This window comes from Argopecten irradians, chromosome 11 (genome assembly GCF_041381155.1).
Source record: "Argopecten irradians isolate NY chromosome 11, Ai_NY, whole genome shotgun sequence".
Taxonomy (NCBI): domain Eukaryota; kingdom Metazoa; phylum Mollusca; class Bivalvia; order Pectinida; family Pectinidae; genus Argopecten; species Argopecten irradians.
Genome location: NC_091144.1, coordinates 31,816,336 through 31,888,424, shown reverse-complemented (window position 1 = coordinate 31,888,424; position 72,089 = coordinate 31,816,336). Strand labels below are relative to the sequence as shown.

Here is a 72,089-nt window from a genome sequence, read left to right as displayed (position 1 = left end):
AGAGAATTACAATGTGTTATATAACATATGAGTAAAACAGACGCAAAATAGAAAATATGTAATATTTTAAGAACAATGGTCGCTCCCCTTCCGATAGTACATATCCGTATGCGTATACTGTACGTATACCGCTTATTATTATAAGTATTCCTATAATACTGCTACATATTTATACAACGTTATTTCATAAACTCCATAATATTCTTTTGAACTATTGTTGTCGGCTAAACTTTGTAGTAATTCTATATACTCGCAGTCTAGTGTTATGAATCAAGCACTTATAATCTTTGTGTTAATATTGTAACACTGTCTAGCCAGACATGGACACGCTAATTTGACCACTGACCCGTGAGGCGAGTTCTATCTATTATCGGTTTCCTTGTATATTTTATTAACGTCTCAAATAATATTACATAAATGGAATGCATTAGATTAAAACAGATATAAATTTTAGACCGTGTATAGAGATCTCTCTAATATTAAAAACCATTATATATGCTTTATTAAGAGACTAAATTTTTATCCGATAAGGATATATTAAGCATAAAATATATTCGTATGTGTTATGGTTTGTAATTAGGTATGAGTTCAGACGACACTGGTCGATTTTCGGAGTCTCGGGAAATCACCTACGGAATTCTATAGATAGTTCTATCTAATAAATTTGTATCTGTACATTATTCGCCATCTTCAGATATCATACTTTAAAACCAAAACTGTTACAGCTATGAGCTTTTACGTTTTAAAAGTTATATTAAGGATGTTATTCATTTTTCTATTATATGAAAAGAACTCGCCACATTAAAAAATGAATGGGTGAGGCCGACGAAAGCCGGCGACGGCGGCCTGGATGAGCACGTCCATGAATTTCATTACGAGGAAACGAGTGTTATTTTGCCGCAATATAGTAATTTGTTAGCCTTACAAATCATAAATTATTGTCATGTAGTCTAGCCTCATTAAGAAATTACAATTATTCGATACATGTTAGTTTTATGTTTATATCTTTCTTTCATTCAGGTAATTACAGTTGGTAGTAGACTAAAGGTTACACCCTGAGTGCACGAGGTTTAGACTACAGGTAGACACGGAGTGCACAAGATTTAGACTACAGGTAGACACAGAGTGCACTACGTGTGAACACGGTGTCCACTACATGTACATGTGGACATGGTGTCCAGGTACATTCAGACCTAGACAGACAAGCTAGGTACCGGTGATGTGTTACAGCTAGGGATCAGGGGAAGAATACATTATCCACTTTGAAATAATACATAATTATAATTCTTTAGTGTTTATTTTTTTAATTACAACATCTACAATTTTAGTGTACCGTATATATAACTATACGATATTTTTCTCAGTAAATACATCATGACTACATAGATAATGCATTTTCACTGCAAAAGTAACAGAGATTATTTCATATTCATTAAGTATATGTGTATTTTATTCTATATCATTAGTTTCCAATCAATATCTAGAATATATTACGTTTTCAAAAGTCCATAGATTGCATTAAATATATATCATTTACATGAAATACAAGCATTTTCACAAGTCAAAAATAACTTTGAATTGCATTAAAGAGACAATTCACTCAGGCTAATTCTTTTACATAACCAAGAAGCAAAATATGGCATAAATGTATTGTTCTACATTTCTAATGAAACATATAACACAAAATAATGACAAATTCCACGTCATTGTTAAGTATTTTAATTGACACCGTTGTGATTACAAATCGTTGATCAATACGATTAAGCAGGTACCGTATGCACGCTGTACCCATACCCGAGCCAAAGTAACGCACGTTAAACAAATGAACTACATAACCACTGAGGAGGTGATAAAATGATTTTTTAGGCAAGACAATTCACCTAATAAGGTAAACACACTACTGCCAGAGCAGTCCATTACTCTACGAGCAAGAGACAGGGTTCGGCATACAAGATGTTCGACCACAATGTGTAATGGCGGACAGCGAGCGAGTTTGAACATTTCACACACATTTTACCACCATGGGCCTTTCTGACATATCATAGTAAAACCGACTGATCCAATTTCCATTAGAACTGGTTCTTTCCCGATATATGTACAAATTTTAATGTTCTCTTAGACTGAATTGTCCCTTTAAAAACCAGACATATTGTACTTTTGGGACAGATTTTATTTCATAATAAGCTATCAGAAATACAATCATATTCCGGGCAAAACATAGCATTTAAATACAAAGATTTGATGCATATCGATCAGTTATCTTGCGATTGTCTTTCATTAAATTATATACACTTTTATACTATTTTTCTTTCCTATTTCAATTCTAAAAGTAGTCTGCGTAAAAATATCTAAATTACGCTTCCTTTATTATTAATTGAATGTCAAAGATCATGCAGAATTAAATCCACATCAAACTATGTGACGTCTTTCCGAAGTACCCAATTCAGTTTGTTTTTATTCTTAATTACCATGGACGTATATGAGACTTATAAATCCTTGTAATTACCTATTAACACAATATGTTTATGATCCCAACCCGCAAGTTATCTTAACCGTATATTGCGTCATGGTCCATTAATTATAACTTGTCAAACATACAGGTAATCCACAGTATCCAGCTATACCTGTACCTAAAGGTGACCATGGATAGATGGCCAGAGGGGAGAATCGTTGTCTTCTGTGTTTGCACGGCTTTATGAGAATGGGGGCAGTATCTTTGTACATGTGATTTTAGAATTGTTACAATGGAAGTTTGTTAAGACAAACAAATAATTTAATTAAAAATCATATAGGTTTATAAATTTAAAACACATAAATACCATTCTTATTAGTTATATGTACATGCGTGTTGGAGAGCCTGGGTTAACGTGTACACCGCCGAGTATCCTTGGATGGATTGGGATGAGGTAAAAACTAGCTGGTAATCAAAACATAATGATGCTGAATACACCTCAATTATTGCCATAGTAAGCAGCCACGAAATGGAGCTGACTGGAGCTGCACTATGCGTAAATCTACCAATAATACATGTATCTATAAATATGGAACAAGGAAATATACACAGAGATTTAAATAGTAATATTACTATTTAAATCTCTTATATAAATGATCAAAACAAATTTAGATAAGCAACTTATTCAATGTTATAATAGGTTATTTTATATACATAGTCAGAATAATCATAGACCGGGATCTAGGGGAGGTCCACGTGCACCCCTCCCCCAACTTAATGAACCAATGCTTTTCTGCAGCCTTATGACCCACTGATAACGAAATCGAGAGGTAACATTGTATAAACTGGGATGAACTTCCGGTTATGACGTCACCAAGATGGCCATCTCGAATTTCACTAAAAATTGAAAAATAGTCTTAACATTGACATTTTTCACCCGAAGAAGACAGAAGAGGCATCAAAATGACCACAATCTCGTAGTTATTTCTACACAGGAAATGAAAAAATCGGATTTTAAGCTCAAAAATGGAAATTTTTAAGCAATTTTTTTTCATATTTGGCTTGACGCACCAAAATGTTTCCCAACAGCAAACTATTATTTCTAATCAGTTATTTGACCTCTTATCAGTCAGTAAAAACACCACCAACAAAACAAACAATGTTAACATTATATTGTATAAGCTCCGGCTATGACGTCATCAAGATGGCCGCTATCTCGAATTTCACAGAAAAGTTAAAAATAGCCATTGACATTTTTCAACCGAAGTAGTAAATGAGGTATCGAAATTACCACAATTGAACAACAAATACATATTATAATAAATAGTGATGTTTACGCAGGAAATGAAAAAATAAGATTTTAAGCTCAAAAATGGTAAATTGCTTGACGCAGCTATAATTATTTCCCAACAAGAAAGTATTATTCGTAATCAATTATTTGACCTCTTATCAATTAGTAAAAACAACAACAACAAAAATATATAGAAATGCAAAAGAAAATTATTGTTATACCATCATTTACCATGGTTTACAAAACATCACCGGGTGCGTATACAGGGTAAATGATTGCTGTTTTTTCCAAACCACTGACGCTACGGTTTCCGGATGTCTTAGAATTTCCTGAAGATAACATTGGCAATTGACGTTTCATTTCTTAACACATTTGAATTTTAAGTTGGCTTAATATCTTGACAATTTCCTAACATAATCCATTTTCATGTTCGAAAGTTTGTAGACTACTGGCGTCTAAAAACGAAATTTTACAACACAACGCCAACTAATAGGGTATCAAATTTAAACAGAAGAAATCATTTGTTTCCGTTAATACCACAACACTTTCCGAAATTAGTTTCTTTAGAAATAGCGCATCCACTGTTAACTTTATTTTTCTGTGTATAACAGATGGTTACTGCAGTATCACATATTTCTTTCAATAGTTCTTAATTATAAGCATTATCGTTGTGCGTGCTTTCTCGCCAGAGTGTCGATGAGCTGATGAGCTGATGTGACATTACATTACCGGTTAACCATCGTTGTTCTAACTTGTCAACCGTCCATGGCCAGAGGTAACATCAAGAACATCGGGTTCGCGGATGTGGGAGCTCATCCTGTTTTCAACCTAGTGATTCACATATCGTATATGAAGTTACAGACCACTCCGGTAGGATGGAAAAGACACCAGAGCCACATTCTGCGAAGGGTTGAGTTGCTTCTCCTTAATTCGTATGAAGCACAATTCCTCATTCCTGTGAACTCTTAGTGACCATAGAAGGCACAGGTGAATTCTTTGAGGTCATAAATGAGGTCTACAGTGAAGTTCCTCTCTTTGCCAAGTCTGGAGAGCACTGTAGAAAACTTTTTCTGGAGAGTCTTCAATGGTGTATCCACGCATACACCAGATGCGACACAACCAGTACCTTCAAGAGACTGGGGAAAGTCTGATCAATGAAATTTAACATTTATGACCTCAATAAAGACCTCGAGGATATCACCTGTGCCATCTATAGTCGCACGACTGTCCACAAGATTGATGAATGGTGCTTGAATCATTCCACCATTCGAAGAATCTGTATCTGGTGTAATTTCCTGAGAAGTCTGAAACAGCATATACGATATGTTAGAATCTGAAGGAGATCCCACATCCCTGAACCTGTTGTTCCTGATATAAACTCTGGCCATGGATGGGTCATGAAAGATGACAGGCTAGAACACCACTGGTAATGTAGTGTCACATCAGCTCATCGACATCGAAGACGACTCTCTGGCTTTCGACGAATTGAATACTGATATCTCGATTACTCTGATTCGGACTGCATGTATCAGCTACCAGACATGCCGAGTCACGTCAGATGATAGTGCAGTGAGGCGGGAAAGCACGTAAAATGATAATGGTTATAATTGAGAACCAGTGAAAGAAATATGTGACATTGTGGTAACCATATGTGTGTTTGTTTGTTTGATTAATTAACGTCCTATTAACAGCTATGGTCATGTAAGGACGGCCTCTCATGTATGCGGTGTGTTGCGTGTATGTTGTGCGAGGTGCGTGTTTTGGGAGACTGCGGTAAATTCATGTTATGTCTTCTTGTATAGTGGAACTATTGCCCTTTTTATAGTGCTATATCACTGAAGCATGCCGCCGCCGAAGACACCAAGCAACACACCCCACCCGGTCACATTATACTGACAACGGGCGAACCAGTCGTCCCACTCCCCGTTTGCTGAGCGCTAAGCAGGAGCAGAAACTACCACTTTTATATGTGTCTCGGCCAGGGGACAGAACCCAGAGCCTTCCTCACAGGGGTGAACGCTCAACGCAAGGCCAAAAATGAGTCGGTGCCAAGGAAGGCATTAGGAAAGATAAAGTCAGTTAGGAAGTAAAGAAAAGATAAGATCCTAAATTTAGTCGCCTTTTACGATTATGCAATAGGGGCAGCAGGTACAATTCTAACGCCCTACCTGCATACTATGCATAGGAAATAAACGAAACTGTGACTTGTCCTACCTAGATATTCTGTCAACTTTACATTCATGTTTCCTACTTATAAATCGCCAATAGTTAAACTTATTTAAGGAACTTATAATACACCAGGAAACTGTAGTGTCAGCGGTTTGGAGTTAGAAAAATAACATTTACCCAGTATACGCACCCGGTGATGTTTTTAAACTTAATGATGGTATAACAATAGTTTTTTTTATTCTCTATATATTTTATGAGCGCTGAACAGGAGCGGTTGTCTCGACCAGGGGACAAAACCCAGAGTCTACCTCAACAAAAGTGAGACGGAGTCAAGGGAGACGTTAGGAAGGATAAAGTCAGTTCGGAAAAAAAAAAGAGTCGCCATTTACGATCATGCAATAGGGGCAGGAGGTACAACTCAGAACGCCCTACCTGCATCTGAAAAACAATATTGTGATAGAGGTAGAGGAACACTTGCACTTTTAAGTTGCTAGTTACAACGGGCGAACCACTTTTATACTTATCACTAAGCTGATAATAAATCAGATGAAAAATCTACCATATTGTAGACTATGCTGTGTCACGGCCAGGGTCAGAACCCGAATGAGTTAAATGTGGCTGGACTGTTATCGGATACATGGCACATTTAACTAGAACGATTAAGAAGACTGACTGATTGTTTGATAGCTAAATATCGCAGCAGTATTTTCACATGAAAAAAAATAAATCATGCTGAAATCACTAATGCCTTTTTCGATAACAAGCCTTACAAATCATTCTTCTCTTCCTGTTTGTCCACATATCCAGGCAACCTCGACATGTTCGGAAGTCATCTGATGAAGAGAGACAGGTCTTATATTATCCACTAGCAGACATGTCCCGCTTCATTGAGTGACCACTAAACTTATTTCATGTCCGTAGTCTACATCCATCATAATTAACTTAAAGTGTTGTCTGCCGTCCGGTCATTATGAAAATCCCTGTGGAAAATATAAACACATGTACCATCAAATCATTTTATTTTTGGAATGTCAGACCCTAGTGTGGTTCCCCTTCAACGTTATATAGTGTTACATGATTGAAGCATACCGCCGAAGACACCAAGCAACACACATCACCCGCAACTCCACTCCCTTTCTGCTGAGCGCTAAGTAGGAGTAGAATTTATCACTTTCAAAGACTATTTTGTGTATCGAGCTCCACTTTACAAGAACATACAACACGAACGTATCTCCCAAAGCACACACCTACACTTCAAACGCAACACATCACATACATGGGAGGTCATAGTTCCATGATACTGACTGTTAATAGGACGTTAATGTAATCAAACAAACAAATTCCTTTTCCCCTCAGGATTATTTTGGCCACATTTTGTTAAAATCGGTTAAATTTTACTTGAACTACTCAAATATAGTCGCGATTGTAGCTATCCATAAAAAATATCGAAGAATATAATACTATTTTAAATAGGTGTATGAGCATACCGATGCTCTGGCTGCCATATGCCTATCGCCAAGATATTTCGGGTTGTTTGCTTGCGCATACATGTAACTAAACGATCAACTAATATTTTTTGACGAGCTACTATGTTGAGATTTAGAAAATCTCGAGAAAAACAGGGGGAGTAGTGTAACACAGAAACTTTGGATTGGGGGATGGCAAGAGCTCAGTAAACTCATGGCATCTGTGGCAAGGTTTGTACCAATCTAAGGAGCGGCTCGTTGTGGTAAAAATAGTATTAAAAAAGTAGGTAAAGCAGTAGTTTTTCACGGATACCCGGGTTAGATTCCTAGTCGGGGCGTTCCACAGGAATCGTATTTGTCTTTTCTCTATTCTTCCACCTGGAATCAGGCCTTGCAGGTAGGGTATAAGCATTGAAACTGCTGCCACTATTGCAGATCGTAAAAGGCGATTAGATTTATAGTATCTTTTTCTCTTCTTTGTAACTAACTTTCTTCTTCCTAACGCCTTTACACTGCCTTACTTTTGGTCTTCTGTTGAGCGCTCGCCCCTGTAATGAAGGCTCTGGGTTCTGTCCCCATGTTGAGACATTTTGTTTTGTTTTATATAAACGGCCTTAACAGCCAGGATCATATAAGGACGTCCTACCATGTCTGTGGTGTCTTACATTGTTCCGTTTTGGAATTCTGCGGTATATTCGTGTTGCGTCTTCTTTCATAGTCAAACTTTTTGCCCTTTTTATAGTGCTATATCACTGAATCATGTAACCGAAAACACCAAGCAACATACCCCACACATTATACTGACAATGGGCAAATCAGGCGTAAGGCTTAGCGCATACTAGGAGAAGAAGCTACTGCTATAGACTATGTTGGTGTCCTTGCCAGGGTACAGAACCCAGAGCCTACCTGACAGGAGCGAGGGTTCGTACCCTTCATAAAAGCGTGTTACGTGTCCAATATCAGATATCTATGCGTCTTAGTTATTCACAAGAAGTCGTGTTAAGATTTTAGCCTATTTGACGCCTGAGAATAAGGACCGACGTCATTTATTTTAACAATTTTAGTAGCGTTTCAGCACAACACAGTAACAAGGTTAACAACTGCCTTAAGGATTCGGCCAAGTTCGATCGCGACTTAAATAAAAAAAAGTCCGTTTCTGTCACCTCCGTACAATAACTGAAATAAATACTAACCGATTTTCTTGGGAACTTGGTAACAAAGTTGAATGCCTTAAGTGCCGGGCCAGGTTCGATCAACTCTTTCAGCGGATGTTATTTATGAAAGTTATGACCCTTTGATTTAATAAAAAAAAAGTCATTTTCTGCCATTTCCCTGCAATAACTAAGATTTTCTTCAAACTTGGTAACAAGGTCAAATGCATTAAGGGCTTGGTCCAGTTCGATTGCCACGGCATGTTTTAACCAAGGTTAAACCTGACCTAAATAATTTTTACCTTTAATATGTCCTGAAAGCGGGAGATGGAAATTCCATGCTCTTGCTTGTAGTTGTTCACAAGAAGCTGTTTAAAGTTTTAGCCTATTAGACCTCTGTGACCTGGAATGGCAGTTTATGTGAACAAACCTGGTAGCCCTTCATCCCAGCCTGCTACAGGCAAAATGTACTTGACGACGGACGAAACATGATGACTATCATAATGACATGATGACTACCTTAATGACTATAGTCATCATGTACTTTCGATAATATGACCTAAACTATTACACGGGCTAAGCACCGTAATGACCCGCTACACCCCTCATTAGACAGAGTTTATAGGTAAGGTGTGAATAGGCATATTTGACGATTGATTATGTGATAAAATCATATCGCGGTTAACGTGTGATGCCTTTGAATGCATATTCTTATTATCACGGTTACATAGAATATTTGAGAACATCATATTATGGTTCACATTTTGGTAAACTTTATACTACTTGTACTCTAGCTACTTCAATTGAATATGGCGTTTCGTTCAAGTATACACATATCTTTGGCATTGTTGTGCTCTCTAGGCGAGATGACTACAAAAACGAAAAAATTCTTTCCAACTATGTTCACTGAAATTCATTTTCAAGACAGCAATGTGATCGACAAATTCAAAATGTCATGTTCTTGTCACTAGAACGTGACCCGTTATAGGATATATTGTCAGATAAGTGTTATAATAAGGATCTTTATCATAATGGAGTGATTTGCATTTTAATCAAATATATTATCTAATCATTATAGCCGCTAAGCATTAAGGGCGTTGGACGACTGGTTCACCCGTTGTCACGGTATAATGAAATCGGGTAAAGTGTGTTGCGTAGTATCTTCACCGGCATGCTTCAGTGATAAAGCACTATAGAAAGAGCTACAGTTTCACTATATAAAAAAGACAGCATGAGTATACCACAGTGGCGAAAAACACACACCTCGCACGTCATACACGTAACACACCGCATACATGGGAGACCTTCCTTACATGACACTGGCTGTTAATAGGACGTTAATATAATCAAACAAACAGTAATTATGCCCATTCGGTAAAGTTGGATTTATAACATGACTTATATTGTAGAAATAAAAACATAAAGAAAAAAATTAAAAAAGCTTTATCCAGTTAAAGTGTTTAAATCAATTTGTATTTTGACCTTTATATCCAATTAAATTTAACATGTTTTATTGGATAACAGGCAGTACCTATATTAAAACATTGCTGAAAGTGACATTCGTAGTTGAAACGTTGATAATAAACGTCATACTCACAAAGCTGCATGTTGCATATTGTCATATGATGCCGTCTGGTGTAAATTTACTCGTCCGAGACTGAGTATCTTATGGTAATTTTTAATCAGTGAAACCTTTTAAAAGAAACGTCAAAAGAAATGGTTGAGATACGTCATACTGGCTAAGTTTATATATCTCCCTAAATGTATCCGTTGTGCAGGTAAAGTTACATATGTAAAAATATATTTAAAGTAGCCATTTATTTTGACATGGTTTTAACATCTGATATTAATCATGTGTAGAGCATGCACGGACTTATACAATTATATTTTAAATGGCTGCCTACAATGAATCATACACAGACATATATCATTCAAAGTAAGGGGGGGGGGGGGGCGTTTCGAAATGTAAACTGAACCGTCCACATTATATTGTAGATGTACATTGTACTTTTATGCTGAAACATTCTCATGTATCAATAATCCTCCTTTTTACACCGCCAGTAGACGATCAAGTACGCTTAATGTGACCGGTCGGGATGTGTTGCTTATTGTCTTCGGCGGCATGCTCCAAGTGAAGAAGCATAACAAAAATACAAAATTCACCGAGGATACTTGGGTGATGATTTTCCTTTTCTGGTGTCTTAGTTTCATTTTTTTTGCAAAATTTAGCAATACCTGTAATATAGGCAGCGGTTCATATATATATATAGCATTGGCATTTCGTAAAGGTGATGTTCCCCGAGGCCGAATAGTATCTGTATAATATGAACCCATAATAACTGAGCTGAGCGGGTACTCTTGTCTCTTAGTTTGTCCACGCGCCTGTTTCAGAGGTACATACTGTACTTAGTACCCTTATATGTATTTATGGCGTACGAGTTGGTGTTAACAGTCGTCACAATGAAGCACAGTTCTATTGAAGTAACGCATTGTCATTTAAGAAATATAAACTTGTGTTGTAATTATGAAAATTAGTTTATCATAGAATTAGCATCTTCTAACCAAGATAACACATTTCAATATTATATTTTAATGTATTATATTATATTATGTTTGAGGACTAAATGTTTTATCAACATCAAAGAAAAGTTGACAACCTCAGCTGATTATAGAGTAATTATGGCCGATAGAGGTAAATTAGGAAAATTTTGGTTTAATTTAATATTTGATGCATTTATGTTACATTTTGAAACGTCCCCCGAAGTCGGTGCAGGTGTCCGTATTTCGTGTCAGGCAAAAGTGGGAGACGTCTAAATATAACTTTACAATGTTTCACGAGACAAAAGCCTATAAATGTAGGAAAGATGAATAAATATTCCGCATAATTATAAACTTAGGAAAAAAGTACACTACAAAAAATAATGTATAGAATAAACAGTCAATGCTATATATTTTACATTCTGTGTTGTGATTGCTTATAGGAAATGAATATCATTAGTACATTTTGAAGAGCCGTCTTTACACTGCGAAAGCGCTAAAAGATGTGCCGAGTTCTGTTTTTTTCATTTTATATCATGATAACATTACTCACGACGTTTCGTGTGTTAATATCTTTCTATTTATCATAATATACCTGTATATTTAATAAACAATAAGATAACAATGGGTTAACATGCGACATCCAAAAAATTATCGAAGATTAAGACTATATGTAAAATGGTTTCGTGATAGAACAAATCCAATTTTAATTCTACAAAATGTTAAAAAAGGAAAGAAAAAAGATTGAGAAGAAACCATATAATCTTTAAACTGATTTTCTCTTGATTACTCACAAAAAGGAAACCTTTCTTTTTAATTAAACAAACTCAATAATTTACAAAAGACAATTTTATAGTCAAAATTAATGTATTGACTACTCGGGGAGGTATACGATGATCAAAACAGTACAAGCCAAAACTTCTTATTCTTATGGTTTGGTACACGTCAAATATTTCCAGAAAAGGTGACATGGGGTGGAAGTCTTTTATTTATTTACAAAACGTAGCTTGTTTGAAACCTGCAAGTAAAATTTGCCATCTCCGAAGAAATCGTTGGTTACGTAAAAATTTTGTGTCGACAACAAATCACAGGAAAGGTTGGTTAAGAACAGTACAGCGTTTACGTAACGCCATATATCATCTGTGTTACACCGACATCTGATGTAAATGTGCCAAAATAATGTATAAAGAAGGCTATCTGACATTTAAGTTTCCATAAGATGACTAACATACTGGTTTAATTTACATCTTAATTAGATAGGTCATACAGGCATGCAGTTATTACGTGTTAGGAATCTTACATCTAGGTTTTCGTGCAAAGTTCGAATGCACACGCCACTGGCCTTGAAGTTCACCTGTTGTCAGTATAATGTGAGACGGGTGGGGTATGTTGCTTGGTGTCTTCAGCGGCATGCTTCAGTGATAAAGCACTATAAAAAGGGCAACATTTCCACTATACAAGAAGACACAACACGAGCATACTGCAGTCTCCAAAAAACACTTACCTCGCACTTCACACACGCTACACTCTGCATACATGGGATGCCGTCCTTACATGACCCTGGCTGTTATTAGGTCATTAAAATAATTAAATATGTCTTGGCAGTTTCATCATTTGTTATTCTGTTGTTCCTTACCAGAATTAAATGTAATGATTTAATAAATGAAAACTACGTGATGCTTTAACAAAATATATACACAACGTTGTCTTTCCACAAATATCAATATCGTATGTATTTCTGAATATTTAAAATATGTATTTACACTGAACAAATTGAATTGTTAGCCCGCCATCATCAGATGGTGAGCTATTCAAATCGTTATTCCGTCCGTGGTCCGTCCCAGTAAGTACTTAAGTAATGATTCTCAAATTTCATATGTAGATTTCTATAGGGCCCTTCTTAAGCATATTAAGTTTTGAGACCGATTGGTCAACAAAATGATCACCAGGCAGCCATCTTGGATTTTGACAGTTAAAGTATATCATCTTTATTTCTCAGAAAGCACTGAAGGAACCTTTTTCAAATTCCATATGTAGGGTTCCCTGGGGCTTAGTTGTGTGTATAATACATCTTGGACCGATTGGTCAACAATATAACCACCAGGCCGCCATCTTCAATTTCTGTAGTTGAAGATTTCTTAGAAAGTAGTGCAGAAATTCTATATGTAGCTTCCCCTTGGACCCTAGTTGTCCATAATTCATTTTGGTACCAATCGTTCAACAAGATGGCTGACAGGCTGCCATCTTGGATTGTTCCTAAAGCAAGCCTCACAATAGACAAGAGGCCCAGAGGGCCTGTATCACTCACCTGGTTTGTAATGCCAAATAATGTTCTAAATACAGGTTCATTGTTTCTTTTCTGAAGGAATTTGAATATTTACCTCTAATTCCCTTATTGGGCCCCACCCCTCCTGCCCCCGGTGGTCAGAGCCAAACTGTATACAAGTTCTGTTCCCCTTCCCCCATGGATGTTTGTGGCAAAATTTGGTCACAATCCATACAGAACTCTAGGACAAATAGCGATTTATAGGATTTACCTCTATTTCCCCTATTGGGCCCCACCCCTCCTGCCCCCGGTGGTCAGAGCCAAACTTTATACAAGTTCTGTTCCCCTTCCCCTAAGGATGTTTGTGGCCAAATTTGGTCTCAATCCATGCAGAACTCTGGGACAAGTAGCGATTTAAAGAAATGTTGACGGACGGACGCCGGACGCTGAAAATATTTTATCAAAGCAAAGCATTGTCTGTGCTCTTCGAAATAGTTATATTTCTGCATGGTAGATCAACCTTGTCAGACATGTACTTTCGACCTTAGCTGTTGACCGAGATGATGCTAGATAAACAAGGCAGGCATACATATTCGAAAGTCCTTGTCCCATCATCAGTTTACTTTTCATATTATTCTTGTGTACGAGATGTAATTACGAAATAACCCTTCATGTATGCAAAATATTATAATGTATTAGTCAGATTGGTTGCCTAATTTGCATAAAATTGTGAAACATAGACCAATTTAATTAAAGCAGCTACCGTGCTACTTATAATGTGTGAGGTCTGAACCCCCACGTAATCTACATGTAATATCACATTTCAGCAGTATAACACATATCAGTAATTGCACAATAAGAAAATGTTAAAATGCAAACCAAGCATTAATGTTTTATGTGATAAAAAGTGTGTACATTAATGTTGTGTAATATAATCTATAACCGCCATTTGACAAGGTCAAAAAGGATTTGATATGTATTCTTTTGTTCAGTCGAATCAGGTCAAACAAGCGCTTCTTGTACATGCTTTATACACTAGTAAACATAATGGCACGGTTATTTGGTGATAAAATTATCTACCGAACCCTGTGTACTTAGTAAGCTAAAATATACATTTATGTGCATATTTGCCAAATTTACAAAAAAACCAACAACCTACAAGTCACCAGAAATACCTTATGTGCCTTGATGCATTCATGTACACACTATTTATCAATTTAATTGTTGGCTTAGGAGTGATTTATAGGCATACAAAATATCTCTAATTTATAAAGGGTAAAAAAAACCTTAAATATAGTGTTACTGTAGCAGCCTATGTTGAAGGACGTTTTATTACATTAATATAAGTTTTTTTTTTAAATATATTCTTACACTTTGGCTAAAACCAGATGACTTTTACGTATACTGATATAAATAACGTATAAACGTTATCAAATTAGAAAACGAATTGAAAATTCTTAAAAGTTAGAATCAAATACTAAGAAAAGAAGTTAAATGGACTTTAATACTGTGGATGATTATTTCTTTAAACGAGGGTTTTTACATGTTGTGAACATCGTAGTCGTGCGAAGCGAAAAAACATATAGTTCGAATGTTATGTAAAAATATACATTGCATATAGCGCACATCAATTACAATAACATTCTGTCCCAGTATGCAAAATACATTTTTTTTATCTTTGTTGTGATCTTTAGGCGAGATGACTACGTAGCTGTTTCGTCCCTTAAACAAGATTCTGGACGCATCAATTTGATTGTTCAATTCGAAAGGTCTCCAGAATATGACCCCTAATTGGATCTTGTTTGTTCATCGTGTGATTTAGGATTTTAAGTGCTAAGCGAGTAGCCCTTTGTACGCCAAAGAAGTTGCGTTTATTATAAATTTTATAAACTATTTGTAACTAATTATAACACTCAGTCTATCTTAATAAATATCTAAAACGTGAAGTTTGATTGTTGCTTTAAGTATAGTTCGATGGCAATATTAACGTGTGGATATACTATAGTCACAGCATTTAATTGGAGACACCATTAAAGGCTTTGGTTTGGTTTATAAGAATAACGTCTAATTAACAGCCAGAATCTTTACATTTCTGTTAAAGAGAGAACAATATGCATTGTGATAGGCAAATGCCTTAAATAAAACGATTTAAATGTTGATCTTTATAATATTATATTAAGTAAGTTTATGTCCATGTACTGTCCTTTGATTATCAAATAACCCATTAATTCAACACTGTGTAGAATCAGACAAAATACACAACATTTAAACAACATTTTCTATCAAGTCAATCTCATCGATACCCCCACAGGAATTTGTCGCCCCTTATAAGAACCGTAATGGAAAAAGGGTCTGACTACCAATGCGGAATGGAATTTTATTGTTTGAATATTGTTATGAAGATTGATACTGTGCTGCTCATTTAAAGATGCTCCACCGCTGACAATTGGTATTTTTTCTCTATCAAAAACAGGAGTAGACGATTTAGTATTTTTCTTCAGTTGCAAAATTTACTTACTTTACATAAATACCACCATTGAAAAGATTTACCTCCTTATTTTACTTCAGCATAAAAATAAAAATAAAATAATTACTTGCACTCCGAAAAAATCTTTGGTACAATGTCCTATATGGAATGATGTACTGATTGCGCTTGCACCAAAAGCAAAATAAATTATTTCAAATCATTTTTGTGCTAACTAGAGATATTTATATATATACAATTAAACACCTAATATTGTCAAAATGATGAGCATCGTTTAGGCTCTGTCAGTAGTGGAGCATCTTTAATGTCATGATTACCAATTATCAGTGGTTATCAAAAAAATGATGAAATTTGGACACTCACTATAATGCTTTGTTTGTTTGTTTGATTAATTAACGTCCTACTAACAGCTATGGTCATGTAAGGACGGCCTCCAATGTATGCGGTGTGTTGCATGTATGTTGTGCAAGGTGCGTGTTTTGGGAGACTGCGGTATATTCAGGGTGTGGGACGACTGGTTCTCCCGTTGTCAGTATAATGTGACCGGGTGGGGTGTGTTGCTTGGTGTCTTCGGCGGCATGCTTCAGTGATATAACAATATAAAAGGGTAATAGTTTCACTATACAAAAAGACACAACACGAACATACCGCAGTCTACAAAAACACGCAGCTATCATTTAACACACGCTACACACTGCGAACATGGGATGCCGTCCTTACATGACCCTGGCTGTTAATAGGACGTAAATATAATTTAAAAAAAAAACAAAAAACTTCTTTTTTTATGTTACAGATATTAATTTCCAATGTATGGTGGGCGTGATGGCATGGATGAACAGGATGCAGCTTTCGAAGACAATTCTGTGGGGCATGGCAGACTTTATTTGGAGGACGTTTGGAGGTCACTCAATGAAGCGTGGCACTCCTGACATATACTATGTGAGAGGTGTCTCTCTGCATTATGTGACGCCCTTACATGTCAACACTTCCGACCAGCGGTCATTACCTGGCAACTGCCACATATGGGAATCGAACCCGCAACACGGAGATGGAAGTGTGGCCCCAATCAGGGGACACAAAGCAGAGCATTCTTCACGTGGTCAAAGTGAGGCGGTGTCAAGGAAGACGTTAGAAAGAAGAAAGTAAAGTCAGGAAGAAAAGAAAAGACAAACGATACGATACTAGATTTAGTCTCCTTTTACAATCAAGCAAAAATTATAACGCCTTACTTGCATAAAATGCAAATACGATCGAAAACCAAAACATGACCTCGGTATTATGTATTTATTTTAAGGACTAGAGAACTCACTCGAAACCATGACGTCATATTGTACCAGATCCTTTTTTTAAATGAGGTTAATATATATCCTTGAGGGATTCTTTTGTTATCAAATGGTCTTGACCTTCTTCTGCAATTAAGCTACACAAAAATTTGATTAGTGTTCATCACTTTCCTTACTTTTCGCAGAAATAGAAATCAGTGGCCAACATTAGAGCGATACAATAGAAGTCAGCGGCCAACAATTAGAACGATACCGGTAACAATTTTTCCACTAAATGCTTTTGATACTATTTCGTCTTCTACAGGATATTTTACGATACGTGTCACTGAAGATTAACAATTAACTAGGTTTTATGTTTATCATATACCGGTCCCGTGATACCCATGGCTATACCATATACGGGTGAAATAACACGTGGCGAGAAGAGACATTTCGTTATCATCACAGTATTTACAAAAAATGGGTTTTCTGTACCTTATATCTTGGGCTTCAGTACATTTAGTTCATATGCACCCTCTCCGTATGAAAGTTGAGCGCACCGTTCTGATTCTCATGAACACACTTGTCAACATTTAGTCAACCATGCTTTTTAAAAATACATACAGAGAACATCGAGTATGAACTGCATTATGTTGACATTGACAAATATGGTGGCGGATTTATAGACGCTAAAATCATCACAATATAACCTAAAATAATGAGCGTACGGAGGGTTATAACAACTATCAACACTTTCTCATTAGCAGTCCGTCTTAGAAGTATCACGTTTATTATCACAACAGCTTCATCTCATATGAGTGTTCATGGAATTAAGATATTTATCAGAACAGTTTCCATGGAGATAGGATCAGATTTTGTCTCTACAAGGATAACGACAATGTCCGTTATGAAAAACCCAAGCGGAATCGTCTCACAAATCAGAAAGTCGATTTTAACAATCAAAGACCAAGATAACATTAAAACATACAGTATGACGATGATGCAAGGTGAAGGCAGCATGAATGAGACCAGAACAGTATCATGGGTGTCTGAACCAGTATCTGTATAGCACAAGGTGTGTTCAGGGAAAATTATCTGCAGGAGTGGAAATAAAAAACAGATGTGTTGAAAGTTGACATACTTGAATTGTGGTGATATTTATAGACATTGATGTTACCAACTGAAAGCATTTTAAAGCTCATTGTTTGAAGTGATTCTACAGATAGAAGATAAAGGTATTTGGAGACCAGGCAAATGTTATTTATACTGCTAAATGATCCACCGCACTATAAACGTACAGTTGAACTTTCTCAAAGAATGATATTGGTAATTAATCAGGATCTTCATGCTTTTGATAACCTTACCCTTATACCGCTAGATTTAGTTTTCAGTTCAGATTAAGTCTTTATCGGAATTTATCTAAGTTTCGAACACATGCCATCATCGGATAGGAAAACATGAAAGTTGACTTGTAAACTACCGTGAAGGTTTGAATATATTCAAATGTTACATTTGGTTGCTGTAAGTTTTATACTTGTGAAATTTCATTAATCAAATATATGCTTTAATACTTTAACACATTGTTCTTATTTAGTGTTGTGAGTTTCATTGGTATTTTAGCCTATCGTTATCTGACATCAAGCAATGCAAATGACCTTTCATCCGCCGTCCATTCGTTCATCTGTATATAATTAACTTTTATTTGTTTTCATTCTAAATCCAACTCTCTGATGTGCAGATTCTTTTTCTTCATATACTATGAAGAAAAAACCGAAAATTGCGCGAACGTCTGATGTATTCATGACGTCACAATAGAGACGTCGACGTTGCGTATTGATTTAGAAAAAAAAGTCCATTCAAAAATTAAAGTCCCATTATGCATTCACCAAACTTTGCTAAAATATACATTAACATCCCTTTATGAAAGGTTCTTTATTTGGTTTCATTCAAATGAAGATTATTACACAATAATCAATTAGTAAAGAATTCTTAAAATAGAACGAGTTGATTTGCATAGTTAAAAATACCTCGTGTATACGTATATGTTCGATACCCGGATAGTAAAGAAAACAAGCATGGCCGAGAGAAGGGCAGTTTTGAGGAAACGGTGAGTAATACAATGTTCTATAATTGTTTTAGTATATGATACATATTAGATTTCACCGATTATAAATGTGTCCTGTCAAAGGTTATAAAACTTATGTATTTTACATCGATTACGAAACAAGTTATACGATTGATGTAAATCACTCTCGATGGCCCGGATGTAAGCGCGCGAGGGATCTTAGTGTGGGAGGAAACCGGAGTGCCCGGGGAAAACCCACGTGATCGGGCAGGTGACCCCTAACCTTTTCACGTCCGTGCCGGGGATCGAACCCCGGCCGGCTAGGTGAACTGGGAGTGGCTTAACCACTACACCACCCGCTCACCCAAAGTTTGTCAAAGGTTACATATAGTTTATATAAAGTTTTATACAAAATACGTCTTAATAGAAAAAAAAGGCGTATGTAAATAGTGAAATGCATACATGGGGCACCATATGGGGTATTTTATCGTACAAATATAAACACGTGGCCGTTTTGGTGAAGACCGGTTGATTTTCTTTCCTCTCGTGTAATAATTTAATACACTATTTATCCCAAACTATATATAACTAAATTAATATCATGATACTACTTATCTATTCATAATTTGAGAGTTAGGAGAGCACGTCTAAATACTTAGAACATAAATGTACGTAAAGAGGTGGACTAAATATATGGGCATCTATAAATCTTTATTATTAAATACATAAGATTAATGAATACCATTGTAATCATAATTTTGTTTATTGCTTGCTTTCCATTCCAGAACAAACACTTTTTGAATAGTTTTAGCCTAGTTTTATATAGAATAGAAACTACATGTAAATACATACATGTAAATGTAAAACATGTATTTGTTGGTCCATGCGTGGGTTAGTAATGCGAAGTCGATCGCGATCGAGCAACTTGAACACTAAATTGTCGTTGTTTGAAGAATTGGTGTCGCTCTTAAACATGTTCCATCGGACCCATGTGTCCATGTGTTCGCTGACACGTATTTGGCTAGTCTTCAGCCATGCATGATGTTGAAGTTTGTTAGGGAAATTCCACTTTTTATGTGCCTACGCATGCGTACTAGATTGTTTCAATCTGATTGAAATACAGGTCCTTATTACCACTGCGTGCAATATAGGATCTGACAAATACCACGTGTGCTCCAGATCAAATACATATTCTACACATTTCTACGTCAATTGTTAACGCCATTCCGTCCCAGTAAGCCAACACATTGACCATTGTTGTGCACTTTGGGCGAGGTGACTGCGTACACGAAAATAATTCGGACAGCTTTTTCAAACTAGTTCGTCCCCAGTCAAGATTTTGGCAGTACCAATTTGATTGGCCATTTCCATAGGTCATCCTGACGTGACCCCTAATTGGATATTGTCAGATCCTCATATCAAACGTAGTGATAATAAGGATCTCTATTTTAATCAGATTGAGATTGTTTTGGCTCCGAAGAGAGGTTTTCTATCGTTTTTGAAAAACATGGAAATACTGGGCATTTTTATTAGCGGATATTTCCAAAATGATATATCCTCTACTATTCAGCAAAGTTTGATACTTTATGAAGATATTTTTTCACCCCAGAACATAGTGGGGCTTTAATAGAATCGTACTTTTAAGCATATTTAATGTTATTAAGTAGTCTGAAAAATTAATTATCAGCATTGCGGATTCACTGAGTTTGCAAACAAAATTTCTATAAAGTTAAACAATAGTAACATCAATTCTTAAGTAAACAAGTCTTACTACCGCTATTTCAGGGGAAAATTCAAATTTAAATTCCTCTAGTGTTGTAATGCATATTATATATATATATTAGGACCGATAAGAAAATAGATAGTCAAAACGTAGTAATATTTTGGATTTAGATAGTTACAGTTTGTTATCGATACCGTTCAAAACGTACCGAATGAATCTGTTTTCAGTTGTCAACGTAGGTTAAGTGTAAGTAATCTCTTATTCAAGTGAATTATTATATACATACACATACAAATAAATTTAAAATTGTGATTAGAAATAAAACCATAGCTCTTCTTAAACAAAAGTACGGCGTTTATAAACAATAATAGGGGAACAATAAAACTACATAAATGGATATTTCTTTCTCTATATTTAGCTATGATATGGTTCGCCCGTTGTCAGTATAATGTGACCGGCTGAGGTATGTTGCTAGATGTCTTCGGTGGCATGTTTCAGTGATATAGCACTATAAAAAAGGCAACTGTTCCACTATACAAGAAGGCACAACACGAATATACCACAGTCTCCCAAAACACGCAACTTGAACTTCACACACGTTACACACTGCATGCATGGGAGGCCGTCCTTACATGACCCTGGCTGTAAATAGGACGTTAAAATAATCAAACAAACAAGGTATGATATCTCTATAAATATCTATTCGTGATACAAATCAAAAAATACAGAACCATACTATAAATAGACAAATATCTTTACAGTTACTTTTTTTCAATTTGGTCCATATGTCTACTGCAGACGTGTCTTAAAGATGCTCCACCGCCGACAGAGCATAAATGATATTAATCATTTGAACAATAATTGATGTTTTATCTTGTATATACATTTCTAATTAACACAAAAAATAATATAAAATAATTTATTTTGACTTTGGTGCATGCGCAATCAGTACTTCATTCCATATAGGATATAATGCCACGGAATTTTTTCGGGATGCAATTAATTAGTGTTTATATCTTTAACTTGAAGTAAAATTAGAAGCTCAAACTTTTCAATGGTGGTAATGGTGTTAAGTATGTAACTTTTGTAACTGAAGAAAAATACTAAATCGTCTGCTCCTGTTTTTGAAAGTGAAAAAATACCATTTGTCAGCGGTGGAGCATCTTTAATCATGAAGTAAGTAATTTGACATAAAACATTGATTGATACATCAGTGATCAAACACAAACTAACCAAGGTATGAATCATTGAATTGTAAGAGATGAACTACTGTTACAGTACCAAAACGATAATTCAAGGATCACCATTCAAAGGACATCTAAATGTTCAACAATGTTGTATTTTCTGGATAACCACGAGAGATATTGTTGTCTATTGTCAGTATAGTACATACATTTAAAGATGCTCCGCCTCTAACAAATGGTATTTTTCCTCTATAAATAAGATCAGACGAATTAGTATTTTCTTTAGTTACAACAGTTACTTACTCTACACCATTAACACCATTAAAAGTTTGAGCTTCTAATTTTACTTCAAGATAAAAATATCTTTAAAACTATTTAATTGCGTCCCAAAAACATTATGTGCTATATAGAAAGAAGTATTGATTGCGCAAGCTCTAAAAGCAAGATAAGTTATTGTATATTGTTTTTTGTGTTAAATTGACATATATATGAACACAAATTATTGTTCAAATGATTAGTATCATGTATGCTCGGTCGGCGATTGAGCATCTTTAAATAAAAAAAATGGAAAGTACATTCTATCATAAATCCAAAGGCACAACGAAGTGAGTTGAAAAGATTTTGCTGTAAAAATGCTAGATTATAACTAGAAAAGTAAATTCTCGACGTTCGGCTGCTTCGACAAGTATTTGGTGTGATCTATTATTGAAAATATAAAATGAATAATTATGAATGTTCCACTGTGTTCAGTCTGAATATATGGGTTTCGAGTGCCTTGATTGAGGAATTTGCTCTTATATCTACTGGAAGCTCATTCCAGGCTCGACTACAAGAAGGTAAAAGGGGCCCATTGGCCTTAACGGTCAACGAGTTCAAACAAAGAACGAAACAAGGACATACAACACTATATAAACGCACATCAGGCTCTCGGTCAATGATTATATCAATTTGACCTTGTAATCATTTAGAGTATTTAATTCCATTAGATCTAATACATTTCCTATGAAAACTGAGCAAATAATACTCATAAATGTCTTTTCCCTATATGAACTAAATTATATTTGACAAAAATATTGTAGAGGGCCTTGAGACCTTTTAATATAGGAAGAGTATTAATTTTGGTTTCATCATATCTTTTGATTCAGAAGATTTTTTTTAAATTTAAGCCATTTTGACCCCTTTTGGCCCCTGGGAATCAGCCAGGGAGCTTTGTGATGTGGATGTAATGTTAAAATACTATCTCAGGCCAGTAATTCTAAGGAAGTTCAACTCATTTCTTATGAAAATTGAGTAATTAATACTCATAAATGCATTATCCTTATATAAACAATAGTTAATTTGACCCCTCCCTAGGGGAAAAACCGAGACCCCAGGGCCTTGAAATTCTGCAAGTTGAGATGATTTTGAAATGTTAACTATTTTGACTCCTTTTTGCCCCGCCCCTCTGGCCTCTGGGGGTCAGCCAGGACCTAGATAGATATAAAGTTAAAATGCTATCTCAGGCTAATCATTCTAACCAAGTATGACTCATCTCCAATGAAAACTTAGCAAATAATGCTCATAAATGTATTTGACCCATCCCTAGGGGAAAATCTGAGATCCCTGGGCTATGAAAATCACAATGTTTGTAGAGGGCATTGAGACCTTTCAATTTATGAAGTGTATTTGATTAAAACATTTTTCAACTCTTTTTGGCCCCGCCCCTCTGGCTACTGGGGTCAGCTAGGACCTACATGGATATGATGTTAAATTGATATTTCAGGCTAATAATTCTAACAAAGTTTGAATGATTTCCTATGAAAATTTAGCAAATAATGCTCATAAATCATAAATGTGTTTTTCTATCTAAACTATAGTAAATTTGACCCCCTCTCAAGGGGAAAATCTGAAATCCCAGGGCTATGAAATTCACAATTGCTGTAGAGGGCCTTGAGACCTTTCAATCTATGAAGGGTATTGGATTTTACCCCATCTGAGATTGTGAAGATTTTTTAGATTTTAGCCATTTAGGCTCTTTTTGGCCCGGCCACTCTAGCCTCTATAAACTATTATTTATTTGACCCCCCTGAGGAAAATCTGAAACCCCAGGGCCATGAAGATTTTTTAAATTTGAGTAATTTTTTACCCACACAAAAGGCCCTCTTTTTTCCCCCACTCCCCCACCCTCCACCACACACACACACACGCACACACACACACACAGAGCCCCTCTGGGGGGGGGGGGGGGGGGGGTGCCTTAAAAGGTTTTTGCAAAAAAAAAAAAAAAAAAAAAAAAAATGACGATGGACAAAAGGCGATTAGAAGGAGACGTCATCTCAGGTGGCCTAAAATGTATGAAATGAGGTAATATGAAAGAAAGGTATGTTGGAAAGTGTAGTGAACCATTTGGTAATATTATAGAAGTTATTTCGCCTAGATTTTCCTATTGTGTGTTTCTGATCTTTCAGCATGTTTAAGGAAAATTGCATCTATCAAAATTTAATATGGTTCCAAATTGAATTAAGTATAATAAGGGGCCCTAGCAAAACCTACATTTGAAATTTGAGACAACTCCTTTTAATACAGTATCAGAAACAGCGTTAACAAACTTCGACTGTCCAAATGTAAGATACATCTATTGGTATGTATGTCTTCATAGGCCGTGGTTGTATCGGAATAATTTTCGTCATGGTGTAATCCATTGTCAGTCTTATCATAAAGATTCACATCATAATAGAGGGACCTCACAGTAGCGGAAAAGTCAGAAGTGCAGTTCTTTTCTAAATTTAGTCCCGCATGTTTATAGTTATTTTAAAACACGTTGATTTACTACTAATATGTATACACAGGTGTGAAAATAGTGAACATTACTCTGTAGGTATACATTTTGAAGCTTGATCTTTTCCGACTTCTCTTTTTCACATTCTACGGATCGGTTTTGCATGTAGTCTAGATCATATGTTTCGCGTGGTCGACAGTCAAAGAGAAAATATTTGAATACCGGTATATCAGGAATACGTATTCATTTCAGACATCGTTTTTTTAAATGACTTAGTTTAAAATGTATCGCATAAATGCATACAGTGACATTATAAACGTGCGTATTATCATGCGATGAAGTAGGTCAAACGTCTCCGTCTGTAGCCCCGGATTTGTTATGACTTGATTACAAGGGATAACATTACCACACTACCGATAGCCTAACATAAGCCTCGCCTACGCAATTGTCAATTAATGTATACACCCATCCCACACTGACGCAACGCTTGACTGTCAAACCAGTCACTGCGCCATGAGACTATCATGCAGCTTTCAATATGGCGCTATATTTGGTAGCTATAATAGGTCTTTATCATCTCTAAATTTAAATTCCACGGTAGATATTGTAGCATTTCTATTCAATAGGTTGTAAAAAGGACCTTTTTATGCACCAGAAATAATTCTGATTACTTATGTATGTATGGATAGCTTAGCACTATATTGGTTAAACTGGAATTCTTACTGTAGGAATGTCTTAACTAATGTCTGTTCTTGTGCTGATTGTTTGTGTGAATTTCGTTTAAGAGTATAATGTGTTGTTTGCATAGCCCACCTGGCCAGAAGAGCCATGAGCTTATATCATGTTGCAGCGTCCGTCGTCTGTCCGTCCGTCAACATTTCCTTTAAATCGCTACTAGTCATAGAGTTCTACTTGGAAAATAACCAAATTTGGCCAGAAACGTCTTTGGGGAAAGGGCAACAGAGTTTGTCTAAATTTTGACTCTGACCCCCCGGGGGCATGAGGGGCGGGGCCCAATAGGGGAAATAGAGTTAAATTCTTTAAATCGCTTCTTGTCATAGAGTTCTGCATGGAATGTAACCACATTTGGCCAGAAACGTCCTTGGGGGAAGGGGAACAGAGTTTGTGTAATTTTTGGCTTTGACCTTCCAGGGTAGGAGGGGCAAGGCCCAATAGTGGTAAATCATTTAAATTGCTACTCATCATAGAGTTATGCATGGCTGGTAACCAAATTTGGCCAGAAATTAAACATCCTTTGGGGAAGGGGAACAGAGTTTGTATAAATTTTGGCTTTGACCCCCTGGGGCAGGAGCGACGAGGGTTAATCCTTTAAATCACTACTAATCATAGACTTCTGCATGGAATGTAACGAAATTTGGCCAGAAACATCCTGTGGGGAAGGGAAACATATTTTTTATACATTTTGGCTTTGACCCCCTGGGGGCAGGAGGGGCGAGGCCCCAAAGGGGAAATAGAGGTAAATCCTTTACATCGCTACTTATGATAGAGTTCTGCATGGAATGTAACCAAATTTGGCCAGAAACATCCTTTGGGGAATGGAGACAGAGTTTGTATAAATGTTGGCCCTGACCCACGGGGGCAGGAAGGGCAGGGCCAAATAGGGGAAATAGAGGTAAATCCTTTAAATCGCTACTAGTCCTAGAGATATGCATGGAATGTAACCAAATTTGGCCAGAAATATCCTTTGGGGAATGGGAACAGAGTTTGTATAAATGTTGGCCCTGACCCCCGGGGGCAGGAAGGGCAGGGCCAAATAGGGGAAATAGATGTAAATCCTTTAAATGGCTACTAGTCCTAGAGATAAGCATGGAATGTAACCAAATTTGACCAGAAAGGTCCTTGGGGAAGGGGGGCAGAGTTTGTATTAAATTTGGTTATTTTACATCGCGAGTAGACGATCAAGTGCGGTGTGTTGCTTGGTGTCTTCGGCAGCATGCTTCAGTGATATAGCACTATAAAAAGGGCAACAGTTCTATTATACAAGAAGACACAAAACACGCACCTCACACACTCACATACATGCAAAACAGCATACATGATAGGCCGTCCTTACATGACCATAGCTGTTAATAGGACGTTAATCAATCAAACAAACAAACAAACAAACGATCAAGTGCGCTTAATGTGACCGGATGTGATGTGTTGCTTATTGTATTCGGCGACATACTACAGTGATATAGCACTATAAAAGGGCAACAGTTCCATTCTACAGAAGACACAACACGAATATACCAAATTAAAATAAACGATCAAATGCGTTACACTCAACGTATATCTAATTGACATGAATACAATATAGATAGAATGCTAAAAGTTTTCTGATTGGTCTAGACCGTTCGGACAGGTTATAACCCGGCTTCAAATAGAAATGGAGAATTCACGGTCCCTACCGATCGTTAACCAATCAAAATAGAGCGTTGCCGATCATCGGCCAATAGTAATTGAAGTTTGAAAAGGAAAGAAAAGATTCATCTGTCAATTGCCAGATAAAGATCAATCTTTGGTCGGCGCCAAGATCCCACTTGGATCTCTTATTAAAGACGTTTGGCGCATACTTGTCCTTTCCCACCTAAATCTAAAAACAAAAATATCAGAAATAATTTTTCCGAATACATATCAAGTTCTAATTAGTATGTATTTAAATTATCTTTCATTTACCGATTTATACGACGAATGAGATGGGCTATAACATTGGGCATCTCCATATTACGTCATTTTACCTTTAGCTGTAGCGTATTGCTATTCTTGGGTAAGACGTGTTCTTTGTTTTTATTAAATTAACGTCATATTGATAGCCAGTCATGTAAGAAAGGTCTCCCATGTACTTGGTGTGTAGCGTGTGTGACGTGCTTTGAAGGATTGCGGTATATTCGTGATGCGTCACATTATACTGACAACGGACGAAACAGTACATACAATTTTTTTCCCTTCCTCTCATTTCTCATTGACTTATTCACTCTTTCATACAGTAAATGAAGTTCTGTACATAATAATTCATAATTCATATATAGTAGAAGTAATTCTAAATGTTCTTCAACGAAGATGATAATGGCTACTCATGTATACTTCTAAAATATTGATATTTAGAGAATACATCTTTAATAGTTATTACACATGTTTCCTACGATATTTATGGCATGGCCGTTATGACATGACTGGACGGGCCAGTAATGTGATAAAAGTAGTTTCGCTATTGTAGTCAATAACTAAACAAATTGTAGCTGCCATCCCTATTGCATGATCGTAAAAGGCGATTTTTTAATCTTCCTAACAAACTTTGTTCTTCCTAACGCCTCCCTTGACACTGCTTCACTTTCGGCCTTCTGTTGAGCGTTCGCTTCTGTGAGGTAGGCTCTGGGTTCTTCACAGTAGCTCTAATTGCTCTAACAGCCAACCTGTTTACCGTGGGTTGCATCTCGTATCCGGATGATTGTTTGTTTGATTAATTAACGTCCTATTAACAGCTATGGTCATGTAAGGACGGTCTCCCGCGTATGTGGTGTGTTGCGTGTATTGTTGTGCGAGGTGCGTGTTGTGGGAGACTGCGGACACCAAGCAACACACCCCACCCGGTCACATTATACTGACAACGGGCGAACCAGTCGTCCCACTCCCTGTATGCTGAGCGCTAAGCAGGAGCAGAAACTACCACTTTTAGAGACTTTGGTGTGTCTCGGCCAGGGGACAGAACCCAGAGCCTTCCTCACAGGGGCGAACGCTCAACTCAAGGCCAAACGTGAGGCGGTGCCAAGGGAGGCATTAGGAAAGATAAAGTCAGTTAGGAAGAAGAGAAAAGATAAGATCCTAAATTTAGTCGCCTTTTACGATCATGCAATAGGGGCAGCAGGTACAATTCTAACGCCCTACCTGCAGGGCCTATATATCCGGATGAAGATGTCCCGGTGGTTGAATAGGTTTTGCTCTTTTTCTTATTTTTTTTACTGCTACACACTTCTTTGGCTTCAGATTTCGGTTAGACGAGAGGTAATATTGGCCCTGCATCGACTGTATCAATCGGCTTGTCATACCGAACTCCTGGTTCCTTTATTTCAAAGAAGGCGATGGCTCAGGGTCAATCGTGAGTTTAATTTGGGTTGTCTTGATTCTGATCGATTTTGTGTGTTTAGTTTTTTTTTATTAATTAACGTCCTATTAACAGCTATAGTCATGTAAGGACGGCCTCCCATGTGTGCTGTGTGTTGTGTGTATGTTGTGCGAAGTGCGTGTTTTGGGAGACTGTGGTATGTAGTGTCTTCTTATATAGTGGAACTGTTGCCCTTTTTATAGTGCTTTATCACTGAAGCATGCCGCCGAAGGCACCAAGCAACACACCCCACCCGGTCACATTATACTGACAACGGGAGAACCAGTCGTCCCACCCCCTGTATGCTGAGCGCTAAGCAGGAGCAAAAACTACCAAAAAGTAAGGCAGTGCCAAGGAAGGCATTAGGAAAGATAAAGTCAGTTAGGAAGAATAGAAAAGATAAGATACTAAATTTAGTTGCCTTTTACGATCATGCAATAGGGGCAGCAGGTACAATTCTAACGCCCTACCTGCAGGGCCATCATATACGATATGTGAATCATAAGGCTGGAAACAGGAAGAACTTCCACATCCCTGAAGCCGATGTTTCTTATGTTATGGTTCTTATGGTCTCTGGTTATGGACGGTTGACAAGTTAGAACTACGATAGTCACCCGGTAATGTAATGTCACATCAGCTCATCAGCCATGGAAGACAAAGAAATAGTAAAAGAAATATGTGACACTGTAGTAACCAGCTGACATTTCCTTACGTTATACACAAGAAATAACAATGATGTGCTCATTCTAAAAGACACAAAACGTTTCGGAAAGTGTCATGGGTTTTTTTGGAATGACATGCTTACCTCAGTTTTAATTTGATACCATATAGCTATTAGTTGGCGTTTGGCTGCAATAATTCAGTTTGAGACGCTACTAGTCTACACAATTTCGAACATGGGTTATTTTGAAGTCCCACTTAGATATTCAGCCAACGTTGTTAAGATCTAAATCGTCAATAGCCAATGTTATATTGAGAAAATTCTAAAACACCAGGAAACTGTAAAGTCGGCGGTTTGGAAAAAATAACAATCATATATGCCCTAGGCCTGTATACGCATCCGATGATGTTTAGTAAACTTAATAATGGTATAACAATAGTTCTCTTTTGCATTTCTATATATTTTGTTATTAGTTTCTCTATGACAAGAGATCAAACAACTGATTACAAATAATAATTTGTTGTTGGGAAACATTTTTCTGCTGCGTCAAGCCAAATATGAAAAAATTGCTGAAATTTTACTATTTTTGAGCTTAAAATCTTATTTTTTCATTTCCTGTGTACAGTTCACTACATATATTGGATTATTTGGTCATGATATGTATTTGTTGTTCTATTGTGGTCATTTTGATACCTCATTTGTCTACTTCAGTTGAAAAATGTCAATGTAATGACTATACTTAACTTTTTAGTGAAATTCGAGATGGCAGCCATTATGATGACCTCATAACTTATACAATGTTAACATTTGTTTATGTTGTTATTGATGTTTAATCTGATTGATAAGTGGTAAAAAACTGATCAGAAGTAATAGTTTGCTGTTGGGAAACACATTTTTTTTCTGCGTCAAGCCAAATATGAAAAATTTGCTTAAAAATCAACATTTTTGAGCTTAAAATCCGATTTTTTCATTTCCTATGTAGAAATTACTACATATATTGGATTATTTGGTCCTGATATGTATTTGTTGTTCAAATGTGGTCATTGTGATATCTCATTTATCTACTTCGGTTAAAAAATGTCAATGTTATGACTATTTTCATTTTTTAGTGAAATTCGAGATGGCGGCTATATTGATGACGTCATAACCGGAAGTTCATCCCAACTTATGCAATTTTAACATTTTGATTTGTGATCGGGGGGGGGGGGGTGCATGTGGGACTCTCCTAGCTCACTTCCCTAAAAGATATTAGCTAATTTGACCCCTGTGACATTGGAAGTATGTCAAGGTCATTCATTTTCATAACTTTAGAAGCCATTCATCCCAGCATGCTACAGACAAAATATCAGTACATTGGGCCTTTAGGTTGGTAAGAAGAATTGGTTCAAGGGTTTTAGCCTATTCGATCCTTGTAACCTTGAAAGTACATAGTCGAGGTCATTCATTTTCGCAACTTTGGTAGCTCTTCATCCTATCATGCTATAGGTTAACTATGAGTAGTGACCTTGAAAGTACATAGTCGAGGTCATTCATTTTCGCAACTTTGGTAGTTCTTCATCCTATCATGCTATAGGTTAACTATGAGTAGTCCGTGCCTTATGGTTATTGAGAAAAAGTCGGTCAAAGATTTCAGCCTATTTGACCCCATGTGGCCTTGAAAGAAGATCAAGGTCATTCATTTTCACATCTTTGGTAGCCCTTCATCCAAGCATGCTACAGGCAAAATATAAGTACTCTGGGCCTTACAGTTATTGAGACGAAGTCGTTCAAAGATTTTAGCCTATTTGATCCCTGTGACCTTGAGAGTAGGTCAAGGTCATTCATTTTCACACCTTTGGGGTAGCTCTTTATCCAAGCATGATACAGGCCAAATATAAGTACTCTGGGCCTTACAGTTATTGAGAAGAAGTCATTCAAATATTTTAGCCTATTTGACCCCTGTGACCTTGAGAGTAGAGTCACTCAAAGTCGTTCATTATCACAACTTTGATAGCCCTTCGTCCCTGCCTGCTACAGGTATATATGAGTACTCTTAGCCTTACGGTCATAAAGAAAAAAATCAAAGGTTTTTCGCTTTTTTGACCCATGTGACCTTGAAAGTAGGTCAAGGTCATTCACTTTCACAACTTCGGTAGCTCTTCATTCCAGCATGCTACGGGCCAAATATAAATACGCTGGGTTTTAGTTATTGAGAAGTAGTCATTCAAAGTTTTAGCATATTTGACCCCTGTGACCTTGAGAGTAGGTCAAGGTCATTCATTTTTACAACTTTAGTAGCCAATCGTCCCTACATGCTTTAGGCCCAATATGAGTACTTTATGACTTAAGGTTATTGAAGAGAATTTCTTCAAATATTTCAGCCTATTTGACCCCTGTGACCTTGAAAGAAGATAAAGGTTATTCATTTTTTCAAACTTTGGTAGCTCTTTATCCCAGCATACCACATGCCAAATATTAGTACCATAGGTCTTGGTTTGAGAAGAATGTGTTTGAATGAAGGTTACGCACGGCGGACGACGAACGGTGCATGATGACTATAGGTCATCCTGACCCTTTGGGTCAGCAATCTGATTGAAATACAGATCCTTATAACCACTCGTTCATATCAAACGTAGTGATAATGAGGATCTGTATTTTAATAAAATTGTTGGGTCAGATGACCTAAAATTTTCTTCTCCACTCACGAATGCGGAAGAATCGAATACGCTTCATGGATAGAAAGATCTCGAGGCCCTCTACGAAAATTGTGAATTATATGACGCTGGGGTCTCGGTTTTTCCCCTTGGGAGGGGGTTAAGTGTACTATAGTTTATATAGGGAAAACACATTTTTGAGCATCATTTGGTCATTTGTAATAGGAAATTAGTCAAATGTTGTCTGAATTATCCCGATGAAAGGGCCATTGAATCCTATTAAAGATGCTCGACCGCCGACAGAGTAAAATGGCATTCATCATTAGAACAATAATTGGTGTTTAATCTTTTATATATGTCTAACTAACATAAAAAATAATATAAGATAATTCATTTTGCTTTTGGTGCATGCGCAATCAGTACTTCATTCCATATAGGATATAGTGCCACGTATTTTTTTCGGGATGCAATTAATTATTTTTTTTATAGTTTCAACTTGAAGTAAAATTAGAAGCTCAAACTTTTCAATGGTGGTAATGGTGTAAAGTAAGTAAATTTTGTAACTGAAGAAAAATATGAAATGTATATTATAAAAATATGAAGAAAAATTACCAATTGTCAGCGGTGGAGCATCTTTAACAGCTTTTCCATGACTGACCCCCAGGGGCATTAGGGACTTGGCCAAAAGGGTCAAATAGGCTAGAACTTCAAAAATCTTCTGATATTCTGAAACTGATAGAATCAAATACTCTTCTTAGATGGAAAGGTCCTAAGGTCCTTTACAAAAATTGTGAATATATGGGACGGGGCCATAAGAAGTCAATTTAGCTAAAACTTCAAAAATCTTCTTTTGAATTCACAGATTTGAAGTAACAAGATACTCTTCATAGATTGAAAGGTTTTAAGACTCTTCACAAGAAATGTGAATTTCATGGCCCTGGGATCTCATGTTTTCCCCTGAATAGGGGGTCAAGTTTACTATAGTTTATATATGAAAACACAATTATGAACATTATTTGCTTAGTTTCATAGGAAATAAGTCAAACTGGGTTAGAAATTATTAGCCTGAGATAGCATTTTAATATCCTATCAATATTGGTCCTAAATGATCCCCAGGGGCCAGAGGGGCGAAGCTAAAAGGGGTCAAAATGGCTAAATTAAAAAAAAAAATCTTTCTTCTGAATTCACAGATTTGATGGAACCAAATAATTTTCATGAATTAAAGGGTCCCATTTATAAAAACACTGACTGACTTAAAGGGCCAGATGGGCTAATTTATAGTGTTTATATGTCTTTGTTTCATTCTGTATCCGAACTCAGGTGACCGTTAAGGTCCATGGGCCTCTTGTTTGTTTTAGAAACCACAGAGCGCATCATTTAACAAACTTTCTATTTCTCTTAAAGATATATTGGAAATCCTAAGTAAATAGCTAAATATTAAGTTTTTTCAAGGATGCGCTTTATAGTTTCATAGCCAAAACTTCAAACAAGAGATCCCAGAGGAATCTTGTGCCCACCAAAGAATGATCTACACATGACAATGGAAAGAGCATCTTTTCTCTTCTTTTCAAACTTTTACTACATATTACTACATATGAAATTGGAGGAAGAACCTTTCAGTACTTTCCTAGATATATAACACTAACAAACTTAAATAATCAAAATCCAAGATGGCTACCTGTCAGCCATTTTGTTGACCGATCGGTCCCAAAATGCAATATGCACAATTTGACACATAGGAAAACCTGCACATGAAATATGAGACAGATCACTTCATGACTTTCTGAGAATAGAATGATTCCTTCAGTACTTTTTGAGTAATAGCGATAACAAATCTATCAAAATCCAAGATGGCTGCCTGGCGGCCATCTTGTTCATCGATTGGTCTCAAAATGTAAAATTCATAAAAGAGCCCTAGCGAAACCTACATTTGAAATTTGAGAAAAATCCTTTCAGCACTTTCTGAAAAATAGCGATAACAAACTTTAACAATCAAAATCCAAGATGACCTGGTGGCCATCTTGTTGACCGATTGTTCCCAAAATGCATTATACATAACTAGGGCCCTAGTGGAACCTTCATATGAAATATGAGAATGATCCCTTTTGTACTTTTTGAAAAATAGCGATAACCAACTTTGAATATCAAAATACAAGATGGCTGCATGGCGGACATTTTGTTGACCGATTGATCCCAAAATGCAATAGCATAACTAGGGTCCGACGTGAACCTACATAAGACTTTTAAGAAAGATTCCTTCGGCACTTTCTGAGAAATAGCGTTAAAAGAATTTTTGACGGACGGACGACGGACCACGAACGGAAGGTGACTTGAATAGCCGACCATTTGATGATTGTGGGCTGGTGGGCTAAAAATGGCCAAAATTGTCAAAAAAAAATCACATTTTTTATAATCATGCGACAACAACAGCTGCAAATTGAGAAAATAGTCATTATAGTTTAATTAGGAATGTATTAAATATTTAAAATAAACAAATTAATGAATAAATAATAACAGTTTAGAAATTTGATAGATTGGGGGTCGAAATCACTCATAGTCCTTCGTGAATTTGTTACCAGCGAAATATTGGTAGCAGTATAGATAATATAACACGACATTGAATGACAAATATTAATGCTTTTATTTGAGAAATGCATATAAATATGTGTTTTCCTGAAGTGTAAGAATTTTAAAACCCATCTTGTAGTTCGTTAGAACAGCCGTATGATAGACAGAATCCTGTAAAATACCCTATCAAACAATGTTTGCCCTGTTTCCACTGTGAGAAATGACTGAATTCACAGTACCGAGCGTTTTATTTCGGTGTACGCAATCATTGGTATGCGTAGTCGTGGAAACCCAGTTTTGGTATGATGAATTTTAGTGTTTGACTACTCAAGTCGTATTTTCTATTATTTTATTATTTTACTTACATGTTATTTCACAAGAACTAATGCTGTTATTATAACAGATGGGTAAGATAAACTAGTTTTGGTCCAACAAACAATGAACCTAGCTGTAGCAGATACTTAGTATGTTCCATTTTTGGAATCCCCCCGCACTTCATACACGCTACACACCCCATACATGACCATGACTCTAACATTAATAAGCCATTAATTTAATCAATCAAACAAACAAACAAATGTAATCATCCATAAAATCGATGTTGTGTTTTTATGGTTTTGCATAATTGGTTAGTTTAATATTCTGGTAATTCGATCATTCACCTTACTGAATATATTTTGATGATTTCTGTTTTATTAAATCATAAACGACGTTTGCGTGTGATGCATTACTATAGAGTTCCATACGCTGAATTCTTGAGTTACAAAGTTTGTTTATTATACATGTTTGATATAATATACCTGTTTCTCAGGGCAAACATTGTTTGATAGGTTATTTTACAGAATTCTCTTTATCATACGGCTGTTCTAACGACCTACAAATTCACATTCAGTCAAAAAAAGTCCTGTGCCATGCCCAGGTGCTGTTTTTAGCGTGAAAATCGCGTGGTTTTTCTTCAATAGATTTTTGTTTAGATGAGGACATTAATTATATGTTGCATTTCTGCAATCTGCAATCATTTTGTCACCGAAACGCAACATCTATAAGAGTGTTGCATGAAGCATAGAAGCGACATGAGTGATTTCCCAGTCACTGTTGACACTCAAAGCGGAGCTTTCGACGCCATATTAGCTTCGCAAACCAAATTACACCATCGCATAACAAGACACGTTCGACTCCCTGGTAACTGAAGCATGCCGCCGACGACACCAAGCAAGAAAAAACAATGAGAAATTAAGAGAAAATGTGATACAAGTAATGACAAATTTGTATTTACATTTTGAGCCTCAACAATTACCATTGTCACAAAATTATAAACAAGAGGCACAATTGGCTTTCATGGTCATCTGGCTATTAATTAGACAATGCATCATATTATACATAGAAGAACTGAAATAAACAGTAAGTCACTTAAAGATGTTAGTATATTTGATTTCTGTGATCTTTGAATGTAGGTAAAGGTCATTCTTTTGAACAATACTGGTAGCACTTTATCCGAACATGTTATAGCCCCAAAATCCCTAGGCCTTTTACTTACTGTCAACAATGTGTTTTAAAAACGTAGCATATTTAGCCCCTGTGACCTGGAATGGATGTCAAGATCATTCATTTGAACAATATTGGTAGCCCTTCATACCAGCATGCCACATATAGGGTCTCTAGGACTCTGTGTTATTCACAAGAAGTTGTTTTAAGACATTGAATCACTTTGACCCCTGTTGCCTTGAATGAGGTCGAGGTTGTTCGTTTGAACAAACTCGGTGGGCAGTGCATGCCACAGGCCCAATATTAGGTATCTTTGACTCTTGAGTTATTCACAAAAAGATATTTAAAGATTTTAATCATTTTCAACCATACGTTGGAAAAGACTTAGAAGTCATTCATCCCAGCATGCAACAGGCCAAATATTAGTACCCAGAACCTTTGGGATATTGAGAAGAAGTCGGGTCAGATGACCTAAAAAGGACAGGCACTTGGCAACATAGCAAAGTCGTAACCAAAATTGGACATGATGTTAGCATGCGAGTTGAGTTGAAAGAATGCAACGGGAGGTTTTCGTTTTTGGTACTCTTTCGAGTAATTTGAAAGACGTCTTTTTTACTGCAGTACATTTTGTCCCTCGCCAATTATATTTCGTCGCTAGTCATTCAGATGATGATCATCATTACCATCATTAGCATGCATGAATGTCAAATCTATCACAGATGATTATATTCAGGAGGAAAATTGTTCATAACATAAGGTTTGTTAGTTTGGTTGTTTTATTAATTAACGTCATATTAACAGTTATGGTTATGTATGGTCGGTCCTCCCATGTATGTGGTGTGTGTGTTGTTGGAGACTGCGTGTATATTGCGTATATTCATGTTGTGTCTCCTTGTATAGTGGAACTATTGCCTTTTTTATAGTGCTATATCACTGAAGCATGCCGCCGAAGACACCATTTTTAATGTTTATAGTAATTATTTGATTATTCTAACGTCCTATAAACAACCATGGTCATGCAAGGACGGCCTCCCATGTATACAGTGTGTAGCGTGTGTGAAGTTGGAGGTGCGTGTTTTGGGAGACTGTGGTATGCTCGTGTTCACTATATTTGTTTGTTTGTTTTATTAATTAACGTCCTATTAACAGTTATGGTTATGTATGGTCGGCCTCCCATGTATGTGGTGTGTTGCGTGTGTGAAGTGCGAGTTACTAGTTTTGGGAGACTGCGGTATATTCATTTGTGTCTTCTTGTTTAGTGGAACTGTTGCCCTTTTTATAGTGCTATATCGCCGAAGGCACTACAAGCAACACACCCCACGAGGTCACATTATACTGACAACGAACCATATAAACGTCCTATTAAAGTTGTATTTCTTGTATATTTGACCATTACAAACTGTCATAAAACATACAATATGTGAATATAGATGTTTATATATGATGGTTCAGATCCATAAAAGGACGGGTAGATTAGATGTTCATCACTATCAACACTAATATTAATCAGCCTATATATATCTATGTGTTACTATTTATGTGAATATGTGGACATTTTGACCGTCATCAACATGATTGTTTTGTTTGTTCTTTTTTTGTCTTGATCATGGGATAGATCGCCTCAAAAATTTGACAATATGTTTGTCCATACTAATGGAATAATTCTTTTCCCCATTTAAAGGTGTACTTGCAACCAACTTACATTCACGTTTGCGATCATATTATACTATTTCGCTGGTGATGAGAAATTTTGAAAATCATTCGCCGCAACAATGGCATTACAGTAAAAACAAAAATTGAATCGCGAAATTGAATCCCCTTGGAATAACGTTAGACAAGAAAATATTAAAAGAATTTTGTAAATGAACAGCCATGTCCGGCTAAGAAATATGGAATTGACGTTTGTAATTTTCGTTAATGATTCTAGAAGGATTTGTTATCTCCGTAATTCTGACATTTTTTAAAAGTAATAATTGGTCCACGGAAATCCAAATCATACTTGAATAGCACAACTTGGTGCATTCTATTGCAATTTTGTTGCAATTACTTCATCTAAATGACTATATATGATCTGTGCAACAAAATTGACTAAACGTTTAAATTGATAATGTATTTGATAACACTGTTAGACTGATTTATTTAATTTGTTAGCCTCAGAGCCTTTTATCACTGACTATATTTTCTCTTTATAACAAGTATCCTCGCAAGCAACTATACATCGCCAGTTTCAAAACAATGCAGGTGACTATACAATTTTAACTGGTCATCCTACAACTTCAAAATACGATTAAGTAAAAGATATTGTATCCAATAATATGTATTTATCTTTTTTTGTATTGTTGGATTCATTTATAAACCTGTGATGGTGCTTAAAGTAATGACTGCAAGACTGAATACCTTAACATAGTGCAAAATAGTAGACGGTTACCTCGATTCTTCGATGATAAACAGATCAACTCTTGAAAAGTGTCTGAAATGTTAATGCTGGTTAACAATCATGACATCATTTGTCACGGATAGTTAAAATTGCTCTCCATGACGTCGTTTATAACTTTAGATTACAAGAAAAGCGTGTAGAATAAATAAAATTGGCAAAAATATCCACTATCCATTGTTTCTTTTGTCTTAGCAAGTGACCGAGTACCGCTATACAGACTCGCAACTACGAAATTTAAAAAAATACTATACACTTCCGTTCATACACTGTGACTAACACTGAAAAGATCTCGGACGAGTTCGAAAATCAGCTTGTGTGAAACAACATATACATATGGTATTTAGTTAACAGTTGATTTTAATAGTACTTCGCGTTGAGTTTTACATATCCTTTACATAATCCAATTCCTAACCCCAACCCCCATCCGGAGAATGCTGCCTCGTGGCCTACATCCTGGAGTCCATTGCCCAGACTATACGAAGGAAACTGCCAGGGTTGAGGTCCTAGGATCAGCCTCCTCACAAACAAATGTCCTTCACAAGAGGACTCTCAATCATAACACACACATTTATCCCAACATGATCCAAGCTTAATGAAACTTTGCATATACATAAGTAGATTAACAATGGAAATGTCTCGAACAAGTTTGAAAATAAACTTGATTCGACTCAAACTTATTTATGGAGTTATTGCCCTTTGCAATAATATTTTTTGAACCTTGTGAACACGGTAATGTGAGTAAATATGCACCAAGCTTAATAAAACTGTGTAGATCTATTATATGCATGTTCCTATTTCATGAACAAAAGACACTAGTTGGCTAGTAAATTACATAACTACTTTGTATCAAATATCAGGTGACCGTTAAGGCCCATGGGCCTCTTGTTAAAATTCAACTACAAACTACACATGAAATTTGAGAAAGATTCCCCTTCAGTACTTTCTGAGAATATCTAACTGAAATTATGTAATATTTGCATTCTTTATTTAGATGAGCATATGTTAGTACAAAGTGATGATTTTAGGCACATGAAAGATCAGTATTACGGTGTCTCCGACTTGTACACTTTGTTCACTGTCGTGAGACATAATCGTATTTTCAATTATCTCAAAGAAATCGGCATTTTTAACAAAATACAAATGTATGAACGTTTCTCTATTATATCATAGTATCAACTCGACATTTCATCGTTTCAACTACATTGTGCAGGAGTTTTCTCATGTGTTTAAACAAAAATATTCTAAGAGAACATTAACATTTGTACATATATCGAAAAAACCCAGTTCTAATGGAAATTAGATCAGTCGGTTTTACTGTGATATGCCAGAAACACCCATGGTGGTGAAATGCGTGTGAAATGTTCATACTCGCTCGCTGTCCGCCATTACACATTGTGTTCGAACATCTTGTATGACGAACCCTGTCCCTTGCTCGTAGAGTAATGCAACTTTTGACTAGAACTGCTCAAATCGCTATGACAGTAGTGTGTTTATCTTATTAGATGAATTGTATTGTCTAAAAAGTAATTTATCACCTCCCTGCTTAATCGTATTGATCAACGATTTGTAATTACAATGTTATCATTTAAAATACTTAACAATGACGTGGAATTTTTCAATATTTATGTGATATGTTTCATAAGAAATTTAGAACAATACATTTATGCCATATTTTGCATCTTGGTTATGTAAAAGAATTAGCCTGAGTGAATTGTCTCATGTGTTTAAACAAAAATATTTTATCCCAAACAATGCTTTTATACAAAACAAAATTTACAATCTGTGTTTTATATCTTACGTGCCTATGTCTTATCCTGATCATTTAGATACAATCATTATTTATCTTCTATTTGGATCTTTAAAACTAATGCATGACCTTAGTTGTCGATGGGCAAAACTAATGCATGACCTTAGTTGTCGATGGGCCGTACAAATCAAACAAACAAACAAACTATTATGACGTAAATAGGACACTTTTCATTAATGATTTTATACTACATTACATTTCCTGGGTATGAACTGACTAAACACCTGTATGTAGCAAACAGGAGTCAGTAGACACTTAATGATGTACTTAATGTTACACACACATAAATCATTCAACTCTAATAAAGTGTTTTATCATTATCCCCCGCCCAACGAAGTTGGCGGGGGATATACAAATGGGTTCCGTCCGTCCGTCCGTCCGTCCGTACGAATGGTTTCCGGAGCATAACTCTAAAACCAGTAGAGATATTTCCACGAAACTTCATACACACATTGGTCTTATGGTCTAGTAGTGCCTTTTGCTATTTTTAGGTTTTCATTTTTTGCATTTTTTCCGTAACCATGGAAACATTGCTGAAAATATCATATTTTTGTACCAGGTTCGTTTCCGGAGCATAACTCTAAAACCAGAAGAGATATTTCCACGAAACTTCATAGACACATTGGTCTTATGGTCTAGTAGTGCCTTTTGCTATTTTAAGGTTTTCACTTTTTGTACTTTTTTCTGTTACCATGGAAACATTGCTGAAAATGGCAGATTTTTGTGTAAGAATCGTTTCCGGAGCACAACTCTAAAACCAGCAGAGATATTTCCATGAAACTTCATAGACACATTGTTCTTATGGTCTAGTAGTGCCTTTTGCTATTTTTAGGTTTTCAGTTTTTGCACTTTTTCCATAACCATGGAAACATTGCTGAAAATATCATATTTTTGTACCAGGTTCGTTTCCGCAGCATAACTGGAAAACCAGCAGAGATATTACCATGAAACTTCATAGACACATTGTTCTTATGGTCTAGTAGTGCCTTTTGCTATTTTTAGGTTTTCACTTTTTGTGTTTTTTTCTGTAACCATAGAAACATTGCTGAAAATATCATATTTTTGTAGCAGGTTCATTTCCGGAGCATAACTCTAAAACCAGCAGAGATATTTCCACGAAACTTCATAGACACATTCTTTTTATGGTCTAGTAGTACCTTTTGCTATTTTTAGGTTTTCATTTTTTGCTCTTTTTCCGTTACCATGGAAACATTGCTGAAAATATCATGGTAAATGGTAAATGTTACTTTGCAAAACTCCACCCATCTTTGTGTATATAGTCTAATATAAATGTCAAGGCTGTATACCTGATTCAACAATTGCAGCCCCGCTCTACTTGAATTATACTCCATCTTTCTTTAGCTCAACTTCCTTTTTCCTGTTTTTTTTTCATACACATAAGTCTCCACAATCAAACTTACTTCAGCTTTGATATCTCCATTGACGGGGGATCTGAATGACTATGTCCTTGTTTGATTTATAATTTATTTTACATAGTAAAAATTGCAAGTTATTATATGACTGGTGCTTTTGCTGTATTTTGATTGGCCAAAACGTTTTTCAGAAGTATTCATCAACTGCGATATCAGCCCCGAAATAGGCGGCGAAAAGCACGCGAGGTTACTGGACTCTCAGTCCAGTAACCTGTGTCAAAAATAGATCGAGGAAAACTCCCTTGAGATGTGACGTCATAATCACTTTTGACGTCGATTCGTACCCAAATATAGCGCAACAGGAGTTTCCCTCATTCAATGACGTCGGGATAATCTATTGTGACGTCATTATTATAGTCGGCAACATATATGGCGGAAGGCTGCAAGTTTACTGCGTTCAACGGTGATCAACTAAAAACTTCAATTTATGGAAAACGACAAGAATGCCAGACGGGCTGCAGTTGATACAATATTCCGGTCCTACCAGTCAACACCGTTAGCAAGAAGCATTTGGATATTTACCATATACTGTACATGTAATTGTTAAACTACTACTTTTGTAAAAAGAACATTTAAATATCTTCCTGTTTATTGTAGTAATTAAGGTCTTTTTGGAGAGCCGGTTAATATCTTGTAAATTTCATATAATAAAACAGTTATCGACCTATTTTCAGGTGGATATGGCGATTTATCAACCCTCGAAAATGATATAACCCTCGGCCTCCGGCCTCGGGATATATCACTTACTCGGGTTGATAACTCACCGTATCGCACAAGTCGTAAATCCTGATATAAAATGAGTGAGGACCAATCCCTGTACACAGATCCCAAACACATGATAATACATTAATATTTGATGACCATTTACATTTCCTGTAATATTTTAATAAAATACAAATTCTCTGAAAGCAGTCATCCTAAAATATATTATACATGTATTGACTAGGCTTATGTACATGAAACCAACACGAGACGTCAAGTGGATTGCACTTGCTGAACAAGTAAATTGTCCATCACTGATCTGAGTTATAATTTTATGGGTAATAATAGTGTTGTTCTCCGTCAGGGATGGGCATGATTTTCCTGGTAGATTTATAGATCCATTGATATATATTCTTATGGAAATTGATTTCAATGTAATATGGTTCATTCCACTTGGTCATAATAGACGGGAAGAAGTTGTTTTTTATATAACTGGGTTCTAGCAGCAGGAACATTAAATAATCTGTTATGCCGAAAATTGTAATTATCACTTATAATGAAAGAGGTTTTAATAATTTATAAATATGAGAAGGGCAATCTTTATTAGATATATTGAAAAACAAGAGGCCCGTGGGCCTTAACGGTTATCTGGCTATAAGTACAATAGAACATAGTCGTTTAAAGATTTTAGCCTATTTGACCCCCGTGACTTTGACAGGCCCAATATCAGGTGTCTAGGCCTCTAATTATTCACAAGAAATAGTTTAAAGAATTTAGCCTATTTGACCCCAGTGACCTTGAATGAAAGTCAAGGTCATTCATTTAAACAAACTTGGTAGCCATTCATCCAAGCATACTGCAGGCCAAATACGAGTATCATGTACTTTTCGGCTCTTGATAAGCAGTTGTTTAAAGATTTAAGCCTATTTAACCCATGTGACCTTAAATGAAGGTCAAGGTCCTTCATTTGAACAAACTTGTAGCCCTTTATCCCAGCATGATGCAGGCCTAATATCAGTACCCTAGGCCATCTGGTTCTGGAGAAGAAGTTGTTTAAAGATTTAAGCCTTTTGACCCCATGACCTTGATCGAAGACCAAGGTCATTCATTTACACAAACTTGATAGCCCATCATCCAAGCATGTCAAGGGCCTAATATTAGGTCTCTAGGCCTCTTAGTTATTGACAAGTATTTTAGCCTATTTGACCCCTGTGACCTTGAATGAAGGTCAAGGTCCTTCATTTGAACAAGCTTGGTAGCCTTTCATCAAAGCATGCTGCAGGCCCAATATATATGGGTATCCTTGGCCTTTGGGTTCTTGAGAAGAATTCGTTTAAATGTTTAGCCTATTTGACCCCCGTGACCTTGAAGGAAGATCAAGGTCATTCATTTAAATAAACTTAATAGCCTTTCATCCAAGCATGCCACGGGCCCAATATCAGGTCTCTTGGCCTCCTAGTTTGACAAAAAGTTGTTTAAAGGATTTTAGCCTATTTGACCCCTGTGACCTTGAATGATGGTCAAGGTCCTACATTTGAACAAACTTGGTAGCCCTTCATCCCAGCATACTAGAGGCCCAATATCAGTACTCTAGGCCTTCTGGGTCTTGAGAAGAAGTCGTTTAAAGATTTTATCCTTTTTTGACCCCTGTGACCTTGAATGAAGGTCAATGTTATTCATTTGAACAAACTTGGTAGCCCTTCATACCAGCATGCTACAGGCCAAATATCAGTACAATGGGTTTTTCGGTTATTGAGAAGAAGTCGTTTGAATGAAAAGTTTACGCACGACGCACGACGACGAACGGTGCATGTTGACAATAGGTCATCCGGACCCTTCAGGTCAGATGACCTAAACAGTTATATTTCGATGTAGATGACTTCTTTTGATAAGTGGAACTAGGCCAGATTCTCTATAAATTATAGCGTGACTTGTTCCCCTTCTAACACCAGTTAGACCATACTGTATCAGAATACTCGAGAATTGGTCGAATAAAGGACGTATAAATAGTTTGAAGAGATTTTCTATAGGGGGTATACACCAAAAACAACATTATCAAAAATACATGGTACAAATTTTAAAAATATACATATTGAAAAAGGAGGCCAACGTGGGGTTACCAAAAAGCGCCACAAAGACATGAAATGCCTTCCCCACACATACTTCATACATGTAGATATGCCTCATTGAATATCAGAAGTTGAAAACATGTCGTTCGTTTGTATGTGTCATATATAAAAATACATGGTAATCAAGAAATGTTTTAATTACATATTTACTAGGTGATATTGACTAATATGTTATGTTTGAAACCAAGAAGGATACTCATTAGTAAATGAACGTTCTGTCACTTGGCGGACATGAGGGGTGAGCGCTAACATTGCCTATGGGAGGAGGGAGTCTTCGAATGAGAAGCGCGGGATGTATTCGGCTTAGCTCTTCTATAATATTGAACCATGATTTCTTTCCCAAACGAGATTAGCGAAAATAGAAAGAAAGAATAGACACGATTTTTTTCCGGTAGTACTATTCAAAAGTATTATAAAACATTCTGCTATAAATAATTGGCATACTTAATGCTAAAATAACAGGAATCAAAAAGGTGATATACCTTAAAACTTGACGTTCTGACTGCCAAAGAAGGTATTTTTGCATATTTGACCATACGACCTTTGACCCCTTACTTTGACCTCATCGCATGATCATAAAAATTGACACCATCATTTTTCCGAAAGAGGATGACCTACTGAATATTTTGGTAAATGATGTCAAACTTCATCAAGAAGTGCCCAAGGAACCCCCAAAACCCGACATAAGCCATCGGACTAATATGATAACTTATTTCTTTAAATTTGATATACCGATACACCTAAAACTACACTGTACAGTTCAAAATTTGTCAAGGCCTGTATTTGACAACAAAATTCCTTCCACAGGTATTCAGCTAAAGATTTTTTATAATTGTGTCATCAAGAAAATGACCTGCCGGCAGTAAACACTCTTAATAGTTTAAATTTTGAAGTGTGTGTTATATAAATATATTTTCCTGTAAGCATACATGATATTTCACATGTAAATATGGGATCATGGATATATGGTAGCCTAGTGAAACTAAAAATGACCAGAACAGATCTTCAGGAAACACACTTTGTTCTCTCAGTATTGATAGTCCTGGTGATGACTTTGAGGTAATGTTGTGAATTTATAGCTACAAGTGTTTAATAGTTACTGTAATGCTGGATATCCACAGCTAAAATCTGGGTTAAAATCTGTGTTTATTTTGTAATATTTTCATTTTTTTTTTTTTTTTTTTTTTTTTTTGTAAATGATTATGAATTGAGTAAGAAGCTGCTTGTAATTGTTGTAAATGGATATATTTTATATCTTCAGGAATATATTACATACAAGTGCTTGAACAGGGAATACACTTACATAATTATTGTGAACAAATGAATGTAGTGCCATATATTCTATATGATGTGTATATTATGTTGTAAATGCGAATCCATTTCTTACCAATTAATGCTCAATAACTCATAATAGAATTTATATTATCAAAGTAGTAAAAAAGAATTTAAAGAAAAATATTGAAAATGAGAATGTCGTTCAAGTAAAACCGAATCACTTTTAATCAGGTGGAGCAATGAGACTTCTATAGACAGTCAGGTTTATACTACCAGTTTTGAGTAAAGTGAACAGTCGGGCAAGGATGGCTAAAGTTGGTAAAAATGGTGTGAATGTATCCAGTATTATTTCTTATGAAATAGAAAAATAAAATCTCTCGTCAAAATCTGTCTGCGTACGAAGAAATTAATTTAAAGTATGGGAATTCTAAAACGTCCTCCCGGCTCACTATGTCTGTGGTTACATTTCCACGCAGCCTCGCTTTCAATGCTTTCAACTTTTCTTTACTTTAATGGTCAGAACTGGGAAACTAAGCAGAACTTGACCGTCCTATTAATATGTGAGAACTTTTGGAAGGCCAATGAACGCATTTAGACTGGCTTTCTATGCCCGACTACCAGTTTTAAGTATATCAAACTCACAAAACATTTGCTATAGTAGTACCCGGGAGAACTGCTTTACAATTAGATATTCAGACATCGTTATAACAGTTCGATCATAATGGAGCTCATTCACGTACCATGTGATACCCGATAACGTTTGTGCTATTGTTTCTATTGGTGATGGAATGACGTCAAATCACATTATCAGTGATAATGTCATTTTAGCAGGAAGATTACAAAGAGTTACGTTCCATCACCACTGGAGATACTAGTCCCGTACAAATGTTATCGGGTATCACGTGGTAGGTAAGTTAGTCCCATTAAGAAGAATGTGTCTATCTTTCAGCTCATTAAAATAAGCTTACTGCTAAAATATGTATGTTTGCAGTATATTTGTATACAATACTAGACAATCTTGTGTCATGGTGTTTTCATCGGTAAGTTTAATTTCTAGGATGATGAATCTTGAAATTCAATGAATATTTTAGTTATAGAAATATAGAAATGACCTTGACATTTGTATAAGGTGACATCACTCAAACGTCACAATATTAAAGCATGATCTGATGTTTGCCATTGTTGTTCAAATATCCTTGTACGCCTTAGATGGTCCGTAACACAAGCCTCTTTTTCTACCATGTCAAATTGTTAAAATAAATTTCCTTTGTTTGAATATTTTTGATCTAATTATATTTCAAGTATGGGTACTATAGAATTACACCTATCGAGAAACATCAACCTCGTTAGCTAGATGTTTTTTAAGGAATTTGAGATTGACACATATTGCATGCATGTTGAGACACAGGTATGCGATTGTGTTCCTCAAGAGGACTGACCCATTGCCCTTGACGTGCTACCAACACCAGCAAATCTTTATAGATGGGACCTTGTGGAAACACCAGCTGCCCTGTATGGACAGAAGGAACTCTCCAACCCATACTCCCCTCCTGTCATGTGACCTTGTCACAAGGGAGATATACCTGGCACCATAACCAAGTCCTTATGGAGCTGGCTGACGTTTTAGAGAAAGAACGGAAGAGTGTCAGGTTCAGTCAACAAAGCATACGCAGATTAGGTTTGTGAGGGAAGGTGAATCAAGGACATCCAGGTCTGAGAAATCAAGCAGAATTATCGGCCAGGCAGGGGACTGGAGACTGAAAGTAGATCTCAACCAGAGATTAACTTTTCTGGATATTGTTCTCACTAACCTCAGATCGGATATGGTTCTATGGTCACCAGCAACAAAGAATGTCATCATTATCAAACTAACAGTCCCATGGGAGGAAAGGTGCAGTGAAGCACATGAAAGGAAGAGGACAAAGTATGAGGCATTGCTGACGGAATGCAGGGAGCAGGGCTGGCATACATGGAACTGCCCTCACCACTGACAAGCAGTGACTGATCAACACTGTGGACCCCCCATCCTAAGAGTTTAATGAGTAAGGGGTCAAAACACAAAATCAGGGATGGCCTCGGCTGAGGACCTCGGTGGTGCTGCAGCATATATTTAGGTAATGTATTGGTTCTATTTTATTGAATCGTCTAATCAAACACAAGGAACAGGAAACCCCCAACTGGCAAATGCCAATTCCCTAAAACTGAGAGCATCAACTACCATGATTGTTAAGGTCTTCTAGATCTGTATGCTTCATCAAAGCAAAAAAATGTTCACAAGAACAAGCCCTAAAACTAAGAGTAAAAGGTCAGCTGGTGTCAAAGGAGACATCTTTAAAATATTTGAAAGAAGAAAACACAATTATATAGCACATATAGGAGAACACATGCATTTGTTTTTGTTTGTTCGTTTGAGTTTTACGGTCCTTCGACAACTAAGTTCATTTAGGGCCAAACTACAAGGCAAACATTAATGACACGATTTGTAGAATTATAAAATTTTTAAAACTTCATATTACACAATGATCTAGTTTAATACATACGTATACCGGTAAATCACAAGCAAACTAATTTCAAGTTGATCCAAATATCTATTTATTAAAATGTTATCAATCAAAGCAAAAGCCAGTAAAAAGCTTTTGGACGGCTGGAATGTATATCACAATTCTGATGCCAAATAAATCATTTGAACAAGATATCATACAACACCTCGTTTAATATACAATTTACTATGTAAAACAACCTTTCTTTATGGCCATACATTACGATTTAAATAATTGACTGTGATTATCATAATATCAGAAAAATTTTATTATAGAAACTAATGCTGATGATTAAACAATGTTTACATACAGTGTATTGTTACTGTACAGTAGTACAACATAATGTACACTTTATGATGCTCCACCCCCGACAGAGCATAAACGATATTCGTCATTATAACAACAATTGATTTTTAATCACGTGTATAATTATATATGTCTTATAATCACAAAAAAATAATACAAAATAATTCATTTTGCTTTTGGTGCATGCGCAATCAGTACTTCATTCCATATAGGACATAGAGTCAGAATTTTTTCAGGATGCAATTAATTATTTTTAATATGTTTTATATTGAAGTAAAATTATCAACTCAAACTTTTCAAAGATGGTAATGGTGTAAAGTAAGTAACTTCTACAACTGAAGAAAAGTACCAAATCACATGCTCCTGTTTTTTGTATAAATGTTATTATTTGTCAGTGGTGGAGCATCTTAAATTAAATGTTATTTATTTCATATTAACATATTTAAATCAATAGAAGTCTTGATTACATCTTCTTTTATAAGGGCAATTCAATCAAACACAAAATTTCAAATGTTAATTTCTTTCCAGTTGCAGTAAACTAAATGCATGCTCCGGGAAAAACCCCTAGAGAAATACAATATGGCAATGCCATAGGAAAACTGCACATGATCCCCATGTACTTTGTATGTTATGCTACCCAGGGTAGTTTTAGTGCCAGTAATTTTATATAAAACATTTCATGGGAAATGATATATATGTAAAGAATTAAGTTATAAAAATATTTTTCTAAAGCAGCCTAATTACTAGGTAATAATTACAATATTTCTGACATCACTGCAATGTAAATAATCGTTGATATAAAGAGCCTTTAATTCATTTTCAACATTACAATCATAAAGTTTTCCATCATAGAATCATGCATCATCTTTTGAATCATTAATTTAGTAGCACTTATTAAGCCTTGTTTTTAACATGAAGGTAGTTTTTCTGCCTTTTCTCAAAACAGATTATATTTCTCCAAGGTATTGATTTATAAACAAGAAAATAGTTCTTTTCTCACAATACCTGTTCACATTATATATTTTCGTGCATGGTGAAAAGACAGAAAAGACACACTTAAAGTCACAGCAAGCATCCAAATCACGTCTTCTTATGACAAAATGCTATTGTCACTTATCACAGCCTTGGCAGGATGTACTTGGCTGCCATGGCAACAAGTGGTGAAGCAGTGGGGACTCCTGGGAAGGGTCCAGAAGATCCAGCAATGTCCAAGTGTGAGTAGGGAAGTGGCCGGTCAGAGTCCACACCGTGCTGTAAATTATAAAAATTAATGTGAAATAATCATCTTCATGGGAGACAAAATTGAACAGTTTTGCTGGGACTAAAATTTGTGGGGGAGATATGTTAGCGTCTTGTCAATGTAACTTACGCTTTATATATGGCCTTGAATAAAACAGCAAATAATATACTTGTACTTGTATCAAGGTCACAGCTAGCATTAAAACCCAAACATTTGGACTGTAGCTAAAAGTTTGAGGGAACTTATAAAGTAAGGGTAGCTAAAAGTTTGAGGGAACTTATAAAGTAAGGGTTTACTTAGTAATTCTACCATTTCACAAAAAAAAGTATATCATATAAATAATTAAAAGACTGAAGATAATGTATGAAGTCCAGTCAATATTAAATTCTATCAGGTTAGCATAGCAGTCCACATAGATGTACAAAAAGCACTGTTTTAGTAAGAAATAAAAGATAACAATATAAACCTTATCTAGCCCGGAGGACATGATGAGGAAAGCAGACGGCGACTGGTGTCCACGGGGTGTGGCCGACGATGGCTGGTTATTACACTGAAGAACATCCTCGTACTCCGACTTGCCGGTGTGAAACTCAAAATCCTATCAATGAAACAGAGATAAGGGTTTAAAATGTTGAAAATTAACTACATGTACCATCCCTTTTTGAAGCCTAAATTTCACCTGCCTCGCATCAAATGCAGATTGAAAATTTGAAAAACTAAACTGGGTTTCTATATTTAATAAGATTTCTTTTGCATTTTTGAATTGATTTATGCCTTACTTTATGCAGTAATATTATGTAAAGCTAGTCCAAATTTGGTTCTATGATGCACCACCTTTGGGGCGCTTCTTGGGTCAAGTAAGGGTTATGTTTTCTTACCTTCCTTAGAGATTACATTCAAAACTATTTTCTATAAAATACACATGTAACATTTATGTTCCCATAACCACCTAAAATAGATACAAAGAAATGAAAGTAAATCAAGAAAAGTACACCATTATGCAAGTGTAACGAGAATATACTATGAAAAAGATTTTGAAATTGATGAAATTGGTAGAGCTTACTTCACGTCGGATCGTGGAGATCTCAAATGGATCACCCCAGATATCTCCAACCTCTTGCATGGAGCGAGCTGTGTTCAGCTGTCTGGCTGGTCCATTGTCCATGATGATCTGCAGAAATTGAATATCAAGTATGTGAATCACGTAACCAAAGAATCAACTTCATATCTATGTTACATGAGATGGAAACGTTTAGTGAAAAGTTTCCATCCACTCGTGCTTCGTTTAGTGAAACATATCAAAGTTTCCATCCACTCGATGAAATCAAGACACAAGGATGATAGTAATTATTACATCAATCAACAATGCCTTCATCATCATATTTAACTGTACTGTAACAATGAACTCTAAATAATCCGGAGATGCCTTAATTCATTTCCTGCATAAATTGTCCAAATTAAGAATTTTCCAGACTGCCAAATTCTATGTTCTTAGTCCTAATGTAACATTACGATAATCTGGTCCCTGAAATGTTTTGTCCAAACTAAGAATGTTCCAGACTATCTGGTGTTCCACTGTACATGTAATGATTGCCCAAATTACCATAGTACTTATTACACCAAACAATGCCATATAAAATATGGTACAGTATCAATCTTATTTTAAGCGCTCTTTTATATATGTCAATTATGGTGTTTACTTGAATACCTAATAATTTTTTCGAGATCTTCACATTTATCATAACTTCATATGATTATAGTATTTGGAAAACTATGGAAGAGAAATAATCCTTTTAATAAATATCTACTCCTCAGTGATGCGTAATAGCAATTGTCTGTGGAAAAGTAAAACTTACAGAATATGCTGGTCCCATGGCACGAATGGCATGGCCGGTAAGTGTCGCAATGGTGAACAACTCTGGATTTGTAGCATCCAGAGCCTAAAACAGAGCCAATTAAGTAATGTACAATCTTAATGTTAGAATTTATGAAAAGCTATCAACTCTACACAAGACTCATACAGCATCTATACAAAATTACACATGTATAGTTTTTATCGACTGAGGTATATTTGAATTATTTGTTACCGGTATTTGATGTGATTAGCTTAAAATTATTCCAGACTATTGTTTCATAAAAGGTTTAAGTAATCTGCAGTTAGTGAGTGACTATTTTAAAGTCAACATATTAAAGCAGATCAAAGTATTTTTTGTGAAACAACTGCCTCCCTGTATAAACATACCATTTCCTTACAATGACACAATACGTCAGCCATCACCATACGACCCTCAGCATCAGTATTGCCTACACGAACTCTGACCCCAGCCCTGGAAGTGATGATTTCGTCTGCCACATAACACTCTGTAATAGGTTACACATGAAACAGTGAATAAGAAATTCTATGAATATTTTGATATTTGTATGAGTATGATAACGTCACAATTGTCCACATACAAGTTAATTAGGATTACAGTTTCGTTCGCATTTTCAAATTTTGTGATTTCCGCTTCATTTTCAATTTCTTTTCAACAAATTTTATTACAAAATGTAAGTGGATTTGGCATCAGGCAAAGCCTACTTTAGTCATCACTAAAGATTTCCATTTAAATGCAAGCAAGTTTGCAAATAATTACTTTGCAAAAGTAATGATGCCACAGAGAAATTACAAACATAAGAAGGTAAAAGGTTTAAGAGCAAAATAAAGTATTTGAAAAAATAATTTTAAAGGCTCAACAACTGCTTTGGAACAAAATTAGTAAAATGCTGCTTTACCTGATCCAACACTATTTCTAACCATACAGAGGGCTCCAACCACTCTCAGGCCTTTTGGCTTCAGCTCAGATAATGTCTGAAACAACAATGGATATATTTAATTCATTTGTATGTTACTTACCATTTTTGACACAATGCAACAAACGGAACTTCAAAAATAGAAAAAAAAATAAGGGGGCCCTTTAATAGAACCCCACTTGGACTAGTCTTTATTGCACAAATAAGCCGTTAATTTGCAAAAGATATCATATAAAGAATCCATTGATTGGTTTTCATGTCATACTTTTATATATTCTATATATAAACTCTGCATTTAAATTGAGGTCAGTGAAAATGAGGGCTTAAAAAGGAGGAGGGCACTTATTAGGTCGAATACGGTAAGTATTAACAATATCTTTGATAATTCTTGCATTGACCACCAACTATTTATAACATCTATCAGACTTAGTACTAGATTCACTACCTCAACCATAACTGTCCTGTATTATAGACCCCTATCACTGCCATACCTTCTAGACCCCATAACTGCCCTGTCTTATAGACCACTATCACTGCCATACCTTCTAGACCCCATAATTGCCCTGTCTTATAGACCACTATCACTGCCATACCTTCTATACCCCATAATTGCCCTGTATTATAGACCCCTATCACTGCCATACCTTCTATACCCCATAATTGCCCTGTCTTATAGACCACTATCACTGCCATACCTTCTATACCCCAATAATTGCCCTGTCTTATAGACCCCTATCACTGCCATACCTTCTAGACCCCATAATTGCCCTGTATTATAGACCCCTATCACTGCTCTACTTTCTAGACCCCCATAATTGCCCTGTATTATAGACCCCTATCACTGCCATACCTTCTAGACCCCATAATTGCCCTGTATTATAGACCCCTATCACTGCCATACCTTCTAGACCCCCATAATTGCCCTGTATTATAGACCCCTATCACTGCCATTCCTTCTAGACCCCATAACTGCCCTGTATTATAGACCCCGATCACTGCTCTACCTTCTAGACCCCATAACTGCCCTGATTATAGACCCTATCACTGCTCTACCTTCTAGACCCCATAATTGCCCTGTATTATAGACCCCTATCACTGCTCTACTTTCTAGACCCCCATAATTGCCTTGTCTTATAGACCACTATCACTTCCATTACCTTCTATACCCCCATAACTGCCCTGTATTATAGACCCCTATCACTGCCATACCTTCTAGACCCCATAATTGCCTTGTATTATAGACCCCTATCACTGCCATACCTTATATACCCCCCTAATTGCCCTGTATTATAGACCCCTATCACTGCTCTACCTTCTAGACCCCATAACTGCCCTGTATTATAGACCCCTATCACTGCCATACCTTCTAGACCCCATAATTGCCCTGTATTATAGACCCCTATCACTGCCATTACCTTCTATACCCCCATAACTTCCCTGTATTATATAAGACCTTCCTATCACTGCCATACCTTCTAGACCCATATACTGCCCTGTATTATATAGACCCCTATCACTGCTCTACCTTGTAGACCCCATAACTGCCCTGTATTATAGACCCCTATCACTGCTCTACCTTCTAGATCCCATAACTGTCCTGTCTTATAGACCCCTATCACTGCCATACCTTCTAGACCCCATAATTGCCCTGTCTTAGAGACCCCTATCACTGCTCTATCTTCTTGACCGCCATAACTGCCCTGTATTATAGACCCCTATCACCGCTCTACCTTGTAGACCCCCATAATTGCCCTGTATTATAGACCCCTATCACTGCCCTGTCTTATAAACCCCTGTCACTGTTCTGTCTTATAGACCCCTTTCACTGCCATACCTTCCGGACCCCATAATTGCCCAGTCTTATAGACCACTATTACTGCCATACCTTCTAGACCCCATATTTGCCCTGTATTATAGATCCCTATCACTGCTCTACCTTCTAGACCCCATAATTGCCCTGTATTATAGCCCCCATCACTGCCATTGCCTTCTATACCCCCTATAACTTCCCTGTATTATATACTCCTATCACTGCCATACCTTCTAGTACCCCATAATTGCCCTGTCTTATAGACCACTATCACTGCCATACCTTCTAGACCCCATAACTGCCCTGTATTATAGACCCCTATCACTGCTCTACCTTCTAGACCCCATAATTGCCCTGTATTATAGACCCCTATCACTGCCATACCTTCTATACCCCCATAACTGCCCTGTATTATAGACCCCTATCACTGCCATACCTTCTAGACCCCATAACTGCCCTGTATTATAGACCCCTATCACCGCTCTACCTTGTAGACCCCCATAACTGCCCTGTATTATAGACCCCTATCACTGCCCTGTCTTATAGACCCCTATCACTGTTCTGTCTTATAGACCCCTATCACTGCCATACCTTCTAGACCCCATAATTGCCCTGTCTTAGAGACCCCTATCACTGCCATACCTTCTAGACCCCATAATTGCCCTGTATTATAGACCCCTATCACTGCTCTACCTTCTAGACCCCCATAATTGCCCTGTATTATAGACCCCTATCACTGCCATACCTTATAACCCCATAACTGTTCTGTCTTATAGACCCCTATCACTGCCATACCTTCTAGACCCCATAATTGCCCTGTCTTATAGACCCTATCACTGCCATACCTTCTAGACCCCATATTGCCCTGTATTATAGACCCCTATCACTGCCATACCTTCTAGACCCCATAATTGCCCTGTATTATAGACCCCTATCACTGCCATACTTCTAGACCCCCATAACTGCCCTGTATTATAGACCCCTATCACTGCCATACCTTCTAGACCCCATAACTGCCCTGTATTATAGACCCCTATCACTGCTCTACCTTCTAGACCCCATAACTGCCCTGTATTATAGACCCCTATCACTGCCATACCTTCTAGACCCCATAACTTGCCCTGTCTTATACCCCTATCACTGCTCTATCTTCTTGACCGCCATAACTGCCCTGTATTATAGACCCCTATCACCGCTCTACCTTGTAGACCCCCATAATTGCCTGTATTATAGACCCCTATCACTGCCCTGTCTTATAAACCCCTGTCACTGTTCTGTCTTATAGACCCCTTTCACTGCCATACCTTCCGGACCCCATAATTGCCCAGTCTTATAGACCACTATTACTGCCATACCTTCTAGACCCCATATTTGCCCTGTATTATAGACCCCCTATCACTGCTCTACCTTCTAGACCCCATAATTGCCCTGTATTATAGACCCCTATCACTGCCATTACCTTCTATACCCCCATAACTTCCCTGTATTATATACTCCTATCACTGCCATACCTTCTAGACCCCATAATTGCCCTGTATTATAGACCCTATCCTGCCCCTATCCTATCACTGCTCTACCTTGTAGACCCCCATAATTGCCCTGTATTATAGACCCCTATCACTGCTCTACCTTCTAGACCCCATAACTGCCCTGTCTTATAGACCCCTATCACTGCCATACCTTCTAGACCCCATAATTGCCCTGTCTTAGAGACCCCTATCACTGCTCTATCTTCTTGACCGCCATAACTGCCCTGTATTATAGACCACTATCTATCACGCTCTACCTTGTAGACCCCATAATTGCCCTGTATTATAGACCCCTATCACTGCCCTGTCTTATAGACCCCTATCACTGTTCTGTCTTATAGACCCCTTTCACTGCCATACCTTCTGGACTCCATAATTGCCCAGTCTTATAGACCACTATCACTGCCATACCTTCTAGACCCTATAACTGCCCTGTATTATAGACCCCTATCACCGTTCTACCTTGTAGACCCCCATAATTGCCCTGTATTATAGACCCCTATCACTGCCCTGTCTTATAGACCACTATCACTGCCATACCTTCTAGACCCCATAAATGCCCTGTATTATAGACCCCTATCACTGCTCTACCTTGTAGACCCCCATAATTGCCCTGTATTATAGACCCCTATCACTGCCCTGTCTTATAGACCACTATCACTGCCTTACCTTCTAGACCCCATCAACTGCCCTGTCTTATAGACCCCTATCACTGCTCTACCTTCTAGACCCCCATAATTGCCCTGTCTTATAGACCCCTATCACTGCCATACCTTCTAGACCTCCATAATTGCCCTGTATTATAGACCCCTATCACCGCTCTACCTTCTAGACCCCCATAATTGCCCTGTATTATAGACCCCTATCACTGCCTGTCTATAGACCCCTATCACTGTTCTGTATTATAGACCCCTTTCACTGCCATACCTTCTGGACCCCATAATTGCCCTGTCTTATAGACCACTATCACTGCCATACCTTCTAGACCCTATAACTGCCCTGTATTATAGACCCCTATCACCGTTCTACCTTGTAGACCCCCATAATTGCCCTGTATTATAGACCCCTATCACTGCCCTGTCTTATAGACCCTATCACTGCCATACCTTCTAGACCCCATAACTGCCCTGTATTATAGACCCCTATCACCGCTCTACCTTGTAGACCCCCATAATTGCCCTGAATTACCCCTATCATGCCCTGTCTTATAGCCACTATCACTGCCATACCTTATAGACCCCTATCACTGCCCTGTCTTATAGACCCCTATCACTGCTCTACTTCAAGACCCCATAATTGCCCTGTCTTATAGACCCCTATCACTGCCATACCTTCTAGACCTCCATAATTGCCCTGTATTATAGACCCCTATCACTGCAACACCTTCTAGACCCCCATAAATTGCCCTGTATTATAATCCCGCCATACCTTCTAGACCCCATAATTGCCTGTCTTATAGACTCCTATACTGCCATACTTGTAGACCCCCATAATGCCCCTGTATTATAGACCCCTATCATGCTCTATCCTTCTAGACCCCATAATATTGCCATAGTACCCCAATAATTGCCCTGTATCACTGCTTTACCTTCTAGACCCCCATAACTGCCCTGTATTATATATCCCTATCACTGCTCTACCTTCTGGACCCCCATAATTGGCCTGTATTATAGACCCCTATCACTGCCATACCTTCTAGACCCCCATAATTGCCCTTTATTATAGACCCCTATCACTGCCATACCTTCTAGACCACATACCTGTCCTGTATTATAGACCCCTGTCACTGCTCTACCTTCTAGACCCCCATAAATTGCCCTTCCAGGAAATTGCCATCATTTCATTACCTTGAAGAATCCAGCCACCGTAGCAGCCCCACATTTGTCTCTGTGCATGCCCGCCATCACTCCTCCAGCCTTAATATCAGCACCACCAGTATCATAAGTGATCCCCTACAAATATAAAAGGTCAAGGTCAACATTCATCTCTAATTCCTCAAAGCTCCATAAATAAAAGATACATTTAGCTAATGTATGCTTCATGATTTCTAACCATCTCCACTTAATCATAAGATGTCAGTTCCCATAAAGGTTATCTTAACTCATTCATACCTGAAGACACATTTAGACTCTTCTGAATCAAAGAATAGACCGGTCCATTATATAATTTCAGTTGTGAATGAGTTAATTAATTTAATCTTAATAGCTGCTACAAAGAAATTGAAGACTGTTACATACCTTTCCTACCAAAAACAATGTTTTCTCCACTTTGCCTTCCCCTTCATACTCGAGGAAGATCAAACGTCCACGATGTCTGTCCACTTCTGCAGAATTGAAAAAAAAAAAAATTACCGTCAGTTGGTAAAAAATTCTGGCTTTTCAAATTGAAGGTCTTTATCAAGAGTCCATGGCACTGTTGTATTGGTATTGATTTGATAAGTTATACAGGAAGCCATAGTGTAATTATAAGTTACTTTATATTCAAGTGAGATTTATAGTGGATTTCGCTTGGGGAAAGAAATCGTGAAAATAGATCCCCATGAAAGTATCTAAAATACAGACAAAATATAACTTCTGGCCTCAGGATCAGGAAACAGACCCAAACTGACTTAATTTTAGACTTAGCCAATCAAAGCTGATGTTACAATAAGAGTCATCATTTATGATTGGCGAAGTCAAATCTTAAGTCTAGGATTCTTTCATGATCTTGAGGCCAGAAAGTCGTGAAATTAAATCTCCTTGAAAATATTCTTAGGTATTAAAATTCAAAATAACGTTGCCATAAAATTAAATCTCCGTGAAAACATTCTTAGGTATCAAAATTCAAAACAACGTCTCCGCAAAAATAAGTTCATTATCACATTGTCTAACTTACTGTTTGCAGCCCTGTTGACAGCAGACAGTAGTGGGTATTCATTCTGGAACTGTCCAGCATCGGAATGTACAGTCACCTTAAAATAAGCCAATTTTGGTGAAACCATAGGTCAAAGTTCAAACTCATATTTATTTTTCCACCTGAAGAGTGCTCCATTGCAACTACAGAATTCAAAAGTTTATGTCGCTCTGTAACTATTTAGATATCATACACTTACAATTTAATGATTTCCAGATTCTGGTTTTCCATTAATTGTGATGTCATCTTTAGATGTGATTTTTGTGACGTCATAATCACTAGAAGGTGATGCTAATTAATTGACAGTAAATCATACTTTACCCAGAAGTCCCTGTTACCAGTACAATAGGCCCAAGTGGCCTGAACAGCTACATGTACTGACCTATACATTCGCAAAAGTAGTAAACCTTAACTACTGTGTTCCTGAACTTTGACCTCACATATTCCACCACACGTGGCCTGAACAGCTGACCTGGACATTAGCGACCAGTACCTACTTAACTACTGTGTTCCTGAACACTGACCTCACATACTCCTCCACACGTGGCCTGAACAGCTGACCTGGACATTAGTGACCAGTACCTACCTTAACTACTGTGTTCCTGAACATTGACGTCACATCCTACTCCTCCACACGTGGCCTGAACAGCTGACCTGGACATTAGTGACCATTACCTACCTTAACTACTGCGTTTCCTGAACACTGATGTCACATACTCCTCCACACGTGGCCTGAACAGCTGACCTGGACATAAGTGACCAGTACCTACCTTAACTACTGTGTTCCTGAACATTGATGTCACATACTCCTCCACACTAGCCTGAACAGCTGACCTGGACATTAGTGACCAGTACCTACCTTAACTACTGTGTTCCTAAACATTGATGTCACATACTCCTCCACACATGGCCTGAACAGCTGAACTGGACATTAGTGACCAGTACCTATCTTAAATACTGTGTTTCCTGAACACTGATGTCACATACTCCTCCACACATGGCCTGAACAGCTGACCTGGACATTAGTGACCAGTACCTACCTTAACTACTGTGTTCCTGAACACTGATGTCACATACTCCTCCACACGTGGCCTGAACAGCTGACCTGGACATTAGTGACCAGTACCTACCTTAACTACTGTGTTCCTGAACATTGACGTCACATACTCATCCACATGTGGTCTGAACAAATGACCTGGACATTAGTGACCACCAGTACCTACCTTAACTACTGTGTTCCTGAACATTGATGTCACATACTCCTCCACACATGGCCTGAACAGCTGACCTGGACATTAGTGACCAGTACCTACCTTAACTACTGTGTTTCCTGAACATTGATGTCACATACTCCTCCACACATGGCCTGAACAGCTGACCTAAACATTAGTGACCAGTACCTACCTTAACTACTGTGTTCCTGAACATTGATTTCACATACTCCTCCACACATGGCCTGAACAGCTGACCTGGACAATAAGAGTGACCAGTACCTGCCTTAACTACTGTGTTCCTGAACACTGATGTCACATTCTCCTCCACACGTGGCCTGAACAGCTGACCTGGACATTAGTGACCAGTACCTACCTTAACTACTGTATTCCTCAACATTGACGTCACATACTCCTCCACACGTGGCCTGAACAGCTGACCTGGACATAAGTGACCAGTACCTACCTTAACTACTGTGTTCCTGAACTTTGACCTCACATACACTCCTCCACACATGGCCTGAACAGCTTGACCTGGACATTAGTGACCAGTACCTACCTTAACTACTGTGTTCCTGAACATTGATTTCACATACTTACCTCCATACATGGCCTGAACAGCTGACCTGGACATAAGAGTGACCAGTACCTGCCTTAACTACAGTGTTCCTGAACACTGATGTCACATTCTCCTCCACACGTGGCCTGAACAGCTGACCTGGACATTAGTGACCAGTACCTACCTTAACTACTGTGTTCCTCAACATTGACGTCCACATACTCCTCCACACGTGGCCTGAACAGCTGACCTGGACATAAGTGACCAGTTCCTACCTTAACTACTGTGTTCCTGAACTTTGACCTCACATACTCCTCCACACATGGCCTGAACAGCTGACCTGGACAAAAGAGTGACCAGTACCTACCTTAACTACTGTGTTCCTGAACACTGATGTCACATACTCCTCCACACATGGCCTGAACAGCTGACCTGGACATTAGTGACCAGTACCTACCTTAACTACTGTGTTCCTGAACATTGACATCACATACTCCTCCACACATGGCCTGAACAGCTGACCTGGACATAAGAGTGACCAGAACCTACCTTAACTACTGTGTTCCTGAACACTGATGTCACATACTCCTCCACACATGGCCTGAACAGCTGACCTGGACATAAGAGTGACCAGTACCTACCTTAACTACTGTGTTCCTGAACAACTGATGTCACTTACTCTTCACACACGTGGCCTGAACAGCTGACCTGGACATAAGTGACCAGTACCTACCTTAACTACTGTGTTCCTGAACATTGATGTCACATACTCCTCCACACATGGCCTGAACAGCTGACCTGGACATTAGTGACCAGTACCTACCTTAACTACTGTGTTCCTGAACATTGATGTCACATACTCCTCCACACATGGCCTGAACAGCTGACCTAAACATTAGTGACCAAGTACCTACCTTAACTACTGTGTTCCTGAACATTGATTTCACATACTCCTCCACACATGGCCTGAACAGCTGACCTGGACATAAGAGTGACCAGTACCTGCCTTAACTACTGTGTTCCTGAACACTGATGTCACATTCTCCTCCACACGTGGCCTGAACAGCTGACCTGGACATTAGTGACCAGTGCCTACCTTAACTACTGTATTCCTCAACATTGACGTCACATACTCCTCCACACGTGGCCTGAACAGCTGACCTGGACATAAGTGACCAGTACCTACCTTAACTACTGTGTTCCTGAACTTTGACCTCACATACTCCTCCACACATGGCCTGAACAGCTGACCTGGACATTAGTGACCAGTACCTACCTTAACTACTGTGTTCCTGAACATTGATTTCACATACTCCTCCACACGTGGCCTGAACAGTGACCTGGACATAAGTGACCAGTTCCTACCTTAACTACTGTGTTCCTGAACTTTGACCTCACATACTCCTCCACACATGGCCTGAACAGCTGACCTGGACAAAAGAGTGACCAGTACCTACCTTAACTACTGTGTTCCTGAACACTGATGTCACATACTCCTCCACACATGGCCTGAACAGCTGACCTGGACATTAGTGACCAGTACCTACCTTAACTACTGTGTTCCTGAACACTGACATCACATACTCCTCCACACATGGCCTGAACAGCTGACCTGGACATAAGAGTGACCAGTACCTACCCTTAACTACTGTGTTCCTGAACACTGATGTCACATACTCCTCCACACATGGCCTGAACAGCTGACCTGGACATAAGAGTGACCAGTACCTACCTTAACTACTGTGTTCCTGAACACTGATGTCACTTATACTCTCCTCCACACGTGGCCTGAACAGCTGACCTGGACATTAGTGACCAGTACCTACCTTAACTACTGTGTTCCTGAACATTGACGTCACATACTCCTCCACAACAGTGGACCTGGACATTAGTGACCAATACATTACTGACCTGATTTGATGTCACATACTCCTCCACATGGCCTGAACAGCTGACATGGACATAAGAGTGACCAGTACCTACCTTAACTACTGTGTTCCTGAACACTGATGTCACTTACTCTTCCACACATGGCCTGAACAGCTGACCTGGACATTAGAGTGACCAGTACCTACCTTAACTACTGTGTTCCTGAACACTGATGTTACTTACTCTCTCCACACATGGCCTGAACAGCTGACCTGGACATTAGTGACCAGTACCTACCTTAACTACTGTGTTCCTGAACATTGATGTCACATACTCCTCCACACGTGGGGCAGCCATTCGTTCTGGGTCAGATCCACCGATGTCACGCGTCATGATTCTGCCAATCAAAATGTTCATATCTCATTAATACCAAACTTGTTAATATTATACATTCATGGCCCCGCGTTGATACAAAGTTATATTTACCTGAAGGTGTAATATTACATCACACTGTCACTGGGGACACAAATTGTTTATTATACTGAAATTTTTTTTTAGCTAGCTACCTTGGGAGTAAATATATGTATAACTAAAATTTGCGATGAGTATAAATTGTCATTTTATACTTCCTCCTACATTGTTGTACAATTGGAAGGGGAAATAACTTTGTGCGAAAGATGGCACCATGGGGGCACATGCCCCTGGGCAATACAATTTTTTTTCCATAGGAAAATATGTTTTATTTTCTAGCTATCATTTGATGTATTTCAGCTAATCACAGGCATTAAGCATGAGGCATAATAATACGGTATAGTGATTTAATTTGAAGGTCATTTTATCACATAATCCGCTTGATATCCAGTGATTTCGCCCCAGTAATATTTCTGCATATGTCACTAGTGTAATATGACCTGGAGCGATTTTCATTGGCTGAAAATTCATTGTGACATCAGAAAATAATATTACGTCAGGAAAAATGATGTGATGCTGGATTACGAGGACAGCGGGACAAAATGGCGGCCTTAGCTATATATTTGGAATACATTTTGACATGAAATTCTTTGATATGTAGGTATTTGGAGTTATGTGATAAAAAGTATCTTAAATATGTTTTCATTTCATATGAGATTTATGAAACTTGTCTCGAAAACTCTTGTTTTTGCTTACCCTGGCCCAAAAAAATAAAAACTTCTTAGACTCATTTCATAAAATCTTGTATGAAATGAACACTCATGTAAGATCCTATACAATCCCTGAAATATCATATTAAATATGCCGTTCCAGTTCCACCCCAAGTTCTCCATCAGAGCAACATTCTTACCTTCCTTTCTCCAAACCATTGGCCAGGTCTATACCATCTGTCACGCGCTTCAAATCATTACACCAAAGTCCAAGTTTTGATATCTTGGTATTTTTGGTAGGGACATCCTCACGAATCTCAAAAGGCTATAAAAAAAGCAAATACTGCTGACAGTAACTTAATTAGCCCAAATACAAAATAATTTGGCTGTAATGACCTCTAAAGGAGCAAATAAATGGTCATCATATTAGGCCAAGTGGTCCTTACACAGGTCAAATTATGTTTTAAAATTAAGGGCAAGACAATAGCCTGTTAAGCACCCACTGTCGTAACATTCCTGGGGTCTATAGAGGACATCAGAAGTGGGCAGGAGGGTGGTGTGGTGTGGGGGGTCTTACATCCTACATACCAGATAGACAACCCGTAGAGCATCAAGTGTTGTAATACTCCTAGCCTAATGAAAAGTGGGCAGAAGGGAGGGGGATAGTGGGGGTAGATGGGGTGGGTGGGGCTTACATCCTACTTACCACATAAACAGCCTGTAAAGCACCAAGTGTCGTAACACTCCCAGCCTTAGGAAAACTACTGTCTATCGGGCGCACCAATAGGGGACACTTACATCCTGCTTGCATTGCCCTGTAATGAATCAAGGAACATTTGTGAGGAAGTTAACAATTACCGGTAAAACTTTAGAAGTATTTAATGGTAGTAACAGTTAGGTAAAAGACCATTGAATGGATTAACCACTGTGTCATCTGACCACAAATGTCTGACCGATGGAGATATGATTTTTTGTGAAGGGCTTTTAGTTTCATTACGAACAATTTTTTATTCATAAAGTCAAATCTAGTTAAAACCAGATCTTAGATTACACTCCATTCCTGTACATTCCAGTATTGGAGTGTAATCAAAGATCTGGCTTTCATCAGATTGTGTAAAATCATTAACACTATGAATGTCAATGTACTGCACCCAATTGATTTTCAGCCAAATTGTGAGTTGATTATTTACTAAAACCGTAGTGCTACTGCATGGCTACATTACCTTTCATTCATTATGCCTGTATATAAACATTACGAAATAATAAAATTCATAATAACAAAATTGATCTTCAGACCAAATTTTGAGTTGATTCCTTACTAACAGTTGGGCTATACTGCATTGACTTTTAACTCATATTAATGCAATACAAAAATCCTTAATTTCATACTAGATACCAAAACTAACATTGACTTTTAACCTAATATTAATTAGTGGTCTTGATGTGAGCAATTTTAATGTGAAGTTGCCTTTATATGTAAAGTACATCCAATATTTGAAAGAAAGTGAGAAAAGCAGAGAAAAGATCCCTCTTTCTATTGTCAGAAATACTCACCGCTGAAGGCCTTTCTTCCCAGCATCAGCAAAGCGTCGGACATCGTCATAGTCTCTGTTCAGTGGACCAGTGGGAGAAAAGATCTGAGGAAAAAAATTACTTTCAGCATATTATATCTTTATAGTATATTAATCAAATATTGGCCGTCATTGAGGTAAATAGGCCATTATTTTAGATTCTACCAGGGTTGTATAACACCATATCAACCAAACCAATATATTGACATGCATGTATACTGAATTACACCCTCAATATTCCAGGGGTTACTTTCACAATCATTTTATTGACCCCTGGATTATCTCATAGTAGAACTGAAGGCTGAGCTGAGTTCAGGAGAAAAAAATGACCCATCACAGGCCAGCAGAAACCATCGTTGAAAATTACAGAGACCGGCACCCGGTCAACTCAACAGTTACAAAATCAAACACAATGTGCTGTTATTCGATTCCTTTGATGAAGGTCAAAAGGCCAAATTAACTGTTGATCCATTGTTGCAGACAGAGACTTCAACTTTGCTATGGTACAACAGTGATAGTAACCTCTGGAAAGTTGAGGATGACTGAACTGTTTCCAAATACATGTAATTATGACTTACCAATCGCCTTGATGGTACAACATCTGTATCAATCAGTGTGACATCCTTACCAAATGCAGAATCCACCTAAAATTATAATTAATTTATTAAAAACATACAAATAACGATTAAAAACAATGGATCCTCAGTCAGTACCTGCACAGGATTTTGACATTCTATTAATAATATATAGTATTAATATATAAGAAATACCCCTATATACTGTGTTTTTATATAGTATATAGGGGTATTTTTATATATTTATACTATATATTATTAACAGAACGTCAAACTCCAGTGGTACCTGGCAACTGTCCCACATCGGTTTCAAACTTGCGACTCAGAGATAATGGACCTTTGATAACTTACATGGCTACTGCAGCCTCCAGCAGACATTCAGAGAACAGATGGAGATATAGATAACACACAACTTAGGTATAAATTATACATGACAAAGAAAGAATCAAGCATGGACTATCTCCAATTTAATTAATTATTGCCTTTTATAATCAATCACTTATCTTTAAAGGAGTTATCATAAACAATTGATGGGGTTTAGGTTTTGTTACTTTAACGTCCTATTGACATTCAGGGTAATATAAGGACGTTCCAGGTTTGTTGGTGGAGGAAAGCTGGAGTACGCAGAGAAAAAACACTTACCTGACTATACCTTTCCAGTGGAGCCTTCAAACATTCCAGGTTGTCGTTCACTCCTGAGAGTTTTGATACACTATCTGTTACCACGACAACCCCATCAAACTGAGCGTCCTTGACATCAAGACAGGGAATAAGCTCGGGAAGGCTGCATGTAATCATGTACAGACATAATATAATACAATGTACCTACATGTAAGATTCAGAATCAAACAGATTCAAATTGATATGCAACATTTCCTTGAAAACAAAATTAACTTCCATCATATTTTATGCTATAGCATAAGATGGATGATATTTTTTATGATATAGCAATACATGTTGCGATGTGAAGAATGAAAAATATTCTGAACTTTTTAAATATAATATGCATGCAGGTGTCAGACAAGGTGACTCCATCAGTCCTTATATTTTCATTTGTTTGTCAAAGTTAAAATACAACCCTGATATAAGGGGAATTAATCTGTTTAATTCTGAATTTGATGGACATGTATTAATTATTATATATCACATGCTGTAATATCACATTGATTTAATAAAATATATTATACCGAATATAAGAAGAAAAAAAACTTTTGAAGTGCTGTCAATTTAATTATTACCACAATTCTTTGGACATATTTTGTTTGTTTTATTTGTTTTATGACCAATTCACGGCCACAGATGTCCAGGGTCAAAGTTTTAATGTTTGACATCTTAACCACTTAAACATTAAAATCAGGAAGTTCTATTCCAAGCAGAGTTTAAAGCATGATTAGTCATCAGTGATTCTTGGTAAATCTATGATAAGAACACCAGGTGAATACGTTTATATATATATATATCTTATGCATATTTATATTAGAGCTCAATGGTAAATACATATAGAGAGAGGTTGATATAAGTATTTATCATAATTATGTCTCTGATATATGTATACAGAAGTCTTATGATAGAGTCAGGTTGCTGATAACACATATGTATACACGCATCACAGGTATAAAGTATCTAGGTTTAAAATGTATAGGTCACTTACTTGTGGTTTTAATGATAACAGAATTGCATTTGTTGACTCTCACATATTTAACTTTGTACATTTACTGGGATTTACTGGAATTGCTGACTTGGATGGATAATGGCAGAATAAAATTATACTTTCAGGTCTGAGCTTCTGTATAGGAAAAAAAATCTCAAAACTCAAACATGATCTTTTTGTCTACAACATTTAGTCCATTGGTAGCATCAATATACCTGCATGATTCTATGAATTTCCAGTGATATTGGTACATTTATTTGTGACTTTTGTTTCGAAATTAACTCCCCTTCTTTTTGATTACTTTGATCTGAATAAGACTCATAATATCAAACCTGTCTATAAAGACCATCCAATTGAATAAGAAAAAGGTCTTTATAGCTAAGTGGTTTTTATATTACAAACAAGACAAATTGAGTGGGAAAAGGTCCCTTTGATTACCTTAGAATGTGGTCTCATTAAGGAGATGGTCTTTATAAAGAGGTGGTCGCTGAAGGCAGGTTTTATTATCTACCATAATCATAGATATTTATAATAAGCTATAGTGTAAGAGTCGACCCTTTGGTAACTAAGAAGGCTGTCTTATTAAGGAGGTGGTCTTTATACAGAGGTGGTTTCTAGTGCTAAGAAGCTAGTGTTTCTTAACTGACTTTTATGATTCCAAGTCCTACATCATATCTGTATATTAGTAGACCAATCTAGGAACTGAGTTCAAAAATTGGTTTTATTTGTTTTATGACCAATTCACGGCCACATATGTCCAGGATCAAAGTTTTAATGTTTGACATCTTAACCACTTAAACATTAAAATCAGGAAGTTCTATTCCAAGCAGAGTTTAAAGCATGATTAGTCATCAGTGATTCTTGGTAAATCTATAATAAGAACACCAGGTGAATACGTTTATATATATATATCTTATGCATATTTATATTAGAGGTCAATGGTAAATACATATAGAGAGAGGTTGATATAAGTATTTATCATAATTATGTCTCTGATATATGTATACAGAAGTCTTATGATAGAGTCAGGTTGCTGATAACACATATGTACACACGCATCACCTGTATAAAGTATCTAGGTTTAAAATGTATAGGTCACTTACTTGTAGTTTTAATGATAACAGAATTGCATTTGTTGACTCTCACATATTTAACTTTGTACATTTACTGGGATTTACTGGAATTGCAGACTTGGATGGATAATGGCAGAATAAAATTATACTTTCAGGTCTGAGCTTCTGTATAGGAAAAAAAATCTCAAAACTCAAACATGATCTTTTTGTCTACAACATTTAGTCCATTGGTAGCATCAATATACCTGCATTGGTATGAATTTCCAGTGATATTGGTACATTTATTTGTGACTTTTGTTTCGAAATTAACTCCCCTTCTTTTTGATTACTTTGATCTGAATAAGACTCATAATATCAAACCTGTCTATAAAGACCATCCAATTGAATAAGAAAAAGGTCTTTATAGCTAAGTGGTTTTTATATTACAAACAGGACAAATTGAGTGGGAAAAGGTCCCTTTGATTACCTGAGAATGTGGTCTCATTAAGGAGATGGTCTTTATACAGAGGTGGTCGCTGAAGGCAGGTTTTATTATCTACCATAATCATAGATATTTATAATAAGCTATAGTGTTTCCTAATTGCCTTGTAAGAGTCGACCCTTTGGTAACTAAGAAGGCTGTCTCATTAAGGAGGTGGTCTTTATACAGAGGTGGTTTCTAGTGCTAAGAAGCTAGTGTTTCTTAACTGACTTTTCAGATTCCAAGTCCTACATCATACCTGTATATTAGTAGACCAATCTAGGAACTGAGTTCAAAAATTGGTCCTCTGTATTCAATCAACCGTTTAAGTACAGTTGTAACCAGTGGACTTAATGTTGCATGTTATAATTCAATCAAGAATTATTAAGTTGTTATTATTATATAATTAAAGGCAAAACAAAGTAGACCTAGTAATATAGGCAGGTTTAGCGGACTAGTTAAATCTATCTGACCCCGTTAAGTCTTGCATGTGTATATTCAATCCAACTAGCATCTTCACATGTCACGACAACATAATCTATTACACTCCTTAGCTTACGATCATCGACCTATATGTCGGTATCGCTTGGTAGGCATATGTGTCCAGCTAGTCTAGGATCGAGCCAAAAGTTCTGTGTATTCCATCATTTGATCTGTGTATTTCATACCACAGACGTCTGCTTCTGGTTTGAAAAAAAAATTGCTGACAGTATATAACTATAATGTAGGTAATATTATGTTCAACCAGAAGCAGACGCCTGCATGTGGATCTTATCATCTAGAAATTCACCGAGCCATTAGGCCTAGACTGACCCTTATCTATCAGACCCGTATACAGTGTGTATACATGGTAGCTACCATTTTTTTGTACATTGATTGTTAATCATATCAAAGTGTTATAAAACATTTAATTCCTTATATTCAACCAACAATGACGACGATCGACACTAAAATCATTTGATGGACTCACATGTAATCTTGGGTCAACAGTACTAGTACTAGTGATATCGACATTATCTATTTACATATACATGTATAATGTACATGTACTATATGTTCATAGGCTCACTTTTATTGTTTGTGACACCTGAATATACCTATTTTAGACGCTAAATAGTTTAACATGCGCTCCCTGGGCACCGATACCAAAATTTTAACAAACCACAGGCCCAAAGACTTACCCGGTGTTGTCCATCCTTAGCAGGCTAGCCCAAGACGTGGAGTTCAGACGTGTACGTAGAACACTGCTGAAACGAAAGAACCCACGTGACGATTCTATATTTAGAACGGACTAATCTCTTTCTCTCGTCAGTGGCGAATTCGAAGCTACCATTGACGCAAAACGCAACTGTGTGCACATCAATCAATTTTCAGATAAGAAAAAAATCAATGTCATAACTACACGTAACCGAGACTAATATTACAGTATATATTTTAATTTGTTATCTGAATCGCTTTTATTTTTATTACTTGTTAGGTTTACTTTTTCCGGAAAAATTATGCTTCCGTTAGACGTGTAAAGATACCGTTATTGACATTTCCGATGGGCAATAAAACAGGAGGACGTTATTACAATGAACTTTGATATGTGACTAGTCTTCGTCGCTATCACAATAACATAAGTGTACAAATAAAGAGTACATTTGTAATCATTTTGTATTTAGTCCCCTTTGTGCATTTTAACAATGCGTTTTCATGTGTGGGCTAGAAATGATGCAATGAGAGTATCAGCACTTTCATGCATAAGAAATATTGACTGTCTATTAAAACCTGTTTTCTTACAAAATTATCAAAATTGCTCTAGGCCTACCATTTAATTGCAGCGTAGAAAGAAAGTCACCAAAAACACGACCGTGTTTGGTAAAAATACAGTACATGTTAGAATGAAGATACGACGACATTTACAATTATAATTTCTAAATGTATGTAACTTTCAATCTGCAATACACAGAAAAAATGCATACACGTTTTACGTACGTTATAAAACGCATGTAAAAACGCATGTTAAGGACCACGCATGTAAATACATATAATACGCATGGTAAACACGCGTAAAACGTAAACGCATGTAAAACGGACGTATCAAAACATGTGTCATACATACGTTTGATCCTATTTCAAAATCCACTTTTTTGTTTTTATGTACATTTACATTGTCTTTGAAGTTGCACCATATATTTGTCATTTTCAAAAGTAAAGTTTAATTCCATTTTATTTGTTTGCGGTTCCTGTCCAATGACTGGTGGGTTTTTTCATACATAGTACATGTATGTTGTATTTACAAACGAGTGACTACATTGATAAATTTCATAATCTTAGGATGATTTTATTTTTCCTACATCAATTTGTCCTTGACGTCACTTTATCACTTACATTTCAAAGGCTAAAATCTTTACTGAAGTCGTTTGGAATAAAACGGTGGTCAGCTGATATTGATTATATGTATTCAGAGCATTAGTCTTCAAAACTGTTAAAATTTAAATTTAAAAAGACGGAATCCACATTAGCGGTTTTGTTTCTGTTCACAATCAGTAGATGTACATAATTGTAGACCTACATGTATCATCATACGAAAACAAACGTACGTAAAACATATGTTAAACATACGTTTAACGCATGTTTTGTTCAAACGTACGTTTTACGCATGGTGGCCAAAACATACATGTACGAAAAACGCATGTTTTAAACATACGTTTAAAGCATGTTTTTTCAAACGTATGTAAAACATGCGTTGCACTTTTTGCTGTGTATTTGAACTGTAATTGATTTTTGTTTTCTCATGTAACTTTATGTATAATAAATACAAAAATAATATAGAATATCTTGTTTTGTTTTGGTGGATGCGCA

The 72,089-nt window shown here is 37.0% G+C and overlaps 1 protein-coding gene across 1 annotated transcript; it reads right to left on the bottom strand.

Moving 5' to 3' along the window:
* Positions 1-48,620: 48,620 nt before the first annotated feature.
* On the bottom strand, positions 48,621-70,556 carry LOC138335317 (putative aminopeptidase W07G4.4). Its single transcript, XM_069284345.1, has 16 exons — positions 70,424-70,556; positions 66,701-66,842; positions 66,062-66,127; positions 65,467-65,549; positions 64,619-64,727; positions 64,113-64,237; positions 63,089-63,188; positions 59,135-59,210; positions 58,498-58,583; positions 58,108-58,212; positions 52,904-52,979; positions 52,374-52,492; positions 51,988-52,071; positions 51,195-51,302; positions 50,598-50,729; positions 48,621-50,142 (listed from the first exon to the last, which is right to left on the bottom strand). Exons 1-16 carry the CDS (start codon positions 70,435-70,437, stop codon positions 50,008-50,010), a joined length of 1,560 nt encoding a protein of 519 aa, XP_069140446.1. The 5' UTR covers positions 70,438-70,556; the 3' UTR covers positions 48,621-50,007.
* Between the last annotated feature and the right edge of the window lie 1,533 nt (positions 70,557-72,089).

Bases quoted from the DNA above. Each gene is read 5' to 3' on its own strand.
- LOC138335317 (XM_069284345.1), bottom strand. The intron at 65,550-66,061 runs GTAAGTCATAAT...TTTTTTCCTCAG, and splicing joins TTGTACCATCAAGGCGATTG to ATCTTTTCTCCCACTGGTCC. The intron at 52,072-52,373 runs GTATGTTTATAC...GCTCTGTTTTAG, and splicing joins TGTGTCATTGTAAGGAAATG to GCTCTGGATGCTACAAATCC.